The sequence below is a fragment of the Lolium rigidum genome, chromosome 4 (genome assembly GCF_022539505.1).
Source record: "Lolium rigidum isolate FL_2022 chromosome 4, APGP_CSIRO_Lrig_0.1, whole genome shotgun sequence".
NCBI lineage: Eukaryota > Viridiplantae > Streptophyta > Magnoliopsida > Poales > Poaceae > Lolium > Lolium rigidum.
Window position 1 is genome coordinate 161,434,974 of NC_061511.1, and position 72,089 is coordinate 161,507,062.

Sequence of the window (72,089 nt, forward strand, 5' to 3'; positions counted from 1 at the left end):
GTTCAACACATAATTTACCTATAAGAATGAATCTTCTTATCTGCCGAAGGTCAGCTGAGTGACACCATGGATCACATAGGTCAGACCATTCCGCTTGAGAAAAGTCGATGTCGTCGCCTAGCACAGCCTGGCAAAGTTGTGTAATTTAGAACTTTATAAATGTAGAATCGCCAGGGTATTGAAGTTCCAATACTGAAAAATATTATTGAAAACAATAATCATGCACTAGGGACTTAATGCTTTGTGCTTCTGGTACAAAGTTATATGAACATTTGGATATCATCAACCAGTTATCTTCTAGTGTATAATAATTTAAATCGGAAACATATTCTTTAGCAGATAAATTGGCTACCTAATAGAAATATACTGGCCATGAGTTAGACCGTGAGAGTGTTAGGGCATCTTCAACGGGGCGATGTTTCACGTCCGTTTGCGACAGCGCGGTCAAAATGCGCCTGCACCCTAGCCCACCGGCCCGACGCATATTGATTGGACAGTCTGCCGAGACGTAAACGCGACCAAATTAGCGCATCTGATGCGTCTTGGTGGACGTTGCGCGGTCGCGCTGTGTGACCACTCGCTTCTCCCACGGGCCCTCCTGACAGTGGGCACGAGGCGTGTTTCGAGCGCATCGCTTCCGCGGCCGTTGCTTTGGCGGTCTTCGCTTCACCGTCTGCGCCGCAGCCTTCGCCATCAATGGTGCCGCTTCGTCTTTTGCACGCCCAACAGGCCTAGCAGGCGGCGGCTGGCCTCCAGCGCCACCATCAATGTCATCATGTCTCGCACCACCCCGCCTTTAAAAGGCGACCGACTTCATCCCTGCCCTCGCCCACACCACCGACATCTCCGCTCCCACCCTCATCACAACCGCGCGCCACCGCTTCACCGCGGGGAAGAAGAATGACCACGAGGCGTCCGACAGCGGCATGAAGAAGGATCTACGGATGAACAGGGTGCCGCTCCTCATCGATATGGCGCGGGTGCCGTACGCACCGCCGAGGAGGGAACGTGCACCTGCCTGCGCACCCTCTTGCTCCTCCTCGTCGAACACGGCAGCCAGCTCATACTGCGCCTCCCTAGGACGTCGACGCGCTGGCCTAGTACAACAAGGATGTCAAGGACGACACAGACGACTTCGTCGGCTGCATCTTCCACGCTTGGCAGATAGCCTGGCGGAGGGCCGAGTCTTCCTGCTGCCGGATACCATGATCGACAAGGAGACCGCGAGGCTCGGCATCCTCGTGTCTGAGGTGGACCGACCGGTGCGTCCGTCGCTACCCCGGTACGTCACCGACATCATGCCGCGAGGCCTCACGGAGGATGAGGTCCTCCAACATGCGCTGTAGAACTCGACCCTCCAACATGCGCTGCAGAACTCGGCCCTGCAACCGCCACCACCTCCACATCCGTCGTTCAATACATGGACTGCTCCACCTCCACCTCCACCGCCGACAGCACCGGCGTACATTCTACCGGCTGCCAATTGGCCGTTGACAATACCGGATTTCGTCGTGTTCGTCGATGATGACGGTGAGTAGCCTAGGGTAGCAGGCGCTACATGCGCCTTTTAGTTTTGATTTTTTAATTTTTCATTATTCACTATGTAAATTATGTTTCTCTTGAATACAAAATAAATAAATAAATAAAGCTGTGCCGCTGGGGAACGTAGGCGCGGCCAAATTCGTCCATTTGGACCGACGCAAACGACGAACGTGATCAGTTTAGGCGTCTGTTTTGCGTCGCTCCGTTGAATATGCCTTTAGGGAATAAGATGGAGTTCTCTAAAAAAAAATCCACTATAGCTCTTTTCTTTTTTAGTTTTGGAAACAACAGACAGAAGACAGAAGTATATGAAAACCTGTATTCTGGATATAAAGCTTAGAAGTAGTATATAAAAACCTGCGTGCCATTGTGTTCCTTACCAATTCCAACAGTAACTTTTCCCAACGATCCGAGCTGCTTACGGAGAGGATTGCCATTAGGAGAATGGACCCAAAACAATAAACATCGGTCTTCACGGAAACTATACCCTTTTTTTCATACTCAGGAGGCATAACACGTCTGCATTGTCAAATATAATGGTAAATAACGTATATATGAACTGTCAAATATAATAGTAATAAATAACGTATATGTGAACCAATGTGAAGTGAACGGAAGAAACCCTTTATTGTGTCGTGTCATGTATACTACAACTAATCTATTACTACCTATGTCCATAAATAGATGTAAGAGATTTATCCAAATCTATTACTAGATGCTATTTAGTATTTTGATACATTTAGATTTACAAACTTTAAATATCTATTTATAGACGAAGAAAGTATAATAATCATCCAACGGATGGACAAACTAGTACTATCCTGCCAATGGTAACATTTTTAAAAGTATTCCTAGTGTATTTAGTACCTTAGCGGTGTTATGCACATCTATCATCTTATTGACGCTGTGTTTTATCAATCAACTTATGAAGTGTTCATTTAACTTTTTATTGACGTTTTATGAAATAAAACATATAGTAAGTAATAGATTGCCCTATTCTTCTATCAAATCAGAAGGTGTGTATAATCAAGTAACTCATATTTAAAAATAAACACTATATTGTGATTGAATTGACGTAAATGCTGCTGTTTGATATCGACACTGCATAACTATAGCAATACAAAAAATAATTTCTCTGCTTTAAAAAAAAGAATGAATATGAAGATAGGAATGTTGTCTTACATTGACATCATTAAATCATCTGTCTCTGTTTGAGTGACCTCTTGATCATAGTGATCCAGTTTCATAGAATATCCAAAACCAGAAATCTTAGGATTCATCCCAGAATCGAAAAAGATGCTACTCGCGTCCAAACACAAATGGAGAAAACGGTTCTCGTGGATATATGCTAGGCATTGTGCTACCTTTCGCATAATAGAGAAGACGGTGCGCCAATCCAGCTGGCTATGATATTCCCTTGCTGGAAAAATGCAAATCAACAATTTACTGGAGAGAACATATACAGTAGATAAGAAGAAAATTAGTCTACTAGTTAATTATGAGGCCGTCCTTAATCGAAAATTCTCATTGAAGTGCAGACTATGGTAGTATTCCATTGACGGGAAAGCGCAAATCATTTGGGAGAACACACACTACAAGTTAATTCCAAGGAAGTCCAGAATGGAAGGTGCAAAAAGAAGTGCTTTAAAAAAAGCTTTAGTTAAGCACCTGCTTATTTTCTATAACACATGTGCGTGTTAAGAACCTACGCCTTCAAAATAAGCAGTATTGTGTGAAGAAAAACAACTTTACCCTTAGAAGTATATGTCTAAACATCTTTTAGGGAAATACTTTTGTACACCCACGCATGGGTGTGGGTGTTTCCATCACCGTCCATTTATTCCTTGAGATTCGTGCCCACCATGGTAGATGGAAAGATTCCTTTCTCTCTCCTCTTTTTATCCGAATCTCAAAGCACAATGGACGGTGCCGGAAACACCCACACCCACGCGTGGGTGTACAAAATCCACTCTCCATCTTTTATTGTGGACCCAGTGTTCAAGGCAATGCGTACCTTCATACATGTCCATCAAGGATCCCAAGGGCATGTACTCCTCCACTATAAAAAGTTCTCTCGCTTTAGCTGACGCACTTGTGCCCTCGTCTGAGGCCCTTTCTCTTTGAGTACTATAACAATATCCTAGAATTCTAACAATACTTTCGTGATGATACCGCAGCTGAAACATAGGAATATATTGCCATTCGCTTTGAGTCTGCGGGATAATTCTCTTGATGGCAACGAGCTCTTCAGATAACTGACCCTGGAAACACGTATGGAAGGTCAAATAACAATTTTCAAGAAGTGAAAAGACACTAGTAGAAAAAGTGGCTTCCGTCCACCCCCATTAGTCCCGGAAATATTCGAACCGCGACTAAAGGGGGCTTTAGTCGCGGTTCGGGAGGCGACCCGCGACTAATGCTCCATCCGAGACGAAAGGGTACCCCTTTAGTCGCGGTTGGTAACACCAACCGGTACTAAAGGGCTATGGAGGGATGCGGCCGGCGAAAAAACTTACTCCCACGCACCCTGCCCCCCCCCCCCCCCCCCAGTGGATCGCCTTTTTTGGTTTGTAAAATACAAAAGAAAATGATAGAAAATTAATTTTTTTTTCATATTCTTGTATGTTATGCAACCTACTATTCGGAGAAATTAAGAAATTCGAATTTTCACTTTTTTTTGCAAAAAAAGTTAAAAAAATGGTAAAACCGCAATAACTTTTGCATACGACGTCGGAAACAAACGTATAATATATCAAAAAAAATCCTGGGAGGTCCGGCGGCAGGTACCGCCTCCTTCGCCGGATCTCCGCGGTCCGATCAGGCTCGCGCGCAGGGACGGGAGGGGTGGGCACCCGGCGGCAGCTGAGCCGCCAACCGCCAGGCAGTTGCACGCCGGACCAGCGCTCGCACGGCATCCATTTGCCGTGCATGAGCCTCCCCAGCGTGACGGGGAGCGGCACCCTCTTGCAGCCGCTGCCGGAGGCCTCGAAGTCATTCTTCTTCCCCATGGCGCTGCGGCGGTGGTGGTGCGAGTGGAGGTGTGGGGGAAGGAGGAACGCGGTCGGTGATCTTTTAAGCGCGGCCGCGCGCGGGATACGATGGCATTGAAGGCGGCGCAGAAGCCCAGCCGCCGCCCGCCAGTGCGCGTGCAGAACAGGCAGCCGCGCCATTGATGGCGAAGGCTGCGGCACAGACACGGAAGCGCTGACCGCCGAAGTGATGCCCTCGATGCAGACTCGCTGCCAGGCGGGCCCGGTGGAGAAGTGAGCGGACACTTTGCGCGTCCGCCGAGCGTCCGCAGAGACGCAAACCTGGTGCATATTTGGGCCAGGTTTGCGTCTCCGCGGAGGGCCCGGTCACTTTGCGTCGTCCCGCTGGAGGTGGTGCCAGACGCATTTCCGATCCACGCGGACGCAAACGGTCGCTGAGCGTCCGTTTCCGTCGCGCCGCTGGAGATGCCCTAATTTTTTTAATTCTCAATACTTTATCCCTACCTAGTGAATTAGGATGGGGTTTTATGGGGATTAGGTGACACCAGTGATTCACCCAGTACTCTAGACTATTATCCCCACTAATCTTCACTAAAACACTAGTACCAAACAAGGCCTTACCTGTGGTGCATGATATTTTTTGGTGCATTACGGGTAAGGACATGCTAGTGGCCCACACATTTTTGATGTGCCACGGCTGATTTCATAGTAGTGTGTATGTGTGGCCACCTTCGTTTTCCTATTAAAATCGAGTAAAGAGTGACAATCCCTAGCTCTATGCATGTATGTATGTCTTTACTTTATGGTCACCACTCTATGTTTCTATGCTACTTAATTTGCTGAAATGTTGAACATGCATACTTGGTCAGCCTAAGCTGATGCAAAAATATATATTAAAATTAAGCAATACAACTGGTGCGTGCCTAAAAAGTAGCGGTAGCAGTAGCGACTAGTCGCACACGCGGTATCACCACGCAACAAATAGCATTGTTAGTGGCAGCGTGCTGGGCGGCATGCCACAAGTAGTACAACTGGTAGCGTGCTTGGCCTGCACACAACCAATATTTGGACTACTAGTCATGCGTTCTGGCGCCACGCTGCTAGTCATCAGTACCGCTGCCGCGTCAACTATTTTCCTACTAGTGTGTTGAAAAATATAACTAGCAATAAATTTAGTTTTCCTAATTCATGCCATCTGGGCACTTCGCATGTAATTCATATCCTGATCATTGACGCTTCAGCAACCTAGCTTGGTTTGTGTTTTTGTACGACTGACATGAACATGACCGTACTTTCATCGGCTCCATTTCCCCTATTGCAGGCGGTCTATGCACCACAGACCACAAGTCTCATTTTTATAGGAGAACCTCACTACTTGTTATAAGCCGTGACAAACATGCCACTATTATTACACTAACACCTCTTATTTTTGGATCTTAAATGTTAAGATTCAAATCATTGGTTTATATATTTTAAGTATATATGGATTAACCTAATGTCTCAAAAAATACCCTTATAGATAGACAATAGATAAATAGGCCTAGATACATCTAAATTTAAATAAAGTTGAGATATCCTTTTATAAGATGGAGGAAATATCTTAGGCCATCTCCAATGGGGCGACCCATCCCGCACCCGCGCGTCCGGATGGGTCGCGCCAGACAAATCCGTGGCCCAACGCGGCGACGCATCCGAAAAACGGATTGCGGCGGAGTCCGGGACGACCCAAAGCCGGCCCAAATCTGGGCCAGATTTGCGTGGCCGAGGATGACGCGCGGCACCCTCCCACGTATGCCTGCCCGCATCCAAGGGCCCACCTGTCGGTGGGCTGACGTCGTATTTCATGTGGACCGGGATGGGATTGTCCCTATCCACTCCACTCCACACTCATCCGCTTCTCCGCACGCACGATCTCGCCGCCATGGCAAAGAAGAAAGAGTTTGGTCCCAGCATGAACGACACGAGGCTGGCAGCAGCCGGCAGATCGCGCCGGCCACTTTCTTGATGGCGCCGTCGGCGGCCGAGCGCGAGCGCATCTACGTGGTGCAGACGTTCTGGGAGACCAGCGCCCCATGTCGTAGGTGGATGTCCACCTCCCCCACGGTAGCACCTAAGCCCATATCTGGTCCCGGTGCCACCGAACACCCCACCGGCCGTGCTCGCCTCGCCGAGATCAAGCAGCGCCGCGCTAAGATCCCGCCGGACCTCCGGTAGGATCCGGCGTAGGCTGAGAAGAGTCCATACTGGGACATGTGGTTCAAGGCGGAGCACGACCAATGCCACCGAACATTCTCCGCGTCCCGCATGGCCACGGCGAGGCCTCGCGCGACGCCCCGCATGCCACCAACAATGGCTAGGAGGGCTCAACGCCGCCAAGGCGGGCTCTACATCGACGACGCGGCCCAAGTGGCCGTGCAACTGCTGCCGCCCACGGAGGCAGAGGAGGATGACCCAAAGTTGCGCCGCACTAGCGGCGTCCGTCGAGGTGAACGACCTCGAGGAGCTGGCCAAGTGGTCACACCTCGCCGAGGTGCTCTGCACCTCCACGCTGGAGGAGGAGGCCATGCGGGCGCGCGAGGATGTTGCAGGTCTCATTACTATGAAGTTGTTGACCGTTGTTGCTAAGTATCTTAAAACTAAGTTAGCTATAAAATATAAAACCATTAGTGTAACAACTCTGTGTAGGAAGTTGCTTTGCTACAACATTAGATTTGCTTCTTCATGTCTCGTAGATATCACACAAATATCTCTTTCCCTTACTAAGCTATGCTCGCGTTACGTTTTCTCCTCTTCTCATAATGCAGAAAAATCGACAATGAACGAACACACACTACTTAACCTCTCTCCGCGCTTCCATTTTTAATTCCTAAAAGAATTATGCTCCCTCTAGATACAGATATATCTATAACTAAGATATGTCCATATCTAGACAAATTTAAGAAGCTTTTTTAGGGATGGAGGAAATACTTTTTTTTAGGCGGAGGAAATATGTAGCTGGAAAAAACATTACCTTGTGCACCTCACAAAAGTAACTCTCTCCAATCAAATTTTCCTTAGCGAACTTGAGTTTAGCCATCTCGAGCTCAGCAAAAGTGAACTTTTTGCATCCTGTTGTTAAAATAACACATATCAATATGTCATGTACTATGTCATGTCCAAAGTGCCAATAAAACTATAAGTATCATAACTACTCCCTTTAAACTACGATAAATTTGGATTGCCAATGTCTTATATTATGGTACAATATGAGACAACAAAAATAAGACCCATAAGGTCGATTTAGAATAACAACAGAATCTGCCAAACCTGGAACTCGCGTACACAGCAACGACTGTGTGTTCAATGGAATGATTTTACACGTTTTTTTAAATATCCATAGCGGACGGTAGAAGATATGATCTTACTTGATGTTATTGAATAAGGAAGATGGATGATTTTGTAACTTTTGTCACTTCTGCGTGAGGTCTCCACCTCTCTCGAAACCTGAAGTGGAAAAGAAAAATCTCCATCCTTTAGAATATTTACTACAAATGTCCTGTCAAATTTTACACACTAGTTGTAACGACACGGGTTTGGTCGACCCTTTACAAATAATAAAAATGTAAATACAATAAAAATGTGACATAAACCATACATGTACAGAACGTATGCAGATTGTACACGCCAAGTTTGAAACTAAAATATACAAGTATGTAACTTGTGCAAAAATGACCATGTGTTCAACTAACAGTACAAGGACCAGATTTTTACTGTGCACAGAAAATAAAAAATTATATTTCATCTTTTTCTGTGCAGGTTTTAAAAAAAATTGCACGAGTTAGTATCAAGGGAATATGCATATACACGATTTATTACAGTTTTGTTTTTGAAATTATCCCTCCATTTCATGAAATTTGTCTTAACTTTATCAAAAAATTACCAACAAAATTTTGAAAATATTAAGACAAATTTTATGAGACGGAGGGAGTAATATTTTTGAGTTTTTTAAAATTCAGCCACCTAGAAACATGTTCTCCTAGCTTTTTTCGGGAGTCGGAGGTTTTTAGACAGATTGAAATTGATACTAAGAGGAACCTAGCTAAAAGTAGCCATAGCTGCCGAAAAGAGTAACTAGATATTTTCATCTAATTGTATGAAATACACTCAGTATTCTCAAATACGCCCATAGAAGTTTGTCGACAAAGAGATGATGTTTCCCAGTATTTTCCAACATAAACTTAATATACTACCTGTGTCCATAAAATGATGTCGCAACTTTGCCTACATTTAGATGTATATATACACAGTTTAGTGTATAGATATATCTAAATGTAGATAAATCTGTAATATTTTTTTATAGATGGAGGGAAATTTAGATAAATCTGTAATATTTTTTATAGATGGAGGGAGTAATATAATGGAACAAGTGTCCGAAACCCAGGATATTATGGATTGAAGGATGGGTACCTCTGCCAGGTGGTCTTGTTTCGCGAGTATCTGGTCAAGTTTACTAGCAGCCTTCTCAATATTCTCATTGTTCGTGACATTGGTGGCCAAGTTTAGGATGTTTGTTTTGGCCAGGATATCTTTGTTTACCTGTTTCAATTGCCTGCCCCGGCTCGCGCCGTTCGTTAAACTGAGAAGATAATGTTCCTTCTGCTGGCACTTCTGGACGAGCTTGAGGGCCAGATCGAAGGTCCGCATAAGGGCATTAAGTGCGATCGTGATGTCCGGGTCACTGGCCATGTTATTTTCGCACAGACGCCTTACGATACTCCTAAGAGCGCCGACGTTTTCTCCAATCTGTTCGCAGATTTTCTCATTCTGGCGAACTGTCTCGACCGCCTGCTTGATCGTGCTAACAAGATTGTAAATGTCTTTCACGATTGTCAGTACTCCTCCCGTCGGGTCCATCCTTCCCGCAGCAAGTTCAATGAAAAAACTTAAAACAGATCTGCAAAGAAGACCGACTAAATAGGATTACATCAACATATAATATGACGAATAATGGAGTTGCAAGGCTTGCAAGTGCGTATAAATTAAACCGAATGTTATCTATCACGTATAAATCCGCTGATGGAAAGATCTCATATATCTAACAACATATAACTAAGGAAAGAAATCTTCTCTCATTAGTCAACATTTTATAAGATAACGAACAACAGGTAGAAAACATTCAAGCCCTATATATCTTGTAAACAATAATGGAAAGGATACACGCACTATGTGTTTCTTACCTCCCCTAGACACCTACTCCAAATTGGTGACTCTTTCTTTTTCTTTCTCCGTCTTGCAGGTAACCTGGTAGCTCGCTTTGGCTGTCTCCGTCAGCGGCAGCTGCCCAGAGCAAAACTCTGACCAAGCGAGGACGATGGAAGCTGCAAATAGACGAGGTCAGTTTCGCCGAATCAAAGACGTACCAGGGCATCCTAGACCTGCACCTTAAATGAAGAAGGTGGAAACCTTGGTCATTAGATCTGCGGACACCGAGCCGCTGGAGAGGGCAGATGTATTTAGCCCTATATATTGGTACAAAAGATGTGTACTGGTTAGACATAAGATCCACGCCAGTTTGCTTTACATTTTCCTATTCCTGATCCTGTACTTTTCTTAATATCGAGGGCATCTTTTTCCTGCCTTTTGTGCAGTGGCACCACTTTGCTAGTAAACTACTCTCGCCCATGACCATGCTGTCGTGTGTTTTCATACTAGTAGTAGAGGTTTGGTCCGGTGGAAGGGATATTCACTTTGGCTCATAGGAGCATTTGCTCCCATTATGTGAATCAACATTTCGAAGTGTCAAAAAATTCTAAACTAAAATTTTTTATGTACATCTACACATTTTATGTTCGTACACAATTTTTCAAAAAAAAACTATAAACATTTGTGGCTCCAGTAAAAAAGACAAATTTTGATGCTATAACACGACTACGTACAGGACATTTTTTTGTCTTTTTTGTACACGCCACATAAAATATTGTTTCTCCATGAAAACTTGTGCACTAACATAAAATGTCACGATGTACAACAAAAAATTTATGTCAGAATTTTTTGACATTTTTAAAATTGTTTTTTAATTATTTTGTATAATAGGAGCATTTGCTCCTATGAGCCAAAATGCCACCTCCCCGGTGGAACCCTTTCCCTAAAGGGAGCTGATCCTCCTCCTCCAGGGCATGACACGTGTCCATCTAGCCTCCCCTAATCCTACTTTTGCTTCTATAATGTACCAACGTAGCAAAAAAAGTTTCATGTGTAGCAAAATCTATTTTCACCAAAATCCAACAAATTTTTTACTTTTACTTCCATATTGTACCAATGTAGCAAAAGATGTTTTGTTTTTACCAAAATTTATTTCCACCAAAAGTAACAAAAATAGCAGTTCTCGCTTCCACAAAAGGACGAATGTAGCAGAACAACAACAATTGTAGCAAAACATGGTTAACCCCTAAAACACACAAAACTCGTCCGAGACCTCACCGGAGACAGCCGGAGACCTCACCGGAGTCCTAGTAGCAAAAAGGTTTATACTATTGTAGCAAAAGCGCATAATAGTTGCAGCAAAGCAGACAACACCAAAGAATCTCGCTGGAGATATTGTAGCAACAATTTTATTGTATCGTACCAAAACCAGATACCAAAAGTAGCAAAAATCAATTTCACCAGAAACAACCGAAGACAATTTGTAGTATATTAGCAAAAGATGAGAACCATTTTAGCAAACAACTTCTACTGTATTGGCAAAACCAGATAACAATTGTAGCAAATGGTATTTGTATACTAACGAAAAAACATGTGATGCTCAGCAGCTCTAAGGGCATCTCCAACGCGGTGACTCATCCCGCGCCCGCGCGTCCGGATGGGTCGACCGGATAAAATCCCGGCCCAGCGCGGGGACCCATCCAAAAAATGGATGGCCGTGGCGTCTGGGATGATCCAAAGACGGCCCAAATCTGGGCCGAGTTTGCGTGGCCGCGGACTCCTATCGCTGGCTGCTCGGGTCCTCCCCATGTCCTCCCCTGGCCCGCCTGTCTGCCTTCCAAAACACAGCCCCCTCGCACACATCTCCCACCGCTCCGCCGCCACCCCAGGACCGGCGATTTGGGAGCGATGTCGACGCCGGCCACCGTCGTCGAGACACCGGCAAGCGGTGCGGAAGCATAGGACACGGCCCCGCGCTGCTTTCGCAGCCTCATAGCAGAGTCGGAGGACGTCGTCGCCGACGATGTTGTCCTCTCGCCGTCGCGAGACCTCCCGCCGTCAGCAGCTTCGCCATTGCAGCCAGAGGTGAGCTCTCGTGCACCTTGTTTCCAGGTCGCAAGTCGGTCGGGATGGCCATTGCCTGCTAGTCCCTCTGGACGCATTGGATGGCCTCCGCCTGCGAGGTGTTCGATAAAATGGGCGATCTAAAATTTGTCCCATTTCATCTGTAGATCATGGTGGACAGCGACGACGAGTACTTCTTCAATAACTTCATCGACACGTCGTCAGACGAGGAGTCCGACGACGACTTTCTCACGGAGGCTGCGCTGATCATCCACCAGCATAATGTCTCGCAGATCCCCGTGTACCGGGGGTCCTTGCCGGGGCGCGCGGCCGCCTTGGACCGTAAAAGAGAGCGCGGCCACGACCAGCTCTTCAACGACTACTTCCACCACAAGGCATTGTTCACGCCGGCAATGTTTCACCGTCTTTTTCGGATGTCCAGACCGTTGTTCACCCGGATAATGGATGGCGTCAAGGTCTACGGCAACTACTTCTACGCCAAAGTGGATGCAATTGGCAAGGTAGGCCTCTCTTCGTACTAGAAATGCACGGCAGCGATTAGGACGCTCTCATATGATATGCTGGTGATTTCGTAGATGAGTACACGCGCATGAGTGAGTCGACCTGCTTGGGAGCGATGTACAGGTTCTGCAGAGTAGTGATCGGTGCGTTCGGAGAACAATATCTCCGGCAACCTAATGCAGAGGACACAACTCCTCTTTTGTCGATCAACGCTTCCAGGGGGTTTCCTGGGATGCTTGGCAGCATAGACTGCATGACATAGGCATCCCCAATGGGCCTACCGAAGAAGGTACCCGGGGTTTACTGAAGGCCCACGACCCGAAGGATAAGAAGATTCGGAAGCCCAAGATATTATTAAGGAAAGCTAGAGTTGTAATAGGAGGCATTATTTGTAATCTTGCGGGACGGGTTAGAAACCCTCCCGGACTCTGAAAACTTATGTATCACGAATCCCTCGGCTCCGCCTCCTATATAAGGGGGGGTCGAGGGACAAAGAAAGGATCGAATCATTGTTTTCACAAACCCTAGCTTTTACATCATCGAGTACTTTTCGGCTGAAACCTTCGAGATCTACTTGCCCTCTACATCCAACGAAACCCTAGTCTACTACTCGTAGGCATTGACAAGTTAATACCTTGTCAATTGGCGCCGTCTGTGGGATTTAGAGGCGACAAGGAGCTGATCTCGATGGCACGTTCAAGATCGTCGACTTCATCAACTGCAAGCAACGCTTTGGACAGAGGTAAACAGATCGAAACTGGTCTAGTCGATTTTGTTCCTCACCCGCCCTCCCGTTTGGATGCATATGCGTATCTGGAGGAGCCCATGGAGATGACGTTTGGAAAATTCCACTTCCGCGTCGAGAAAGAAGGAGCGTATCGTCTCGAAGTTCCGATCTCGTCGGGATTATCGGCGGTCAATCCCAATTTTTCAAGCTCAGCATCATCCATCGAGTCAGGCGACGAGGAGATTTCGTCGCCACGCTTCATCAGCACCAAGGCAAGCGAAAAACTCGCCAAGATCTTCAGCGGCATGTCCTTCGAGTCATCCGCGGACTCCTATATAAGCGATGACTCGAGTAGCATCGACAGCTTCGACTTCATCGACAAATCCATCACTGTTGGAAAGGTCTTCACCAATCTCTATGATGGTGTCACCCAACCCAGCAAGGTTCAGAATCCAAAATATCATCAGATTTACGCCATTGGAGAAGCAAGTCGCAATCAGGAGGAGACATCAGAGGCTTTCGACGAATTGGGAAATCCATATGTCGATCCCTCTGACCTAAGGCGAGGTTTGGGCAATAAATATGTCGGGCCTACACCACGTATTAGGGTTCAACTCCCACAATCAGCGTGGGATAGAGCCGCAAGAGCTATGGATGGTTCAGAACCAATGGCGACAACTGCTACGACTGAAGAATTACAAGCCTACCAATATAGGCTCGCTCGAGCTGGAAGAGAATTGGAAAAATAGACAGCTGCTCTGAACAGAAGAAAGGAGGCAGCTTCCGCATCAAGCAGGCGAAGAGCGGAGTTAAGTCGACAATCAGGAACTTCGGGAGATAGTCACAGGGAAGCTCGAAGGAGAGCAAGATCTCGGCTGCAAAATATACCTGAAGCTGAAAGAGAGACTTTAATTCAAAATCTCGATATGTCTTTTATGTCAATCGACACGAGGGGGAACATCATTCCAAAAACACCGGAAGCAGGATACATGGCAACGCAAGCTTTCATCCTGGCGTCCAGGCCACCTCTCGGGGATCCAAGAGAAGCGTTGTATAACATGGCCATGGCAGGATGTGGAGCCATGGGAGCAGCGTTCGCAGCCACACCTCCCGAAGGAACCGTAAGACAAAATAGCCCGAGACCTGCGGCAGCAGTGCAAGATCCACCGAGAGCAAGTGGAGTCAGAGATACGGCGACTCAGGCCAGGGTAGATAGAGCGCGACAAGATAGAAGAGAACATCGGCAGTCACCAGAACTTGCTGAAGAGGATATGTGTGGACTCCCGTGTTTTACGCGACGGGTCCGAAAAACTCGAGTCCCATCAGGATTCAAGTTACCCGATAGCTTCAAGAAATTTGATGGCCTGCAAGATCCCGAGGATTGGTTAGTCGACTACCTCGACACAGTAAAATTGATAGGTGGAACCAGAGCAACAGTCATGCAGAGCATTCAAATACACCTGAGCGGAGCCGCAAGATCATGGATAAAGAAGCTTCCCCCAGGATCCATCGACAACTGGGATAGTTTTGAGGACGTGTTTGTCAAGAACTTCCGATCAACCTGCAAAAAGCCTGCGACACTAGAGGAGTTGAGATCATGTCGACAAAAGCATGATGAATCAATGAGGAAGTACATTCAAAGGTGGAACATCATCAAAAACTCGGCAGAAAATATATCTGACGAGAGAGCGATATATGCATTTGTTGCAGGAGTTCGACGAGGAGATTTTGTGGAGGACTTAGGAAGAACCAACCCAAGGACAATATCAGCATTAATGGAAATAGCAAACAGATGGGCAGATGGCGAGGATGCTGTACATAATAAACGACACAGGTCACCGGAGGAGGACCGCGGTTGAAATTTTCAAAATAGACGACGATTTTCTCGACAATTTTCGAGTTACGATGCACCTGGCCAAATCTCGGCTGGATTTCGAGCAAGCGCTGGTGGAAACAATAGAGATGATTATCAAAGGAGCAACGAGCAGCGAGGCGACAATAGAGATGACTCCCGAAATAACGAGGCCAAATAATGGACCTAGGTTTCGGAGACCTTTCGTGTCCCCTGAGGAGATGATGAACGGGCCATGCCAGATGCACTTTTATCTCGACAACAATGGAAAGAGACAGTCAGGACACCTGCAAAAGGATTGCCGAAATTTTCAGGCAATGCTTAGGTGGGCAGGGCATGCCAATGCCCAGGCAACAAATAGAAACCCGCAAGGGCCCATGAGTGAGATTAACTTGCCACCTCCTCCCGCAATTACGGACGAAAATCGACACCAGCTCAGAATAGCGGCAGCACCAGCGCCACCACCTTACGTTGATCCCAACTCCAATGGAGCGATCTCGATGATTCAGAAAGGCAGGCCATCCAATAGAGCTCAGAAAGTAATCTCGCGACAGGTGTTCATGGCAGAGAAGATGCCTCCACCAACGATTGAGTACCTCAATTGGTCAGGGCAAGACATTGGCTTCACAATAGCGGACCATCCGCAGCAAGTTCCTCGACCAGGGCAGTCAGCACTTATCCTACCAGCAGTAATCGCGGGATTCGACGTATCGTGAGTATTCATAGATGGAGGCAACAGCTTAAACCTTATGTATGCAGATACATTAAGGAAGATGAACATATCTCTAGCAAATCTGAAGCCAACCGATACGCGTTTCCATGGAATTACACCGGAGAAGCCAAGTTATCCATTGGGGAAGATCAATCTCGATGTTCAGTTCGGGACCCGAGAAAACTACAGGATAGAGAGGCTGGAGTTTGAAGTCGTAGATTTCCCATCATAGTACCACGCTTTGTTGGGGCGCCCAACATATGCCAGGTTTATGGCGGTACCACATTATACATACTTGTTGTGGAGGTTACCTGGACCTAAGGGACCAATTACAGTCAAAGAAAGCTTTGCGCTAGCCGATAAATGTGACAAGGATTTTCATCGACTGTCAGAAACTTTCGGGATGCAAGCAGAATACATGGACTCAAGGCTTACGACTGATTATGATGTGTTACCAGATGTAGGGAGGCCTAACAAGGAGCCAACCTTTAACACTGCAAAGGATTCCAAGGAGGTGCAGATTCACCCGACAGATCCGAAGAAGACGACGTCCATCGCGACAGACATGGACCTCGCATAGGAAAGCGCGCTCGTCAAGTTCCTCCGTGAGCACTGGAAAATCTTCGCATGGTGTCCAGCTGACATGCCAGGAGTACCCAGAGAACTTGCCGAGCACCACCTAAACTTGGATCCACTAGCGAGACCAATAAAACAACCTTTGCGACGTTTTCGAGCCAAACCGCAAAGCTATGTCTGTCGGAGATTGATCGGCCGAGAGAAGCTGGTTTCATAAAGGAGCTGCATACGGAGGCCACGTGGGTCGCAAACCCGAGTATTGGTCCCGAAGAAAAACACTAAAGTCCTTCGCATGTGTGTCGACTTTACGTGTCTCAACAAACATTGTCCAAAGGATCACTTTCCCCTCCGAGGATCGATCAAATTATCGACTCCACGGCAGGATGTGAACGTCTTTCCTTCCTGGATGCTTACTCTGGTTATAACCGAGATCAGATTGAAAAGAAGAGGATGAGGTCAAAACAGCATTTATCACACCTTATGGCGTGTTTTGCTATCGAACAATGCCTTTTGGCCCGAAAAACGCGGGAGCAACGTACCGAGAGGATGATGCGAAGTGCCTAGCAACACAGATTGGGAAAAATGTACAAGTGTACATCGACGACGTCGTCATAACATCAAAAAAGGGGGACACACTAATCGAGGACTTGAAGGAAACTTTCAACAATCTCGACAAGTTTTGTCTCAAGCTGAACCCGACGAAGTGTTCTTTCGGCGTCCCCGCAGGAGAACCTCTTGGGTTCTTAGTTTCAGCAAGAGGGATTGAAGCAAATCCCGAAAAAATCCAAGCCATCGTAACGATGCGGAAGCCAACAAAGTTGAAAGAAATACAACAGCTAACTAGGCGAGTCGCAGCTTTAAGCAGATTCATCGCCAGTTTAGGAGAAAAGGCGTTACCGTTTTACGCCTTAATCAAACAAGGAGAGAAGTTCCAGTGGAACGAAAATGCAGATAGAGCCTTCGAGGATCTTAAACGCACAATCTCGACACCACCAATCTTGGTGGCGCCTAAAGAGAAGGAACCCCTCCTGTTATATATCGCGGATACACCCCAAGTGGTCAGCACGGCACTCGTTGTTGAAAGAGAAGAAGAAGGAAAACTTCATGGAGTGCAGAGGCCGGTATATTTCATCAGTGAAGTTCTATCGCCTTCAAAACAGCGGTACCCGCAGTACCAGAAACTAGCATATGGAGTGTTTACCACCGCAAGAAAACTGCGGCACTATTTTTCGGCGCATCCGATAATAGTGGTCAATGAGGCGCCTTTATCCAATATACTAAACAATCCAGAAGCTACAGGTCGTGTCTCCCTTTGGGGAATAGAACTTTCTCCTCGGGACATCACGTATGAAAAAAGAAAAGCAATAAAGTCGCAAATTTTGCCAGATTTCATCGCAGAATGGATGGAGTTGCAAAATACAGGACCCCCGGATCTATCGAGAACCTGGACTATGAACTTTTATGGGTCCAAAAGGTTAGAGGGAGCTGGAGCAGGCGTGATACTCATATCACCTGAAGGCAATAAATTAAAGTATGTCTTACGGATGACGTTGCCAAACGCGTCTAACAATGAGGCAGAATATGAAGCTCTTATACACGGATGAAGATGGCGAAAGCTTGTGGTGCAACTCGACTAAAAATCTTTGGCGACTCACAATTGGTGGCCCAGCAAGTCATGAACCAATGTGATGCAGTCAATGATAGCATGGTGGCATACAAAGAAGTGTACAACGAGCTCGAGAAATTATTTGATGGATGCGAGGTAAATCATATCAGCAGACTGAGCAACGATGAAGCCGATGTTCTTGCAAATATCGGGTCGCAGTGCCTCGCAATTCCACCAGGTGTGTTCTATGAGGAAATAACAGAGAGATCTACAAAGCCGAAGAAACCAAAGAAGAAGGAGAAAGAGGAGAAATCCTCAGGGGCTGCAAAAGAAACACTAGAAGAAGAAGAGGAGCAGGATCTAGTATTGATGGTACAAATACCATGGATGCAAGCGTACATATCATACATCCTAAGGAAAGCAATACCTGACGATCCAGTTGAAGCAAGGCGAATTATTAGACGGTCCAAAGCCTTTACAGTGGTCAAAGGGGAGCTGTACAAACGCAGTATTTCGGGTGTGTTACAGCGATGCGTAACACCCGAAGAAGGAAGGATAATCTTGAAGGACGTACACGAGGGAATATGTGGTCATCACGCGAGCAGTCGAGCTATTGCCGCCAAGGTTTTTCGAGCTGGATTTTACTGGTTGACAACAATCGAGGATGCAAAGGAGATAGTACGAACTTGTGACGCGTGCCAGAGACTTGCCGCGAAACCTCATTCTCCGGCAGCAGAGCTGATGCCAATACCATTGTCCTGGCCCTTTGCTCAATGGGGCCTCGATATGGTGGGGAAGTTACATAAAGCTTCGCCGGGAGGATACGAGTATATGCTCGTCGCTGTCGACAAATTTACCAAGTGGATAGATGCCAAGCCGATAAATTCACCAGACGCAGCATCTGCAATAAAGTTTGTGAAAAGGATTGTTTTTCGGTTTGGAGTACCTCACAACATTGTCACGGACAACGGCAGTAACTTTACATCCAAGGAATTCAAGGCATACTGTGCAGAGGTAGGCATCAAATTGCACTTCGCGTCAGTCGCACATCCACAAACCAACGGCCAAGTCGAGAAAGCCAATGATATCATCTGCAATGGTATCAAGAAGCGCTTGTTAGGACCATTGGAAAAAACTCGACACACCTGGCCAGAGGAACTGCCGAGTGTATTGTGGAGTATTCGAACAACACCAAATACGGCGACACAGGAAACTCCGTTTTTTCTGGTCCATGGAGCTGAGGCAGTATTGCCAATAGAGATAGAGCATGATTCTCCAAGAGTTACGGAGTATGATGAAGAAGTTTCTAGAAAGGCATTGGAAGACGATGTCGATGCATTGGATGAGGCCAGAGACGAAGTACTATCACGGGTCACCAAGTATCAGCAAGACTTGAAAAACTATCATAGTCGACGTTTGAGACAAAGGTCCTTTCAGGTGGGAGATCTAGTTCTACGACTCAATCAACAGAGTACTGAAAAACTCGAATCACCATGGCTTGCCCTTACATCGTCACGGAAGTCATCGAAGGAGGAGCATACATGATCAAGGATAAGAAGTCAGGGGTTCCCGAGAAAAACCCCTGGAACGTGGCACAGCTAAGGCGTTTTTACGCTTAGTGTCGAAATATAGTCCTCCTTGTAAAAATACAATGTACTCAAACGCCCGCGAGTTTTCAGACGCACTCTTTCCTTTTTCGGGGCACCGAGTGGGGCCGGAAAAGGTTTTTGATGAGGCGGGCTCGCGGTGCTGCAATATAATAAAGATAGTCAAGATATATATCTTTTTCTTCAACAGGCTCGGGGGCTTGTGCTCAAGATTTACAATATATATTACCGAAAATATTTCGTCTGGGTGCAAAAACACCTCGCAAAATAAACGAAGATACAAAATAGCGATCAACAACAAGGCCCGGGGGATCGTACCCGCAAATATAGCATATTCAATATAATTTAGTTGCCTTGGTTTAAAACCTCGCATACACAACAAAGAAATTTACCACCGAAAACACTCGGGGGCTTGATGAAGAAAAATAGAAACATTTATTGACTTTACAATATAGAATATGTTTACAACATACAAGAGGCAATTCCTGAGAAAACTCAACGAATTCAAAGAAAAAGAAAGTCAATTGCGGCCTAGTATATTATCTATGGTCATCCGATTTACAGTACGAGTACTGTGCTCAGCATAGCTGCCCTTCACAAAGAACTCAGCGTCCATCCGAAGAAGTTCATCCATCATATCTTCTGCTACAGGAGTCACATGATCATCTATTTTGCCAACATCCCTTTTCCTTTTCGCCATCTTGGCCAAGCACTTGGTAACAATTTGACTCATGTCAAACTTGGGATAGCAGATTTTGATCATCATCATAGCAAACCTGGCGCTAGCAGATAGTTGGGCCCGAAAAAATCCATGGATTTGAGGAGCATCCCGAAATTTCTCCATCAAACCAAGAAGAGTGCCGGGCGCCTCGTTGCGAGGAAACATCGTCTTGTAAACCAGGGACAATGTTCTAGTGCAGAAATCAAGGAACTCGCGAACCTGACAGGCGCGGTCTTGAAACCTGACAATCTGTCGGGTCCGCTCTGGAGTGGCCCAGAACAGAGAACCATGGTCAAGAGAAAGGTTAACAAGAAGATTTGTCCTTGCGTTTACCCTTTCATCTTCGGCAGCAGCGTCGAGAAAGGAACCTATTTGGCGACGGCACAGGAATTTCAAAAAAAGGATACAGCAGGAAGACAGAAGAAGTTTTGATTTGAAAAAGCATACCTGACATATCCACACTGGCTTCATTCATCAATTCGAGCATAAAATTCTCTCGAGTGGTTGCCTTTTCAGCTTCAGAAACGGCGGCTTCCTTGGCAGCTATGGCTTCTTGAGCTTGTTGAAGTGCAATTTTTTCTTCTTCGGATGCCTTACGAGATTGCCCCATCATCACAAGTGTTTGCTTCTTCACATACTGAAGCTGTTGACGAAGTTCTTCCAAGTCTTGCGGTAAATTCTTACTCGAGGAATCTTCACCAAGTTCAGTATTAACAAGCGCTTTCTTCGAGCGAGAAGAAGTAGGCAAAATATCGGAAGGAGCAGGAGTTGGAGTATAGTTATCAAATATCAACTGAAAACAAAAGGTTCGACATCAATCATCAAGCAAAATAGAATTCCATTGATTTTCAGAATATTTACAAGGCATTACAATGGAGGACACCCTAACGAGCTAGTGGGATAAGTGTCGCCAAAAGCTACTTTGGCGACAACATCAAAAGGAAGAAAGAAAAAGAAAAACGAAGGAAAGACAGGGTGGTCTACTTGACCTCCGGCTTAGATGAGCTGGGAGCAGGAGTTGGCTTGCATCCGAGGTAGGCAAGGATTTTCTTCGCATTAGGCCTGGCAGCCTTGATCAAGGATTGCCACCTCTTCGTTTCCATTGTTATTGTGTCGCCAACTTTCGTCCAGTCGACATCTTGTTGGCTGTCAGCAACCAAGGCGATAGTGCCCTCGACGCCAACTTTCAAACCTTCTTGGCGAAGTTTGAGCCCAAGATCTTCTTGGGAGTTGAAGTGCTTGGCAAGTTTTGTGAAAATCTTGGGCTCCTATGTCTTCGGGAAGAAATAAGGGAAAAGACGCGACAGGCCTGCTCTGGCTTTAGCAAGGCCTTCGCGTGCTTCCTCTGCATGAAATTCAAGAAGGGAAAGCTCGTCAAGCAGCTGATCGCCTTCAGGACACTCCAAGTCAAAATCCTGATGACTTTTCCCTACAAAGAAGCAAAAGGAAGATCGTCAAAAATTGCGCAAGGATAAAATTAGACAACCCGAAGAAGTAGCAAAGGATTAAGGACTTACTGACAAAACGTCGACTTTGCGATTGCAAGCGACTGAGGATTTCAGCTTCTCGAATAGTTTGCTCGGATATGTTGTCGCTTAAGGCAGTTTCCGCCTCATGAAGCCTTTTTCGAAAGTCTTCGACAGCGGCGGTATCAGCTTCAGCTTTCTTGCGAGCTGCCTCGCTTTGCTCTAACTTAACAACAAGAGCGTCAGCGCGTTGGAGGGCTTCGGCAAGAGTTTCTGGAAAAAATAAACAACGGAAAATGTCACGACAAAACAATAAAGGAGTAAAAACAGCAGATAGGGCAAGGAAAAATAGTACCTTCAAGTTTATTCGCATGATCACGGTACCCAACGACTTGGGTACCGAGGCGAATAAATTCCTTCATCACAGACTAAAGAGAAAACAAAAGAAAAAAAGAAAAGTCAATGTAGGAAGGAAAAGTTCGACAGAACTTATGCAAGAAACAAAGGGGAATCGATAAATATAGAAATGTTCGGAAAAAGAATGGAGAAAAACTTACATCATCCAATGACGGAGTCGTGGAACTACCAGCCAGCAGGAAAGGTTCCTTGGATGCTTCTACCCTAGCTCTCTTTGGCGAAGAGGCTCGGGGGCTGGCAATCGGAGTAGGATGCTCTTCATCTCGTTGAGTAGGCGAAGTTTCATCCCCATGAGCTTCAGAAATAACTAAAGTACAAGACGTACTCGTTCGAGCAGTCGCGTCAATAGGTTGAATTTCATCGTCATCATCACTACAAAAACGCGACAAGACAGTAAGAAAATATAGTCGAAGCAATCAATGGCAAACAATAAACAGCGACAAGAACTTACGAGCTGATAAGAGCATCGGTATAAGGGTCGAAAGTTGTCCTTTTTTCAGTAGGAGCAACCTCTTCGGCAGGAGGTGTGCCGGCCTTGGAAGGGCCGGAGTCGACTGTTTCCTCCCTTTTTCTCTTGTTCTTGGGAGAAACAGCTGGGGGAGGAGACTGTGCTGATCCGGTAGCCTCGGAGTCAACTTCCTTTTCAGAGGATACCGCAGATTTTCGAGAACCTGCGGCTTCACTCTCAGGGCGAGAAGTACCCTGGTTGTCATCGGTGCAACGGCCCGTTCTTCGACTTCTCCACCTTCAGGAAGGGGAGGAAGAGAAACAAGATCTGGATGGTTCTACAAAAAGAAGAATGTCGACAAGAAAGTTATGCAAAAGATGTCAACAGAAATAAGTACTCGAGAAAAATAGTTCATACAAAAATTACCTCAGGGAGCGCGTTGGTGGCGCTATACGGATTTACGCGACAAGACGAGGGGACAGGATCTTTCTTGTTGAGGGAGGAGATTTTTTGGACAAGTTTTTCTAAATCCTTGACCGACAAATCCACCGACAAGCGATCCACATCTTTATCGCCAGCATACTTCCAGAGGAGATTTTTGCGAGCATGCAGAGGCTGCACTCTAATCCTAAGGAAATAAGCAGTGATTTGGATACCCGACAGTTCTTGCCCTCGGGTATTTTGGAGTTGGTGGATGCGTGTCATCAAGGCTTCTGTCGCCGCTTTTTCTTCGTCGGTAGCCTCTGCATCCTAGGAACGACGGCGACAGATTTTCTCGGTGCCATCAAAAGGAGGGATGTTGTCTTCAACAGAGCCATGATTCTCCTCATGAATATACAACCACTTTTTGCGCCACCCTTGTACCGAGTCGGGAATTTGACGTCAAAGTACTCGACGTCGTGGCGGACGCGGATGACAACGCCGCCAATGTTGTAGGAAACATTGGGAGAGCCATTACGGCGACAGAAGAAAATGCGTTTCCATAGAGCCCGGTTAGGCTGGACTCCAAGGAAAGCTTCGCAAGCGTGATGAAGATTGAGATATGGAGGATGGAGTTGGGAGTAAGATGATGCAGTTGCAGTCCATACATAAAAAGCAACCCCCGTAAGAAATTGTGAATGGGGGCGGAAAGACCACGGATGAGGTGGTCGACGAAACTGACCCGATATTCCATTGGAGGGGTTGGGTAGCTTTCTTCGCTGGGGAAGCGAAGCGCGCCTTCCTTCTTGCTGATCCCCAGTTTCTTCAGTAGATTGATGTCCTGAGGGGAGATTTTGGATCTTTCCCACTCCATATTCCCCAGATCTTCGGTCGTCATCTTAGACTCGGGCGTGTTGTGTCTAGTGAGCCTGCGCGGTGGCATCAACAATGGCGCAGGAGTACAGTGCGAGCGTGGTGGAGCTCCAAGAACTATGGGGCGCAAGGGAGAATTTTGCAGAGGAGAAGCAGAGGTGCGGCGCGAGCGAAAGGACTAGAGGAGGAAGACGATGCCTTTATATAGAGGTGCGGTGAATCTACGCGCCGTTGGATTGAGAGATTGTGGGACAGATGGTGTACACGTGGACAAGGGGTAAAAAGTAATTTCATACAGACGAGAAAGCACAGGAGCTACAGTACGTGCGCCGGGAAAGCGGAGGACGTGTGTCCCCCACTTGCACGACGTGTCACTACGATGCGTAATTTGGGCCCGCAAGACAGTGAGAGAGAAGTTCTCGTGTTTTCCCGATAAAGTGATTGTAGCTATTGTCAGCAATGATGTCACCTTGGCAAGAGAAAATCTCGGCTACAAAGGATCGTAAAAATAGCGACAGCAGAAGATTGTTGATTATTTCGAGAGCCTTTGATCAAATACAAGTTTTTGCCCAAATGCTCGGGGGCTACTTTGGGAAAAAGAAAAAATATGAGTATGGAAAAATAGAAAAGGCGAGAGCCTATGCCCAAATGCAAGCATTTGTCCATAGCCTCGGGGGCTACTCCCATCGGGAGCGCTGTTCGCGCACCCGATAGATATAAAAGTTCGAGAAAGAATGACAATATAGCGACATGAGGTACTAGAGTGTTGAGCCTACAACCAAGCACTAGTCCTTGGCTGTAGCCTCGGGGGCTACTCCCATCGAGAACGCTGTTCGCGTGCCCGATGAAATTATAAAAAAAAAGAGAAAAGAAAGGAGAAAGAAAGAAAGAAAGAAGAAGTGCGTATATTTCGAGTTATACAAATAACTCTACATATACTCCCATCGGGAAGGCAAATAAGTCATCCGTTGACTCAATAAAATGTGCTATTCCAGCAGCCGAAAAAACACTCGACAATATATTCTCAGAGCGCCAAAGTAGCGAATAATCTCTGAATGCCGCAAAACTTTGCGAAGGTAAGACCCCAGATCCGTTCTGAGCGGCGTGGCGCCGTCTCTGACGTCGGTTTGCTACTTTTTCCGTATCAACGAGATACGAAGAAAAATCCTAACGGACGCGTTAGGTACCCGACAAAATATGACCGGGACTCGACGGAATGGTAAGATCTTAAGCGGCACCTGTCGAAGTTTACACCGGTATCCCGAGATCATGTCCAGGGACGTGATCTTGAAGTAGGTTTTTGCGGATTGCCACTAGAGCGGTTAACTAGTACCCGATCCGTCGACTCGAACTAGCCCCAACTACCATTATCCCTGTGCAATATATAATTTCATATTCAAGGATATATGATAAAGTTCGAGTTATTGAACAAATATAAAGTTGAAGATTTTCCCTGTCTCGCGATTCAAGCAAAATCTCGGGAGCTATCGACATAGGCATCCCCAATGGGCCTGCCGAAGAAGGTACCCGGGGTTTACTGAAGGCCCACGACCCGAAGGATAAGAAGATTCGGAAGCTCAAGATATTATTAAGGAAAGCTAGAGTTGTAATAGGAGGCATTACTTGTAATCTTGCGGGATGGGTTAGAAACACTCCCGGACTCTGAAAACTTGTGTATCACGAATCCCTCGGCTCCGCCTCCTATATAAGGGGGGGTCGAGGGACAAAGAAAGGATCAAATCATTGTTTTCACAAACCCTAGCTTTTACATCGTCGAGTACTTTTCGGCTGAAACCTTCGAGATCTACTTGCCCTCTACATCCAACGAAACCCTAGTCTACTACTCGTAGGCATTGACAAGTTAATACCTTGTCACTTCATGCACTGGGAGTGGAAGAACTGCCCCTTTGGTTGGCAGGGGCGTACAGCGGCCATTCTGAGGGGTGCACAGTGATTCTTGAAGCTGTTGCTTCACATGACACATGGATTTGGCACCCATTCTTCGGAATGGCTGGCTCGCACAATGACATCAATGTGCTGCAGCGCTCTCCGGTGTTTGATAGGCTAGCGTACGGTCAGTTCCCGATGTGGATTTTGAGATCAATGGCCACCATTACAAAAAGGGGTACTACCTTGCTGATGGTATCTATCCACCTTGGGCTACACTCGTGAAGACAATCCGACCTCCCAACTTAGAGAAGGAGGCAAGGTTTTCCAAAGAGCAAGAGGCAGCCCGAAAAGATGTCGAGCGGGCGTTTTGCATCCTCCAAGCTCGTTGGGCTATCGTCAGACACCCTGATAGAGCATGGAGTGTGCAAACTCTATGGGAGGTGATGACCGCTTGTGTAATCATGCATAACATGATTGTTGAGGTAGAGCGGGTTGATTCACTGTTTGATAATGAGTGGGATGGCCAGGGAGAGTTGGTTACTCCTCAAGGTGGTCCGACATCATTCCAAGATATCCTCCATGTGCACCACAAAATTCGGGATCTAGCTGTACACAACCAGCTCCAGGCTGATTTGGTGGAGCACATGTGGCAGCATGTTGGCAACAATGCTGCAAACAACAATGAAGGAAATCCCGAAGAAAACAATGCCTAAAGCTTTTATATCGTTTTTACATTTTTTAAATAATACTTTGGATAATAAACTTATGTAATAAATCTTGAGCATTTAAACTCATTTATATATTTTTTATGCTTTTATAGTGAATTTAGAAGCAAATATCAACTTCTATGATGCCGCGACCCAAATCTACCGTGTTGGGCGCATCGCACGACCCAAATGGACACGCGGACACGGGGCTCTGTCCGCGTGTCCGCGCAGCCACCCAAACCGTCCAGCGCATTCGTTTGGGTCGCAGCGTTGGAGATGCCCTAACAGCTGGAGAGGAGCCCACATATTGGGAAGTGGTGTCGGAGGTAGGAGATGCTGCAGCACCTCGGGAAGTAGGGCGGTGCCCAAGCAGAGCAGAAAATCAGATCGATAGATCGATAGAGCACTGCCTGTGACGGGACCGTATCCTTTGCTATCGATGGCCACGAAGGAGTACCGAAGCTTCGCTGCGGGCGTTGGTGGGAGGTGGTAGGTGACCCAGGCCGGGGGCGCGCGATGGTTAAGCTTCCCTCTGCGTTATTGCCGGGAATGGCTCGCAGCAGCGGTGGCCCAGGGTCCTCTGCAGCGTTGTCCTTGCCGGTCACGCGAGCGGTGAGCAGGCCAACACCGGCGGCCGTTCCCAGCTCAGAGCGCGTCAATGGCGGCGGCGCAGATGCCGTCCAAGGTCGGGGAAAGGAGCCTTTTCCTTCCCTAAAACTAAAACTGGGGTTTTAAGCCTGAATCCAAACCCAATACCGGTGTATCCGCATATGTGTATACACTAGCAAAAGTGCCCGTGCGTTGCATCGGGATAAACAAAAACTCAAATGCTTCATGAAATTAGTTCAACAATTACCTTTTTGGAAAAACCTTGTCATCACTTAAATTTTGGTTGAAACTCGATTGAATCCCGTGTTTACTGCCACCGATTTTACAGATCTTATATTTTAACCCTCTAGGAATTGCGATATAGGAAATCCCAACATAATGGTGTTGAGACTGTTTGTTTTAATTTTTAAATTGTCGTCTTTTGTCACTTGTTATCTGAAGAATTGAAACATATTTTAAATTATTATTTGTCCATAACATATGCACTACTTTGATACTATATATACTGAAAAAGAGCATTATAATATGTTAAATAAAAATTCAGATTATGGCCACGGTCCAAATTGCATGGCCTTTCAATGCAGCAGAGTTGCAGACCATTGTTGTATACTCTACAATTTAACTCCAGTTTTCTTTTTGTTCTTGCCCGTAGAAAGTCATATCCTCCTCCTGCTGGGCAGCAGCAACGTAGACGTGTAGATCGAGCCACGATCTGGATGGGAGAAACGACTGGTCGCTAGGGCGGACAGGCTTCACGACGCGGAACAACCAAATCAAACCCGCCTATCTCATCGAACAGGCAGCAGGGGAAAGAAAACTCCCAAATCGAACCCGCCCCTTCGTGGGAAGCCTCCCCTTCAATCGAGGACGACCGCGGCCTAATCTGGACATCTAGGATGTGCAGCCGAGCAGCGCATAACAGGGCAACTGCGGGATCACGCCATAGACCAGGTGAGGTCGGGGAGGGGGAGGTGGCGCTCGGGTACCTTCGTTGGCGACGAAGCCCTGGTGCGAGGGCGGCACCGTAGACCTTGGGCGTTCACTCGTGCGTCGGAGGCACGAAAGGGTCACGCCCAAATCCCAAATCTCATGACCCGAAATACAGTATATTGGCATCTTCTACTCCATCGAGGTGGATTGCGAGAGATTTCCTCGGACGGAGAAAATACGGACGGTCACCGGGACAGGAAATTTGGTGTACATGGGTGCCAGTGCTCCCTCCACTTTTAGTTTTTTGAAAATTTTAAAATCTCACTCTTTTATGTTTTCAAAAATTGTGGCGTTAAATATGTGGATAGATATGTTCACGAGAAGTGTATGCAAAAAAATCCCGGTAAAAAATACTTTAAATTTTCGGAAATACAAAAAAAACAAATTTCTGACAAAAGGATACACTATTTTAATACTAATTTACTTCCATTAACTATCAGAAATTTGTCTTTTTTATATTGTTCAAAATACAAAGTATTTTTAACGGGATTTTTTTGCATACACCCCACCCGTATATATCAATCTATATATTTAACGTCATAATTTTTTGAGACCTAGAAATTTGAGATTTTAAAATTTTCAAAAATCTAAAAGTGAGGAGAGCACTGGTGCCCATGTACCAAAGACACTTTCCGCGGTCACCGATGAAAATAAGGCTTATGTTGTCTTGGAGGGCGCCATCGCCGAAGCCCGTCGTTTCTGCTCGCCGTCGAAGCTCAGGCGAGCGCCCCGATTGTCCTCGTGGAGCTCAGTTCCGATCCTCCTCGTCCTTATTGTCGCTGTCCATGGAGAGTTGCGGCGAATCGACTACAGTCTTGAGGGACTAGCGAGGCGACGTTGTTGAACGGGTTTTGAGCCCTCGCAATACAATCGTTAGTTATTTGAAGACTGGTTTGATCGTGTTGTAATGTAGACTCCGCTGCAGCCCTTGTATGCACCGCTCGATTGTGTTGGAGCCGGACTCCGTTGCGGCCTGGCCTGCACCGACGACGAAACAAAGACGAACGCATCTCCACACGCACGGGAATTAAGAGAACCTAAATTATGTATTTTTTTCACTTTTTTTTTTCGATAAATTATGTATTTTTTTCACTTACGGGTGGCAGGGTGGGTAATGTATACCGTTTGTAAGGGTAGTTTTAAGCTGAACGAAAATCTCGCAAAAAATCTTATTTCCTTTATTATTAGGTATAGATAACATCTAAACAATCAAGTCCCAACTTTGATTTCACACCTCCAAAACCGTTAAAGCTCCACGAATCAAATCCCAACAGACGGTGATCGACAGGCCAGTAATCGGAAGCTGCTGGAAAGGCCCCTTCCGATATCTAAATTCAGGCAGGTTCAGATTTCATTTCGCAACAGAATAGTAAACGCATGGAAATGGCGAGCGACATGGTTGTGTACTAGACTAGTAGTAAGGGCATCTCCAGCGGCGCGACGTGAGCGACCGTTTGCGTCCGTTTTGACCGAAAATGCGTCTGGTACCCTCTCCAGCGGCGCGACGCAAAGTGACCGGGCCGTCCGCGGAGACGCAAACCTGACCCAAATATGCGCCAGGTTTGCGTCTCTGCGGACGCTTGGCGGACGCGCAAAGTGTCCGCTCGCCTCTCCACCGGGCCCACCTGGCAGCGAGTCTGCACCGAGGGCACCGCTTCGGCGGTCGGCGCTTCCGCGTCCGCGCCGCAGCCTTCGCCATCAATGGCGTGGCTGCGCTGTTCACGCGCGCGCACCGGCGGGCGGCGGCCGGGCTTCGCGCCGCCTTCAATGGCATCGTATCCCGCGCGCGGCCGCCCTTAAAAGTCCACCGGCCGCGTCGCTCCTTCGCGCACACCACACCTCCACTCGCACCACCACCGCCGCAGCGCCATGGGGAAGAAAAACGACTTCGAGGCCTCCGGCAGCGGCACCAAGAAAAACCCGCTCCCCGTCACGGTGGGGAGGCTCATGCACGGCAAATGGATGTCGTGCGACGACGCCTGGTCCGGCGTGCAGCTGCCTGGCGGCTGGCGGCTCAGCTGCCGCCGGGTCACGGGTGCCCATCCCTCCAGTACCTGCGCATGAGCCTGATCGGACGGCGGAGATCCGGCGCTGGAGGCGGTATCTGCCGGCGGACCTCCGCGCCGATCCGGCGTACGCCATCGACTCGGAGCTTTGGCGTACGTACCTGTCCACGGAGACGGACATGAGACGAAGGATAGGCTTCATGGGCGACAGGGATTATCCCTTCGGCCCTGCACCGCCGGCTCGTCGTCAGCAGGTGCCGACGCGACGTCAGCAGACGCAGCACAACAACGCCCACGACCGCGAGGACGACGACGACGACGACGAAGCCTAAGCCGCGTACGACGATGAAGACGACTACGTCGAGGCGCTCACGTACCATAGCGAGGAGGTGAAGGACGACAGCGACGTTCGTCGCTGTCGTCTTCCACGAATGGCAGCAGGCCATGGCGGAGGGCCGGAACTTCGACTTCCCGGAGAACATGACGGACGACGAGATGGCGAAGGTCGCCGTCCTCGTCTCCGAGTACGACGCCCCTGTGCAGCCGCCGCTGCCCCGCTACGCCACCGCCGTCATGCCGTCGGGCCTGTCGGCGGATGAAGCACTTCGACAGGCGCTCCTGGAGTCGGCGACGCCTCCTCCACCGCCGCCACAGCCTTATGTCTGGGCGTGTCCACCGCCGCCACAACCGCAGCACTGGGCGCCTCAACCGCCGCCACAGCCGCAGGCCTGGGCGCCTCCACCGCCGCCATAGCCGCAGCACTGGGCGCCTCCACCGCCGCCACGGCCGCAGTACTGGGCGCCTCCACCGCCGCCACAGCCGCAGCACTGGGCGCCTCCACCGCCGCCACAGCCGCAACCTCCTCAACCTCGAGCACCGGTGGCGGCGCGCCCGGCGTACGCTCCCCCGGATGGCAACTGGCCTTGGGTCATACCGGAGCTCATCGTGCTCGACAGCGACGAGGAGCAGCACAGCGACGAGGAGCAGTAGGCGTTTAGGTTTATTTTTTATGTTTTAAGTATGTAAATTATGTTTCATGTTTAAAAAAAATGATTCGTCCTAAAAAAATGTGTCGTGCCGCTGGAGCCACCCCCGGCGCAAACGGAGCGCGGTCGATTTCGACCAAAAAGACCGACGCAAACGAACGCGCGCGGACGCTAAAATGCATCGCGCCGCTGGAGATGCCTGATAGCCCGAGCAGCACATTCAACACTCCCTTGGAAAGAGCTACGAATAAGCAACTTTTGAGATCCAAAAAGGAAGAAAGACAAGTGGGGTGATCGATGATGGTGGAGGAGCGACGAAAGAGACGGATGTGTCAAGGTGAAGCCGCTGCCTTGGAGAGTGGGATTCGGCGGTTGATGCATGAGTCCAGTCACAAAACACACGCTTGCAGATACACATGCAACTACCATGCTGCAATGGCCAGCCAGCCTTTGCACCATCTTTTCTCCCCTAAGATAGTGTTTGCGATGAGGAAAAGATGGCGTAGGGCTGTTAAGCCCAGGCCGCGGCTAGTCGACTAGCATGCAACGCCAATGGGGCAATGAGTTGGGCATGTTGTAGTCTTGTAGGCAAAGGAGGTGTCCGGGAAAGAAGGGTAGTTTTTAGTCTGCTTTTCTACATTATTTACCTCCTGCACGCTCTGATTACAGGCTAACAGCCAGCAAATGTCCTGGTGTGAATGGCAATTGAGAGATGAAAATTGGAAATGAGGAAAGATAGATAAATCTATAGCTATCACCATCAGACTATTTTTATAAAGTGAATCTATAATTTAGCATTAGGAGCTCTTTTTTTTGCGAGAAAAAAGGTTATACTAATGCATCGTTCCTTACAGAAAGATCCAGAAACATAAGAAAATTACACATAAGTCCTCCAGATCCCGACCACGTCGGCAGCTAGAACGACCTGGTGGGGCGCCGCTGCCAGTACTCCACTCGATGCCTTGGATGGGAGGAAGCCCCTCTGCAGCTGGGAAGTCGCCGGACTACCAGATTCGAAGATCCGACGCCCTAGACCATCATTGTCGCCGCGATGCATCGCCATACAACCTTCTTCTCCAACTTCGACAACTGGATCCGCCGTCACTCGGGATCCGGCGAGGCCTTGACACGCCAAACAGATCCAAGGATCTGCGGGTGTGACGAAGGCGGACGCTCCGTCGCAACGCTCCAAGGAGCGCCACCATCAGAGGGGACGACCTCCGCCGCAAAAGGCCTCTCTGACCGCACCACCGCCTCCAGGCCGCCGCCAACATGCCAGCCTACAAATACTACGCTATGTACACGCCGTGAATCGGGGATCCCCCGATCCTCCCGCCGCCGGAGCAGCAGATGGAGGGTAAGGAATCCGTTGATTTCAACGATGGCGAGGTGGATTGGGAGGGGGAGCGCACAAAATCGCCTCTCTCTACTGTAGCGGGAGAGAGGAGACGTCCAAGGCTCGTCTATTAGGAGCTTGTTTTAATTATAAGGATAACAAAATTGGTCGTAAAATGGAATCACAAATTTCCAGTTCCCCACAAATCTCCTACTGGCTACAATAAAAGTGAAGTTACTACTCACTCATGCCCATTTTGTATTGTGCATAATTTTCCTTGCAAGTCAAACTGTGCAAAACTTTGATCAAGAATATAGATTATAATACAAAGATCTACCATGTTAAATGCATATAATATGAAAATATATTTCATAACAATTCTAAAATTATTATTATTATGTTGTATATGTTTATATTTTGAGCTCTTTTACGGTGATTGGCATGGAACTTTGGTTCCGTCTAATTAAATTTTGGTTCCGTCTAATATAATTTTTCGTGACCGTTGATTAAATCTGTGATTAATTTTCTGTAACTTCTATATTGATACGATGCCGTAGAAGAGCTCTGGAATGGACGATCAGTGTTACAAAAAAAAAAAAAAATCTGAATCAAATCGGAGGATTGTGAGATGAGCACATCTCGGTAGAAAACCACGAGCGCCCGCCGCCGCCGCTACGCAGCCGCTGCCCCACCGACGCCGCCGCCCCGCAGCCAACGCCGCCGCCACGCAGCCGCCGCCCCGCAGCCAACGCCGCCGCCACGCAGCCGCCGCCCCGCAGACGCCGCCGCCCCGCAGCCAACGCCGCCGCCGCCCCGCAGCCGTTGCCGCTGCCACGCAGCCGCTGCCACGCAGCCGCCGCCCCGCAGCCGACGCCCCGCCGACGCCGACGCCCCGCCGACGGACGCCCCGCAGCCGACGCCGCCGCCCCTCCCCCCGTCGCGAGTCGCCGCCCCGTCGGCCCGTCGCGGGGACTCACGGTCCCGACCTCTCCGTCGCCGCCGCGACTCGCCGCCCGTCGGCCCGCCTGCCTTCAGGTATGCAGCACTTTACTAAAGTAAGCAAATCCCATTTTCTACGCGCTGCATTATTCAGCACTTCACTAACGAAACAAAATATCTATGGTAATCATGAGAGAACCTGAATACATACATTATTCAGTGACGATCTTATTCAGAGTTTGCACTTTGTTCGGTCAAGTACATGTGTTGTTCTTGTAGATGGACTTTTAAACTTGTTTCCTTTTAATTTTGCAACGGGAAGATCACTACGGTTAGGTACACAATGAGGATAGAAGCAGTAATTCAATCCTTTTTTCTCAAGGACAAAACATGCATATTTTCTTTAATAAACTCACATGCCTGCAGGAAGGATGCAAAGTAGATATCAGGCTTAGGAATTCAAGATTAGTAGATTACTAATGAAGAGTACTTTTCAATGCTGCCATATCAAGAAATTTGGGCCAAATGTAGGCATTCAGTTGGATGCACTGCCTGACCGGTGACTCCACCTATGTCTGTCCTGGAAGAATGAACAATCCAAACAACTGATAGTATATACTTGTTTTATAATTGGTTTGAACCAAATAACAACATATTTTATTGTAAAACCTAAAAACATAAATTTCTCTGTTCGATTCCTCAAGATATACCTTTAAGGTCTGGGCAAAAAAGAAAATTAGAAACCAATAACTGAAGAGGATTTATACGAAGGGAGAACCATTACCAAATACTTGGCCTCGGATGCTTGAACATATTTACCAGCTTGTTCATTGTAAAAATTTCAGAGGGTTCATTGGTGCCCACCTCGCTGTTTCTTGCTTTCCTGCAATGGGGAGGGAGGACCCACTTCGTTCTCGCCCTTCTCCAGCAAATCCCTGAGGTGAGATGCTTGACAACTGCAAGAACCGACGGCTGTTGCAAAATTGCAGTGCTATTTCGTGCCCAAAGAGAAACCTATGAATAATTTCATCGCTCTTATATTTCAGTTCTGTGGAGTTTGGCTGATAGGTTTAGTCTGCTGTGCCCAATTGCAGGTTCAGGGCAGTCCGTGTGTGTTCATAACGTTTATGTCTTCCTGCTCCTATCTGTTATCGTCTAAATACTGCTAGATCATACTTTGTGAAACATTGATAACGTTTATGTCTTGCTGCTCCTATCTGGTTGTGTTTTGGGTACTTTTTATATTGGTGTGTCAGTATCTATTTTTTTGTTTAGAGGTCTGCTTCCATTTTAAAACGTCCATCCTAACTGCAGCATCTGAGACCTGATTTGAAACTGAAACCTAGACAGGCCAAAGCTGAGCGGCAGAATATTGTTCTGGTTGCTCTGAGTTAGTAAGCTAATCCCTAATCATATATTGAGGATGGACCAATGTCTTCGAAAAAAGGTGACGACTGCTGAAAGTGATTGGGACATTTTTCATTTATGTGTCCAACTGTCCCTCGACACAATTTTCGTTCTCCGAATCTGAGAACTTAATGAACTGCATAATCTGAAGATGCACTATATATTGCCATTTATCATGGATTGTGTATGTGTATCTGACAAATCGTAAATTAATACTTTGCGCAGTCTGCTTCAACGCCAATTTTATTTGACTGAATTGACGTGTCCCTATGTCTGCAGTAATATTATCTGAACTCAATCATCTTGTAGTGGTTTCTCAGGTGTACTATGTTGATTGAATTTCACATGGCCCGTAAATAATTCCTCTTGATCTGTGTTATGCTACCTACATTTAACTGAAGTGAGAACTAAAAAAGGAGATATGTGAGAACTGTTGATTTGTATTTTACCCATTGATCCTTACTTGCTAGTATCACTGCATACATGAGGGTAACTGATGCAGTATTGTTCTTCCACAAGTAATATGTCATATAAAATCGACATATCCCTCACGTATGGACTTGAAATGTGTTAATTATACTTGCCATTTGCAACTTAGTACATTCTATTACTTCCACTTTTGATATACTTGTGATTTATGAATTTGCTCAAATGTACTTTCCTTTGTGTCGCAGGCCTTTGATGAGGCTATATCAGAGCTGGACAGCCTGGGTCTGACAAGACTTGCTGCATCTAGTACTATTTTGCTGAAATTGAGTGGTCTTGTTCATGTTTGGCTGAAGTACCTGTTTATCGTGATGGTTTGCTTCATTTCCTCGGGCAGTCTCAAAACGGCCTATTTGCGGTTCTTCGGAACGTTGGAGCCGCCTAATCCGATTGGGAGTAGTTAATTTAAAAATAATGCATGCAAAAAAAATGATGTATGCAAAAAAATGATACAACACGTTCAAGATTGGCAATATACCAAATGTACAAGTTCCAACTTCATTACAAGGCATTGTTATTGTTTCACCATACGGGCTTATGATTTGTCTGTTTATCAGTAATGTGGTAAGCATAGTAAGCTATCTGCTGCTATACATTACCTTAGATCAACCACATGCACCTGCCCTCTTACATACTGTAAACATGTGTAGTTCATATACGCCACCTTCAGCTGTACAAATAAAATAGCGGCAACAGCAGCTAAAAAGAAGAATCCTCCTATTTTCGTCTCAAAAAGCTATCGCAAGTGATCAACACTAACATACTTGACAAATACAATGAAATGTGTCGATTGATGATACTGTCTGGATTTAGACATCAGGACAATCCTTCTCTAAACTAGGAGTTGCAGTCAGGCGTCTCACGAGTTCATCTCATAAAATTGGCAGCAACAGTGACACAATTTGTTGTTATTTAGCTCCTCCCCTCTCCGGCCTCGACGAAAATCACCGCCGCTGCTTCTCCCCTCCTCCGCCGCCCCGACCGAGCGCTTCCCGCCGTCTCCTCCGCCGCCCCGATCGAGCCCCGCCACCGCTTCTCCCAGACGCCGCAGCCGCCGCACCTCCCCTCTCCGGCCTCGACGAACATCACCGCCGCTGCTCCTCCCCTCCTCCGCTGCCCCGACCGAGCGCTTCCCGCCGCCCCTCCGCCACCCCGACCGAGCTTCCCCTCCGTCGCGGGTATCTCCGGGACAGGCCGGTCCGTCGGCTTCCTCTCCCCTCCGACGGATGGCCGCCGTCCCGTCCCCTCCGTCGCGGCCTCGTGGGGATCACCGGGACAGGCCAGCCGGCGCCTGGTCCTCCCCTCCGTCGGATGGCCTGGGGAGAACCGACGATGCCGTCCCCTCTGTCGCGGGGATCGCCGGACTCGGCGTCGGGCTCGCGCAGAACATCCTGCAGCGCGGAGACGACGACGCGGCGTACGCGCTGGTGGTGTCGACGGAGATCTTCACCTCCGACTACTACTCCGGGGACGAGCGCGCGATGCTGCTGCAGAACTGCCTGTTCCGGATGGGCGCGTCGGCGGTGCTGCTGTCCACGTCCCGCTCCCACGCGCGGTACCGCCTGGCCCGGGCCGGACTCCGTCGCCGTCACCTGCGTCGCGGGGATTTGGGAGTGAGAGACGAGCGTGAGTGAGTGAGAGAGTAGGAGAGATGAGTGGATCGGTGATTCGGTGGACTGATTTTGGACTAGGAAGAGATAAATAAGATGGCAGATTTAAGATACGTGAACATACGTTGAATTATTTATTGCTTTAAGATTTGTGTACACTAATCAGATGCTTCGGCCATTCAAACGGACGTTTGTTTTTTATAATGTTGGTAAATTATATTTGAGGTTCCGGTCCCACAAATTTTGGTTCCGGTCCCGCGGTTCCGGTTCCGTCAATTTGGTTCCGTCTAATTATCACCGTTAGATCGGGGCAGATGAACGGTTATTAAAAATGCCAATCACCCTAAAACTTGTATTATATTTTTATCAATATAGATGATTAAACTTTTTCAAGTTTGACTATAACCAAAGCTTATATGCAACATATTTTGGGTAGGAGGGAGTACTAGTGCAAGAGATAATTGAAGGCAGAAGGGGTGAAAGGGAGAATCTGCTTCAATTTGCGGGACTAGCATAACGTGCAAATAAAATAAAATAAGATAGTCCACGAACTTTGTATCTCCATTGTCCTGCTCCCTAAATAAAAGTCAAACCCTTGCAATTGATCTTTTGAAGTATTGCACAAGCCGTCACGAATCAGTTCTTGGTAGTGACGGAGTGTGCTCTTAACTCTTAAGCAATGTCATCCATCTGAAGCAGCAGCTATGGGGCAGGGCATAAATAATGACAACATTGCCCAGTGTTCTCTGGTTGATCTTTTACGTCAACTGCAGATTCTATGTCTATGCTAAAGATTTGCACCCATTGTTATTTTCAGAAAGACATAAGTAAGGATATGCCACAAAATCCAAACCGAATTCTAAAATTCCTAGCTCAAGTTGAGGCATGACTACCACTCTATCAGCGAAAAACTGTTTGTGAGCTGAAACGGCGTACGTGTGTGTAAAATTAGATGCAATGCTTACCAATTGATGTCTAAAAGGAACCAGGTTAGCTGGTATCCGCATCACCAAGCTCAATTTAAGCTGTAAGCTCACAATATTAGATTTTTTTTTTTCAAAATGGGAAATATCACCACAGCTTCTCCATCCAAGTGATGCACGTGGCTTTTTTATTAGATTATTCACAACACCTTACAACCACCTCGTTAAACCTACAGAGGGATGAAGGGGGTGACAATTCACCAACTCACATCATCCAAAAAATCAAAAGCCTTCCCAGGCCGCCGAATAGCAGATGAGAAGCACATCCAGTCAAGCAGACTCTCAGCGCACGCCAACGCACACGCCATAAAAGTTGCTACCACCGTCTTTCTCGAATTCATCTTCAAGAGAGATCATCGCATTGAACATGCCAGGCCTGCCATCGATGCTGCCACGGCGCCAGACGAGTCCACCATCCTGCGCGCGTCCATCACACTGCATCCGTCTTCGAGACACCAGTGCACCATGCCGCGGTGACTCGACGACACCGACACAGCAAAAGCACACCGCTCCACCTCAGCACCACCACCATCCATTGTCTGCTCCAAAAACGATGCCCCCAACAGGTAGAACGGCGTTAAGCGCCGCCATCATCTGATCCGGGTGACCCGGGTCTAGGGTTTCCCCTGGAGCAGCCCATGCGAAGAACGCAGACTGCAGAGACAATACCTTCAACAAGGTAACGACGAACAACGCTGCCTTCATCAGCCATGACCGAAGTCCGGGCCGGCTTTCACCGGCAGCTGCGCCTCACCATCAGGAGCTAGGCGACGGATCGCGAGATCCGCCAAGGCTAGCCAAACAACTAGCCGATCTCCTCCGGCGAAAGAGAAGACCACCACCGCGGTGCCACGGTCAGCAACACCGGACGCCCGCCACCCACCACCAGGTCGACACCGTCACAGCCATCCAGGGCCGCCGCCCTTGGTGACGTGGTCCCAGACCTGGAGGAGGAGCAGCACGAGATCCGCCCCCATCACCGCCCGCCTGGCGAGGCCGAGGAGAGAAAGGGAGGAGAGGGCTGCGCCGCTAGCGCCAGGTGCCGGGGCCATCCCCAGCGCGGAGGCGTGCCTCCATACCGCCACCCCAGGGGACCGTGCGCAGATCCCCGCCGCCCCCATCACCGGCTGCGCCAGGCTTCGCCGGCGGCAGCCTCAGGGGACGGCGAGGAGAGGGGAGAGGGGTGGGGAAGGCGGCGGGGGGTTAGGGTTCCGCCCCTGAGTCGCCTAGAGGAGACGACCCGGGTGGCGTGCTTACAATATTAGATGCATGCTCTCCATAAATATTAGCTTTACCACGTTCTGATTTAACTTGAATATATCCTAGTACAAAACTTTATCAAGGGAAAACAGATATAACCTTCATTAAATGTCACAAAGTTTAATGCTAAAAAGGAATATTGTCGATGATCAATTTAATGGACTCTCAAGCTTGACATGTGCAAGAAAGGAGAAAGAACCGGGAACCAACATGACAAGAAATCATTAGTCTACAGGGGAATCGAAGATCTTGCCCACAAAACCTTCCTTGCTAACAATATTTACGTGCCCTCAAAGAACTTCATCCACTGAAGTTATTTTCCGAAATCGCAAGTAAAGATATGCCGAAGTCCAAACCGCAGACCGAAGTCCTAGATCAAGTTGGTGACAGGGTTACGATCCATCGGAAAAAAATTGTGAGCTGAGACAGCGGAAGCGTGAAATTGGATGCACTACTTATCGATTGATGTCTAAAAGAATCACTTACAAAAATCAATTGATGTCTGAATCACTCACCTTGTTACTTTAGCTGGTATTTGCGCTCCAAGTTCAGTCCAAGCTATAGACAAACACCGGTAGAAAAACGGTCTTTGGTCGCGGTTCGCAACTGCCATTAGTCGCGATTGCGCAACCGCGACCAATTAAGCGCGACTAAAGGCTCCCCCTTTAGTCGCGGTTTCTTACGAACCGCGACTAAAGGCACGTCCACGTGGCCGCCAGCAGTCCATCGGGGCGGAGGACCTTTAGTCGCGGTTCTCCTGGCCAATCGCGACTAAAGGCCGCCGCAGGTTTAGGGTTTTAGCCCCCCCCCCTAAACCTGGTTTCTTTTTAATTTGTATTGTTTTATTTCTTTTGTGTTTTATTTTAATTTTGAAGGAGTTTCACATATTCTACGGTACTACATACATGCATATGAATGTACAATTGCAAACAAATTTGAAATTAGAACCAAAAAGAATTCAAGAGGAATATACAATATATATTCAATATCGGATGACCATATACAATTTTGAACAAGTTTCCATACATAATTTAGTGCATATGAAGTTCTACGTCCTCTACATAGTGTTCTCCTTTAGGATGGACGACTTCCCTCGCGAACCATCCAGCTAGTTCCTCTTGAAGTGGTCGGAAGCGAGCTTCTGGACTAAGCATCTTCCGGAGGTTATTCCTCTTGACATTATTATCACACGGAACCCGCTCAGAGGTGTATCTCCGGATCATCTCACAAACATAGTATCACATAGATTGGTCCCCGGTGGCTGAATATCCCCAGTCCCAGCCACTGATCTTTTAAATTGTAACTCTTTTTTGAATTCACCGACCTTTTTATCTACGAATCGTCTCCAAACCCTACGAGGCAAAGAAAATTAAATGAACAAGAGAGTTATTAGTTACTTGATATTAGGAAATGAAAGAAATAGGCCGATCGATATAGAGCGCAAATGAATGAAAATAATTACTTCTGCATCATTTTTCTCATGTCGGCCCAAAGCTTTGCATCCTTATTCAGAGAGTCGTGGACGCGAACTGTGGAGTCGTGAAATTGAATTACTAGCAGAATCCAGTGTAACCTGCGGACACAATACATGCACAGTCATGCATAACTCATCGATTAGCCACATACCATGCATGGAGTAAACAAAAGAGAATGTGCTCAAGACAGAAACACTCACCCAAAATGGTAAGGAAATAGAATATCACTTTTGAGTTCCTGCTTTGAAAGAAACCACCACAGGTCTTCCTCCACGTCGGCGGGGTGATGTTCTAACACATATCCATTAACGATGTGTGGGTCAATGAACCCAACATCATGGATGTTCTTTACTCTGCATTCCTTAATCTTCATTCTGCATAATAGTGTACACAACAATATAGTTAGAACATATATATAGTGCAGGCAATGAACGAGATGGGGTAGAAATAAATCACTTACAGAACGTAGCAACTGATGATAGATTTGTCGAGCTCGCGCAGATTGAAAAGCTGGAACAATTCACTCAGATGAATTGTTACATAGTAATGTTTGAAGTGATGCTCATGTCTAACTTCCGCATAAATATATTCTTTGGCGTTTTTATTTTTTATGTAACCCTTGTACCAATTTAGCAGATTTTTCATTTGTTGAGGTAGATCCTCTTCCTGCGCAGGCTCGACGAGGGGCCCAGTCCGCACATATGTAATTACTGGTTTACTCTTTGGCGCCTCCTCAAGGCCTAACACTGCACGAAGAGTCATACCTAAGTTGGCCGCTTGTTCTCTGGCACTCGTTACAGTCAATCCCTGTGCTGCCGCAGCTGCTATGATATCGGGGGCATCCGGACCGGCGGCTTCCACTATGAGCGGGGCAATCGATTGTTTACTTTGTTCCCCGAGCTGGGCAACTCGTTTCCTGCTTTTTTTTACTTGCTAATTCTTTCTCGGCCTCCTCCAAGGCTTTCTTCTCCGCCAGCTCTTTCTTCTCCTTCAACATGAGTGCCTGCCTACGAAGTTCACGTGCATAGTCATCAGGCAGATTCTTCGCGGCTTGGGACGGTATGCTCAAAAATGACTTAGCCCACTTCTTTTGCTCATCAGAAAATACTGGCTTGGGCTCGGGCTCTCTTTTCTTCTTGCAGTCCGCCTTCCATTTCTCATAATCAGCACTCGCGGCCGCGTCGACTTCCTCGGCACTACGTTCCCAAGGCCTTCTGGGGAGAGGCTTCAGTGATGGCTCCGGTACCTTTGTGGTCTTAGGTACATAAGGGTCCGGGTTAATAGTCCGGGACTCGCTTCGCTTCTTCGCCGGAGGTGGATTGGGGGCGGCGTTCGCTACCCGCCCGAGGCGGACTGGGGGCGGCGTCTGCTTACCCGCCCGAGGCGGACTGGGGGGCGGCGGCTGCTTACCCGACGGAGGTGAAGGAGGTGTAGGTGAAGCACCACCACCACCACCACCACCGCCACCGCCACCACCACCGTAGGGGGGGTGGACTTGTTGGCCTTGGCGCCTCGCCTGGAAACTGGATAAACTTCTTTTGCCATAGAATGAACTGGCGCTTGACATCTCCAAGTCTTCTCGCCCCTTCAGGTGTAGCAATGTCAATCTCCAGGTCCTCAAACCCTGGGACTATGTCCTCCACCGTGACAAGAGCATAGCCATCTTGAATGGGGTTGTTGTGGTGGAGTGCTCCAGGTTCACATGGTAAAGCACCGCCGATGGATACCTTCGTGGACATGTTCCTAATTGGATAATGCAGATGACATTCTTTCATCTCCTTTACATCGTCCACGGGGTAGCGAGGAGGCTCCGGTGCAGTAATATCGATCGCCGGTGCATTAGCAGTAGCCGATGGGGCCTCCGTGGAAGCCACACTGCTTCTCCGCTGCTGGCTTCCGAGATCCGCTGGATGATCTTCATGCGTCCCAGCTGCCGATCTTTCTTGTACTAGTATATTCACGGTTTTCTTCATCTCATCGAATTCCGATGCCAACCGCGCCACAACATCTGCATCCCGATCCATCTTTCTCTTACGGCTTTGATGCGTGTAGTTGACACGTCCGTTGGGAACCCCAAGAGGAAGGTGTGATGCGCACAGTAGCAAGTTTCCCTCAGTAAGAAACCAAGGTTTAATCGAACCAGTAGGAGTCAAGAAGCACGTTGAAGGTTGATGGTGGCGGAATGTAGTGTGGCGCAACACCAGAGATTCCGGCGCCAACGTGGAACCTGCACAACACAATCACAGAACTTTGCCCCAACGTAACAGTGAGGTTGTCAATCTCACCGGCTTGCTGTAAACAAAGGATTAGATGTATAGTGTGGATGATGATGGTTGTTTGCGAAGAACGAGTAAAGAACAATTGCAGCAGATTGTATTTCGGATGTAAAGAATAGGACCGGGGTCCACAGTTCACTAGTGGTGTCTCTCCCATAAGATAGCAGATGTTGGGTGAACAAATTACAGTTGGGCAATTGACAAATAAAGAAGGCATAACAATGCACATACATATATCATGATGAGTACTATGAGATTTAATCAGGGCATTACGACAAAGTACATAGACCGCTATCCGAGCATGCATCTATGCCTAAAAAGTCCACCTTCAGAGTTATCATCCGAACCCCCTCCAGGTATTAAGTTGTAAACAACGAGACAATTGCATTAAGTATGGTGCGTAATGTAATCAACACAAATATCCTTAGACAAAGCATCGATGTTTTATCCCTAGTAGCAACAGCACATCCACAACCTTCGAACTTTACGTCATCGTCCCAGATTTAATGGAGGCATGAACCCACTATCGAGCATAAATACTCCCTCTTGGAGTCACAAGTATCAACTTGGCCAGAGCCTCTACTAGCAACGGAGAGCATGCAAGAACATAAATAACATATATGATAGATTGATAATCAACTTGACATAGTATTCAATATTCATCGGATCCCAACAAACACAACATGAAGGATTACAAATAGATGATCTTGATCATGATATGCAGCTCACAAGATCTAACATGATAGCACAATGAGGAGAAGACAACCATCTAGCTACTGCTATGGACCCATAGTCCAGGGTGAACTACTCACACATCGATCCGGAGGCGATCATGGCGATGAAGAGACCTCCGGGAGATGATTCCCCTCTCCGGCAGGGTGCCGGAGGCGATCTCCTGAATCCCCCGAGATGGGATTGGCGGCGGCGGCATCTCAGTAAGGTTTTCCATATCGTGGCTCTCGGTACTGGGGGTTTCGCGACGGAGGCTTTAAGTAGGCGGAAGGGCAGGTCAGGAGGCGCCACGGGGGCCCAACACAACAGGGCCGCGCGGGCCCCTTGCTGGCCGCGCCGCCCTGTTGTGGCGGCGCCTCGTGGCCCCACTTCGTCTCTCCCTCGGACTTCGGAAGCTTCGTGCAAAAATAGGACCCCGGGCGTTGATTTCGTCCAATTCCGAGAATATTTCCTTACTAGGATTTCTGAAACCAAAAACAGCAGAAAACAACAAGCGGCTCTTCGGCATCTCGTCAATAGGTTAGTGCCGGAAAATGCATAAATATGACATATAATGTGTATAAAACATGTGAGTATCATCATAAAAGTAGCATGGAACATAAGAAATTATAGATACGTTTGGGACGTATCAGGCTTCTGTAACCATACGGGTCATCGTTCTGGGAGAACCCTATTTTCCACGGAATGTTCGCCATGCCTCGTACACGTCCTCCGTGTTCAGGATTCCCGAGGTCTTTTGTCAGCGCGTCGTTCTCTCTGTTGAACTTGATCTTCCCCGCTTGAGCATCCCTCATTGCGTCAATAAGGGCTTGGGTGGGTTTAAACGTTTTGTTCCGGTGAACACACTCCCCTGTCTCCGGGTGTAGCGTTCCCCCATGCCCGTACCACCAGCTTTTGGCCCTTGGGTCCCATCCCTCCGTACTCGGACGGATTCCTCGCGCCCTCAGCTCGTTCTCCATCTTCTCCCACCTAGGCTCCCAAAGGCTATACCCTCCTGGCCCCATAATATGATTGTACTCCTTCTTAGCCGCATTTTCCTTATTTTTTTCGATATTTCGATGAACTGCTCCGATTTCTTTTGCCTCACAAATTCTGGCCAATCATGTTTCAGTTTCTCATATTGTCCTTTGAAATCCGGAGTCTTGTTCGTGTTGACATAGTCACGGGCTAGATTTTGCTTGAATTTCCGGAATGCACCGGCCATCTTATGAAGAGCGAACTGTTTGACTAGCCACCTCCTCTCCTTGTTTTCCTCAATCTTGTTACCCTCCTCATCGAATTTGTTGTATTCCGGAGGTAGAACGAAATGTTCCATAAGCTTTTTCAAGCAATCTTTTTTTTGTTCTCTTCTCGACAAAAGTGAAACCAAGACGTGCCTTCTTTGGCTCATTCCACTCCTGGACGGTAATCGAGACGTTGTCTCTAACAACGGCTCCGCATTGGTTGATAAACTTGGTGGCGTTCTTGTGGGGCTCCAGCGGTTTGCCGGTTGCACTGACAACCTCGATGGTATATGTTTCTCCTTGTTTCAGCGTCTTGGTTGCGCCACGCTTTGACGACGTACTCGATTGTTTCGACGATCTGGCCGAGGGCTAAAATAAGAAAGAGAGTCGGGCGCGTTAGTACACACATATTTATTCAAATCAGTAAGTTTGTATCACCAGAGGCTCAATGTATATATATACCTCGGCGCCGGAGGTGGTTGCTACTTCCAATTGAAGATCGTCGTTTATCGACGTTTCTTCATCATCATCTTGCTGACGGCCTTCATCTTGACCGTCAAGGTTCAGATAAGAAGAGATATCCTGATCTTCTTCATCTTGTTCGGTCGGCACATAAATAATATTGCCAGCAATGAGGCCCATTATATGTTCTTCAGCGTCCGGATCATAGTTGGCCATAATCGGGTCAGCTCTATCGTCCGCCATATGTCAGTCCTGAAAACATGTAGTAAAAACAAATTAATTAAGTGAAGAAGGGGGGCGGTGGCGGTGGCGGTGGCGAAAGGGCGGTGGCAAAAGGAGGGGGCGAGGAAGGGGTGGGAGAGGGTGTCGCGGAAGAGCGTGAGACGGGGCGGCAGACGACGTCGTCACGGAGAGGGAGGCGAGGACGAGCGCGTTGGCGGCGATTAAAGGTTTTTTTAAAGGCGTCACGGAGAGGGAGGCGAGGATGAGCGCGTTGGCGTTGGCGCGTTGACGGCGTTACATTTAATTAAGTTACAAATTAAAAAAACTTAGTTAATTACAAATTAGTTAATTACAATACACGTTTACAATTTAATTAAGTTACATTTTTAATTAAAATTAAAACTTAGTTACAAATTAAAAAAACAAAAAAAAACAAAAAAATGGGCCGAGCGCGCGGGGCGCCGCCGCCCCTGGCCTCTCTCTCCCTCTCTGTTTTCTTCGCGCGTCTTGCAGCGCGACGACGACGGCCCACGGCGAGGGCGGCAGCGGCAGCGGCGGCGGCTGTCGTGTCGGGCGCGGCACGACGGGCGGCGGCGAGAGGGGCGGCAGCGGCCGGCGCGTGTGGCGGCGGCGGCTGTCGTCGGGCACGGCGCGATAGGCGGCGGCGATGAGACGAGAGAGAGGGGCACGCGCGGGGCTTACGGCGGCTTCCTCGGGCGGCGGCGATCTGTGGCGGCGGCGGCGCGGCACGCGACGGTGACGACGAGGGCGACGACGAGCGCGGCAAGGGCGACGGCGAGCGCGGCGAGGAGAAGAAGAGACTGGCGCGGCGGTTCGCCACACCAACCGCGACTAAAGGGTTTTTTCGCCCGAGTTTCGTTTCACTCGGAGAATACCATTTAGTCGCGGTTGGGGAGGCGAACCACGACTAAAGGTATTTTTCAAAATACTTTTCTTTTTCAAAATATTAAAAATACATATAATATATCAATAAATTCAGATAAATAAAACTAATTCATTTAAAAATCTAAAAATACAAATAATATATCAAAAAAATCAGAAAAATAAAACTAATTCAATTCAAAATCTTAAAAATACAAATAATATATCAAAAAATCAGAAAAATAAAACTAATTCAATTCAAAATCTTAAAAATACAAATAATATATCAAATAATAAAGAAAAATAAAACTAATTCATTTAAAATCTTAAAAATACAAATAATATATCAAAAAATTCAGAAAAATAAAACTAATTCATTTCAAAATATTAAAAATACAAATAATATATCAAAAAATTCAGAAAAATAAAACTAATTCATTTCAAAATCTTTCCGCCTTCCTATTCCCACCGGTTCTTCCCGGCCGCCTCTGTCTTCCGAAGATGTCGTAGGGCGTGTGCACCGACGACATCTTCGAGAAGTTACGCCACGGGAGATTTTCCAACCCTTTACCCAACACTGTTAGAGGAGATGAAGTCTTTCACGGGCTTGCAGGAAAATTTTCCCGAGGAGCAACTTTCGAAGATGTCGTAGGGCGTGTGCACCGACGACATCTTCGAGAAGTTGCGCCACGGGAGATTTTCCAACCCTTTACTTCATCCATGGGGATGAAACTCTCCCTACCTGCTAGGTTGGCTTGTTGGTCTGCTTGCCAAGGCGTATCGATGCTCCTTTTATAGGCACGGCGCCGCTTCGGCTTTGGCTTGTTCCTCCGACAGGGCATCGTGCGCTACATGCTTTATCTCATCGAGCAGTGCATCCACCCACGCGTTCTTATCCTGCCGATAGCTTTAGTCACGGTTGCACCCTCTGATGACGCGTAAAGCACACGCCCGTTGGGAACCCCAAGTGGAAGGTGTGATGCGTACAACAGCAAGTTTCCCTCAGTAAGAAACCAAGGTTTATCGAACCAGTAGGAGTCAAGAAGCACGTCGAAGGTTGATGGCGGCGGGATGTAGTGCGGCGTAACACCAGGGATTCCGGCGCCAACGTGGAACCTGCACAACACAACCAAAGTACTTTGCCCCAACGAAACAGTGAGGTTGTCAATTCACCGGCTTGCCGTAACAAAGGATTAGATGTATAGTGTGGATGATGATTGTTTGTAGAAAACAGTATAACAAGTATTGCAGTAGATTGTATTCAATGTAAAATAATGGACCGGGGTCCACAGTTCACTAGAGGTGTCTCTCCCATATGATAAACAACATGTTGGGTGAACAAATTACAATTGGGCAATTGACAAATAGAGAGGGCATGACCATGCACATACATGATATGATGAGTATAGTGAGATTTAATTGGGCATTACGACAAAGTACATAGACCGCTATCCAGCATGCATCTATGCCTAAAAAGTCCACCTTCGAGTTATCATCCGAACCCCTTCCAGATATTAAGTTGCAAATAACAGACAATTGCATGAAGTATGGTGCGTAATGTAATCAATAACTACATCCTCGGACATAGCATCAATGTTTTATCCCTAGTGGCAACAGCACATCCACAACCTTAGAACTTTTTGTCACTGTCCCAGATTTAATGGAGGTATGAACCCACTATCGAGCATAAATACTCCCTCTTGGAGTTAAGAGTAAAAACTTGGCCAGAGCCTCTACTAATAACGGAGAGCATGCAAGATCATAAACAACACATAGGTAATAGATTGATAATCAACATAACATAGTATTCTCTATCCATCGGATCCCAACTAACACAACATATAGCATTACAGATAGATGATCTTGATCATGTTAGGCAGCTCACAAGATCCGACAATGAAGCACATAAGGAGAAGACGACCATCTAGCTACTGCTATGGACCCATAGTCCAGGGGTGAACTACTCACTCATCACTCCGGAGACGACCATGGCGGTGAAGAGTCCTCCGGGAGATGATTCCCCTCTCCGGCAAGGTGCCGGAGGCAATCTCCTGAATCCCCCGAGATGGGATTGGCGGCGGCGGCGTCTCTGGAAGGTTTTCCGTATCGTGGCTCTCGGTACTGGGGGTTTCGCGACGAAGACTATATGTAGGCGGAAGGGCAGGTCAGGGGGCCACACGAGGGGCCCACACAACAGGCCGGCGCGGCCAAGGCTTGGGCCGCGCCGCCCTAGTGTGGCCCCACTTCGTCTTCCCTTCGGTCTTCTGGAAGCTTCGTGTAAAAATAGGCCCCTGGGCGTTGATTTCGTCCAATTCCGAGAATATTTCCTTACTAGGATTTTTGAAACCAAAAACAGCGAAAAACAAGCAATCGGCTCTTCGGCATCTCGTTAATAGGTTAGTGCTGGAAAATGCATAAATACGACATAAAGTATGCATAAAACATGTAGATATCATCAATAATGTGGCATGGAACATAAGAAATTATCGATACGTCGGAGACGTATCACCCTCCAGCCGGGACTAAAGCTTACCCAAACATCCTTAACCCACCGACAGTTTTCATAGATGACACAAAAACCACCTTTAGTCCCGGTTGCACCCACCAGCCGGGACTAAAGCTTACCCAGACGTCCTTATCCCACCGACAGTTTTATTAAATGATACAAAACCACCTTTAGTCCCGGTTGCACCCACCAGCCGGGACTAAAGATTAGATGAGCAGCTCTGGATTACTCTTCTTCCCGCCATTTTTTCCCTGTCTTCCCGCCTCTTTCTTCCCGCCTCTTTCTTCCCGCCACTTTCTTCCCGCCAATTTCTTCCCGCCCCTCTTTCTTCCCGCCACGTTCTTCCCGCCTCCTGTCTTCCCGCTCCCATTTTTCCCGCCATTTCTCACTACATATATGTAGCCCGGCTTGGCCAGCATTATCACATCTCTACAATCTCTCATCACTCTCTCATGGCTTCCAGCGCACCCACTCTAACCTACCAGCAGGTGGAGGAGCTTTGTGCCTCGAACTACCCTTGCCCACCGGGCTACCGCGTCCCCGCGCGGCTGGAGCCTAAGCGCCGGCGGCGTGCCGGTCCCTCCCGTCCCTCAGGGTACTGCGCGCTGGGCGGCCATCACGAACCACTACTACCTCGACCTCACGCCGGAGCAGCGGATGAATCCCCGCTGGCATCCCGATAACCAGCATACTTGGGACGCCTTCTTCATCAATCGGCGTGAGAGGGCGCTCGCCGGGTATGAGGAGGACGGTCTGCCTCACGGGAACTTCCACGAGGCCGGCCGTCGGCTATGGTGGTACGGCCGGACTCTGCGCAGAGCGTCATGGACTACATCACGGCCGGCGATATCCCCGCCCGCGCTACCCTCGCTTCGAGCCACGAGCGCCGCCCGACGACAGCGATGACAGACGAGCGACGACGACGGCGGCAACTTAGAAGGCGACGACTACCGGCATAACGGCGGCGGCTATGAAGACTACGAGTATGCATATTATACGCCTAGGCAGGAGTATGACTAAATCACTCCAAATTTCATGTATCATCAGTGTGGTTTCTCGAATCAATCGAATCATTCGAAAATGGACACCAAACACATCACGGGTAATATAATTCACATGATCCATTCAATAAAGTTTGGTACAATAAATTATTACACATCATTTCTTCCCTTGTGTCCCTGCTTGCTTACGGTTGTGCCGTATCCATGGAGCATCCTCATCATTTAACTTAATGCTTGGGTCGGTGTTCACTTTGAAGGGCGGAATTTCATCAAACATATTATAATCTTCTGACATGTCTGTCTTGTCCTCCACTCCCACGATGTTTCTTTTCCCTGGAAGAACAATGTGGCGCTTTGGATCATCGCATGATGTACTGATCGTTTTCTTATCTTTACGTTTCCTCGGTTTGCTACTCATGTCCTTCACATAGAAAACCTGAGCGACATCTTTCGCTAGGATGAATGGTTCGTCAAGGTAACCAAGATTGTTGAAATTCACCATTGTCATTCCGTATTGCTGGTCCACCTTTACCCCACCTCCTGTTAGCTTGAACCATTTGCACCGGAACAAAGGGACCTTAAAGGAGGGTCCATAGTCAAGTTCCCATATCTCCTCTATGTAACCATAATATGTGACCTTTTGCCCATTCTCGGTTGCTGCATCAAAGCGGACACCACTGTTTTGGTTGGTGCTCTTTTTATCTTGGGAGATCGTGTAAAATGTATTCCCATTTATCTCGTACCCTTGGAAAGTCGTTATAGTCGAAGATGGTGTCTTGGCCAACATGTACAGCTGATCTACAACATCAATGTCATTCATTAAATGTTTTCTCAACCAACTGCCGAAAGTCTCCATGTGGGCCTGATACGTCTCCAACGTATCTATAATTTCCGATGTTCCATGCTTGTTTTATGACAATACCTACATGTTTTGTTCACACTTTATATCGTTTTTATGCGTTTTCTGGAACTAACCTATTGACGAGATGCCGAAAGGCCGCTTGCTGTTTTCTGCTGTTTTTGGTTTCAGAAATCCTAGTAAAGAAATATTTTCGGAATCGGACGAAATCAAGACCGAAGACCTTATAATTCCCGGAAGCTTCCAGAGCACCGGAGAAGGACGAGAGGGGAGCCAGGGGGCCCCACCCCACAGGGCGGCGCGGCCCAAGGGGGGGCGCGCCCCCCTAGTGTGTGGGCACCTCGTGGCCCCCGACTCCGCCTCTTCGCCTATTTAAGCCGTCGTGACCTAAAACTTTGATACCTCTTGACGAAACTCCGTAAAACCTTCCGGAGCCGCCGCCATCGTGAAACTCCAATTCGGGGGACAGAAGTCTCTGTTCCGGCACCTCGCCGGGACGGGGAATTGCCCCCGAGTCATCTCCACCGCCGTCTCCACCGCCATCTTCACCGCCATCGTCGTCTCCATGATGAGGAGGGAGTAATTCACCCCCGGGGCTGAGGGCTCAGCTGTAGCTATGTGGTTCATCTCTCTCTTTATGTGATCTAGTTGAATATCATCTATGTGCTACTCTAGTGATGTTATTAAAGTAGTTTATTCCTCCTCCACGGTGTAATGGTGACAATGTGTGCATCGTGTAGTACTTGGCGTAGTCTATGATCATAATCTCTTGTAGGTTATGGAGTTAATTATTACTATGATAGTATTGATGTGATCTATGCCTCCTTCATAGTGTGATGGTGACAAGTGTGCATGCTATGTTAGTTCTCGGTGTAATTGTGTTGATCTATCTTGCACTCTAAGGTTATTTAAACATGAATATCGAATACTGTGGAGCTTGTTAACTCCGGCATTGAGGGTTCGTGTAATCCTACACGCTTAGTGGTGTTCATCATCCAACAAGAGGGTGTAGAGTGGTTCTATTATGTGATCATTGTTGAGAGTGTCCACTAGTGAAAGCAGGATCCCTGGACCTTGCTTCCAAGCATCGAATCTCCGTTTGTTTACTGTTTTGTTGCATGTTTACTCGCTGCCATATTTTATTCAGATTGCTATTACCACTCATACTCATCCATATTACTTGCATCTCACTATCTCTTCGCCGAACTAGTGCACCTATACATCTGACAAGTGTATTAGGTGTGTTGGGGACACAAGAGACTTCTTGCTTTGTGGTTGCAGGGTTGCATGAGAGGGATATCTTTGACCTCTTCCTCCCCGAGATCGATAAACCTTGGGTGATCCACTTAAGGGAAACTTGCTGCTGTTCTACAAACCTCTGGTCTTGGAGGCCCAACACTGTCTACAAGAATAGAAGCACCCGTAGACATCAAGCATATTTTCTGGCGCCGTTGCCGGGGAGGAAAGGTAAAAGGCTCTCATACTCCGGTCCCAGGTAAAGTAATTTTCTGTTGCCGTTGTGTGTGTGCTCGAAGCTATTTCCTTTAGATCCTGCAATTGCATCTTTTTCTTTCTTGTTTACACTAGTTAGGCATAATGGACAACAATGAGCTTCTTAATTTATTTCCTAAGTTAAGACATGAATTGTGTGATGCGAAAATTAAAGAACCTATGGAGCCTCAATTGCATGCTAGTAGCAATGTTATTAGTATGAACGCAATCACTGCTAATGCTATGGATAAGTCTAAGCTTGGGGAAGCTAGTTTTCGTGATATTTTTAGCTTCCCATCCTTAGGGGAGAAAATTTGTTCGATAATGCTTTATCTCCCATATGCGATAACTCTAATGATGCTTGTGATATTTTAAATCCACCTACTCGCAAGTATTGCTTTCAAGATACCCATGAAAATTATTGAACGTGTTATTGATAACCGCTATGAAGGGGATGGAACTGTCCATCCTGGAGATCATTTACTGTTTTTGCATGAATTATGCGGGTTATTCAAGTGTGCAGGTATCTCTATGGATGAAGTGAGGAAGAAGCTATTCTCTTTTTCGCCGTCTGATAAAGCGGTGCATTGGTATAAGTTGTTGAAGAATAGTCATTCTCTTGGTTGGGAGGAAATTGTACCTCTCTTTTATTCTAAATTTTATCCTCCTCATGAAGTGCATATTGATAGGAATTATATTTTTAACTTTTATCCTCGTGATGGAGAGAGTATTTCTCAAGCATGGGGAGATTGAAGTCACTAATGCTCAAATGTCCCATTCATGAGCTCCCCCGTAATGTTATTGTTAACAATTTTTATGCGAGGCTTTCAGGACAACACAAGGACTATCTGGACGCATGTTCGGAGGGATCTTTCACAATCAAGGAGGTTGAAGCTAGGTGGGATCTTCTTGATCGGATTGAGGAGAACGCTGAAGGATGGCAGAACGACAAAGGTAAAGAGTCAGGTATAAATTATGATTATGAATGCATTGAAGCTTTTATGGATACCGATAAATTTCGAAATATGAGTGCTACTTATGGTCTTGACTCTCAAGTTGCTGCAAATCTTTATAAAGCCTTTGCTTCTCATTTTGAATTGCCTAAAAAGAATTTTGATAAGTATCATGAACCTTTTAAAGAGGCTTGCATGAAGAATGAAATTGTTGTTAATTATTGCAATAAGCATGCTCAAACTCCTAAGAATGCTATTTCCTATAAGCATGTTAATTTTTGTGGAATACATAGACCTTGTGGAATTAATCAAATCAAAGATGAATATTGTATCCATCATGCTAATGAAAAAACTAGAAAGTGGTTTAGGGCTCTAGATGATCTTGGTAAAAAAGTTTGTGCCCTCTATCCTTTTATTTGTGAAGTTTGCCATGAAGTGGGTCATTTTAATTTTCAATGCCCCTCCAATGATAATTTGAACCCAATGAGTGCTGCAAATTTGTATTGTGATGATGAAATTACTCCTAATCAGCATGATGAACTTACTTTATTTTTGGGGTGTGAAGAACTGTCGAGAAAAATCTCTTTGTTACATATGAGTGATCTTGATATTGATGATGTCCTGCATGGGTGTTTTTCTTATTGCATTGATAATAGCCATACAAATACTTACATACAAAATATTTTAGAAGATGACACCTTGCCAAAATATGATGGGACCGCTGTGTGTTTTCAACTAATTAATGAAAAGGAGGGATCCTCCCAAGTTTCTTCTATTGTTTCTGAAAGTAAATCAGGTTATGCGGACAAGCCACCCTTCAAGCCTCTTCCTCCTAAAGAAGGGAACGAGGAGAAGGAAGAGAAGAAGAAGAAGAAGGGAACGAAGAAGAAGAAGAAGAAGAAGAAGAAGAAGAAGAAGAAGGAGAATAAAAAGAAAGAGGTAACGGCGTATCCCCGCGTGAATGAGATAACGCTAGGTAACCGTAAGTATGTTGCTCCTAATGATTATTGTGATAATGAATCTGAATATGATGATCTTCCTATGCCCTTTACATACATTAGCGATCATGATTTGAATGAGCACACTACTTTTGATATTACAAATCTCTCGGGAAACTAATTCTGAAAATGATGATAATAATTGCCATAGTGTCGTGCTATCCATGCTTCCTCCCATAATGATATAGAAAGCTCTAAGCTTGGGGAAGAGGTGTTCGAAAATCCTTTTGCTACTGATCATTATGTGTTTGATACATCTCCTTCTAATAACAATGATGGTATGGACACGTATAAACCAACCGTGAAAGATAACTATTCTATTTCTTATGATGACACTCGTGCCTCCGACCTTTGATGATTATTATAAAGAATGCTATGATATAGGTTATAACTATCCTTATGAAACTTGTCATAGTTATGATTGGATTACCAAAAACAATTCCCTTAGTATGCAACTTGTTTACCATGTTCAAATTCTTGATAATAATCTTGCTCCAATTACTATTAATGAGAATAACTCTTCTTATGCCAAATTTAATGATACTTTTATGCATATGAACCATGATAAGAATGTTTTAAGTGATGGGTATATTGTGGATTTCATCAATGATGCTACTGAAAGTTATTATGAGAGAGGGAAATATGGTTATATGCATCTTAATAATATTAAGTTTCCCTCTTTATGTTGAAAATCTTGAAGTCACTCGTATTTTATCCTTTTATGCTTGTCACTTTGTTCTTCATGAATTCATTTGTGTACAAGATGCCTCTTCATAGGAAGCATGTTAGACTTAAATGTGTTTTGAATTTGCCTCTTGATGCTCTCTTTTGCTTCAAATACTATTTCTTGCGAATGCATCATTAAAACTGCTGAGCCCATCTTAACGGCTATAAAGAAAGAACTTCTTGGGAGATAACCCATGTGTTATTTTGCTACAGTACTTTGTTTTATATTTGTGTCTTGGAAGTTGTTTACTACTGTAGCAACCTCTCCTTATCTTAGTTTTGTGTTTTTTTGTGCCAAGTAAAGTCGTTGATAGAAAGGTTGATACTAGATTTGGATTACTGCGCAGAAACAGATTTCTTTGCTGTCACGAATCTGGGCAAAATTCTCTGTAGGTAACTCAGAAAATTATGCCAATTTACGTGAGTGATCTTCAGATATGTACGCAACTTTCATTCAATTTGAGCATTTTCATTTGAGCAAGTCTTGTGCCCTTTTAAAATTCGTCTTTACGGACTGTTCTGTTTTGACAGATTCTGCCTTTTATTTCGCATTGCTTCTTTTGCTATGTGGGATGGATTTTTTTGTTCCATTGACTTCCAGTAGCTTTGGGAAATGTCCAGAAGTGTTAAGAATGATTGTGTCACCTCTGAACATGTGAGTTTTTGATTATGCACTAAGCCTCTAATGAGTTTGTTTCGAGTTTGGTGTGAAGGAAGTTTTCAAGGGTCAAGAGAGGAGGATGATATACTATGATCAAGGAGAGTGAAAGCTCTAAGCTTGGGGATGCCCCGGTGGTTCATCCCTGCATATTTCAAGAAGACTCAAGCATCTAAGCTTGGGGATGCCCAAGGCATCCCCTTCTTCATCGACAAATTATCGAGTTCCTTCTCTTGAAACTATATTTTTATTCGGTCACATCTTATGTACTTTACTTGGAGCGTCCGTATGTTTCTTGTTTTTGTTTTTGTTTGAATAAATGCTTGTGTGGGAGAGAGACACGCTCCGCTGGTTCGTATGAACACATGTGTTCTTAGCTTTTAATTTTCATGGCGAAGGATGAAACCGCTTCGTTAATTGTTATATGGTTGGAAACGGAAAATGCTACATGTAGTAACTCGGCATGATGTCTTGAATAACTTGATACTTGGCAATTGTTGTGCTCATGTTTAAGCTCTTGCATCATATACTTTGCACCTATTAGTGAAGAAATACATAGAGCTTGTTAAAATTTGGTTTGCATGAGTGGTTTCTCTAGAGTCTAGATATTTTCTAGTGAGGTGTTTGAACAACGTGGAAGACAATGTATAGTCTTATAATGCTTGTAATATGTCTTTTATGTAAGTTTTGATGTACTAGTTTATGCTTGTGTTTGCTTCAAACAACCTTGCTAGCCTAAGCCTTATATCGAGAGGGAGTACTTCTCATGCATCCAAAATCCTTGAGCCAACCACTATGCCATTTGTGTCCACCATACCTACCTACTACATGGTATTTCTCCGCCATTCCAAAGTAAATTGCTTGAAGTGCTACCTTTAAATTTCTATCCTCTACCTTTACAATATATAGCTCATGGGACAAATAGCTTAAAAACTATTGTGGTATTGAATATGTACTTATGCATTTTATTTCTTATAAGTTGCTTGTTGTGCGATAACCATGTTCCTGGGGACGCCATAAACTACTCTTTGTTGAAAATCATGTGACTTGCTATGCATGTTCGTCTTGTCTGAAGTAAGGGCGATCTACCACTTTATGGTTAGAGCGTTCATATTGTTAGAGAAGAGCATTGGGCCGCTAACTAAAGCCATGATCCATGGTGGAAGTTTCAGTTTTGGACATATATCCTCAATCTCATATGAGAAAATTAATTGTTGCTACACGCTTATGCATAAAAGAGGAGTCCATTATCTGTTGTCTATGTTGTCCCAGTATGGATGTCTAAGTTGAGAATAATCAATAGCGAGAAATCCAATGCGAGCTTTCTCCTTAGACATTTGTACAAGCGGCATAGAGGTACCCCTTTGTGACACTTGGTTAAAACATGTGCATTGCGATAATCCCGGTAGTCCAAGCTAATTAGGACAAGGTGCGGGCACTATTAGTATACTATGCATGAGGCTTGCAACTTGTAGGATATAATTTACATGATACATATGCTTTATTACTACCGTTGACAAAATTGTTTCTTGCTTTCAAAACCAAAGCTCTAGCACAAATATAGCAATCAATGCTTCCTCTCGCGAAGGGCCATTCTTTTACTTTTATGTTGAGTCAGCTTTACCCATTTCTCTCTATCTTAGAAGCAAACACTTGTGATTAACTCGTGCATTGCTTCTTACATACTTGCATATTATACTTGTTATATTGCTTTGCATTGACAATTATCCATGAGATATACATGTTACAAGTTGAAAGCAACCGCTGAAACTTAATCTTCCATTGTGTTGCTTCAATGTCTTTACTTTGAATTTATTGTTTTATGAGTTAACTCTTATGCAAGTCTTATTGATGCTTGTCTTGAAAGTATTATTCATGAAAAGTCTTTGTTATATGATTCAATTGTTTACTCATTGCATTAACATTGTTTTGAATCGCTGCATTCATCTCATATGCTTTACAATAGTATGATTAAGATTATGTTGGTAGCATGTCACTTCAGAAATTTTCTTTTATCGTTTACCTACTCGAGGACGAGTAGGAACTAAGCTTGGGGATGCTGATACGTCTCCAACGTATCTATAATTTCTGATGTTCCATGCTTGTTTTATGACAATACCTACATGTTTTGTTCACACTTTATATCGTTTTTATGCGTTTTCTGGAACTAACCTATTGACGAGATGTCGAAAGGCCAGTTGCTGTTTTCTGCTGTTTTTGGTTTCAGAAATCCTAGTAACGAAATATTTTCGGAATCGGACGAAATCAAGACCGGAGACCTTATAATTCCCGGAAGCTTCCAGAGCACTGGAGAAGGACGAGAGGGGAGCCAGGGGGCCCCACCCCACAGGGCGGGGCGGCCCAAGGGGGGCGCGCCCCCCTAGTGTGTGGGCACCTCGTGGCCCCCCGACTCCGCCTCTTCGCCTATTTAAGCCGTCGTGACCTAAAACTTCGATACCTCTTGACGAAACTCCAGAAAACCTTCCAGAGCCGCCGCCATCGCGAAACTCCAATTCGGGGGACAGAAGTCTCTGTTCCGGCACCCTGCCGGGACGGGGAATTGCCCCCGGAGTCATCTCCACCGCCGTCTCCACCGTCATCTTCACCGCCATCGCTGTCTCCATGATGAGGAAGGAGTAATTCACCCCCGGGGCTGAGGGCTCAGCTGTAGCTATGTGGTTCATCTCTCTCTTTATGTGATCTAGTTGAATATCATCTATGTGCTACTCTAGTGATGTTATTAAAGTAGTTTATTCCTCCTCCACGGTGTAATGGTGACAAGTGTGTGCATCGTGTAGTACTTGGCGTAGTCTATGATCATAATCTCTTGTAGGTTATGGAGTTAATTATTACTATGATAGTATTGATGTGATCTATGCCTCCTTCATAGTGTGATGGTGACAAGTGTGCATGCTATGTTAGTTCTCGGTGTAATTGTGTTGATCTATCTTGCACTCTAAGGTTATTTAAACATGAATATCGAATACCGTGGAGCTTGTTAACTCCGGCATTGAGGGTTCGTGTAATCCTACACGCTTAGTGGTGTTCATCATCCAACAAGAGGGTGTAGAGTGGTTCTATTATGTGATCATTGTTGAGAGTGTCCACTAGTGAAAGCAGGATCCCTGGGCCTTGCTTCCAAGCATCGAATCTCCGTTTGTTTACTCGTTTTGTTGCATGTTTACTCGCTGCCATATTTTATTCAGATTGCTATTACCACTCATACTCATCCATATTACTTGCATCTCACTATCTCTTCGCCGAACTAGTGCACCTATACATCTGACAAGTGTATTAGGTGTGTTGGGGACACAAGAGACTTCTTGCTTTGTGGTTGCAGGGTTGCATGAGAGAGGGATATCTTTGACCTCTTCCTCCCTGAGATCGATAAACCTTGGGTGATCCACTTAAGGGAAACTTGCTGCTGTTCTACAAACCTCTGCTCTTGGAGGCCCAACACTGTCTACAAGAATAGAAGCACCCGTAGACATCGTGGCCTTCCTAATCCAGGATTCAAGCTTCCCGGGTTGTCCGAGCGTAAAATATTCTTGTGTTTCTCAAAGTACGGAGCCACCAAGCTGGAATTGGTCGAACCGTGTGGTGTGCTTCACTCATAGAATGGCCGTCCATACATATCGTTGATTTCCTTCCGATCGTGCCTTTTCCACTTAGTCTCCCCTCGTGCCGCGATCGAGGAAGACCAATCGGCTTAAGGTCGGGAACAAAGTCAACACAAAACTCAATTACCTCCTCATTTCCATAGCCCTTGGCGATGCTTCCTTCCGGCCTAGCACGGTTACGAACATATTTCTTTAATACTCCCATGAACCTCTCGAAGGGGAACATATTGTGTAGAAATACAGGACCGAGAATGGAAATCTCTTCGACTAGGTGAACCAGGAGATGCGTCATAATATTGAAGAAGGATGGCGGGAACACCAACTCGAAACTCGACAAGACAAGTGGACCACATCGTTCACGTAACCGTGGTAGAACTTCCGGATTGATTACCTTCTGAGAGATTGCATAGAGGAATGCACATAGCTTCACAATGGCTACTCGAACATTTTCCGGCAAGAGCCCCCTCAAAGCAATCGGAAGCAATTGCGTCATAATCACGTGGCAGTCGTGAGACTTCAGGTTTTGGAACTTTTTCTCCGCCATGTTTATTATTCCCTTTATATTGGACGACAATCCAGACGGGACCTTCGTACTGCTCAGGCATTCAAAAAAAGATGACCTTCTCTTCTTTGGTCAGAGCGTAGCTGGCACGACCTTGAAACCATTCCGGATGCCGGTCATCAGGGTCTTTCAAACGTTGCTGGTCCTGCCGTGCTTCCTTTGTATCATTTGTCTTCCCATACACGCCCAAGAAGCTTAGGAGGTTCACGCAAATATTCTTCGTAACATGCATCACGTTGATTGCGTAGAGCGGACATCTAGGACTTTCCAATATTCTAGCTCCCGAATATAGATTTCTTCTTCCACATGGCTGCGTGCCCGTCAGCTCCCTTCGGAACCGATTGTCCGCCGGGACCCTTTCCAAAGATGACTTTCAAATCCTTGACCATATCAAATACCTCAGCACCACAGTGCGTTCCGCGAGCTTCGGCCGGTGATCTGCCTTGCCGTTGTAATGCTTGCCTTTCTTTCTTACTCGGATGAATTTTCGGAAGAAATCGACGATGCCCAAGGTACACGTTCTTCTTACAATTTGGCAAATGTACACTTTCAGTCTCATGTAAGCAGTGCGTGCATGCATTGTATCCCTTATTTGACAGTTCCGAAAGGTTACTAAGAGCAGGCCAATCGTTGATGGTTACGAAAAGCAACGCTCGTAGGTCAAATTCCTCTTCTTTGTGCTCATCCCATACACGGACACCAGGTCTGCCCCACAACTGTAAAAGTTCATCAACTAATGGCCTTAGGTACACATCGATGTCGTTGCCGGGTTGCTTCGGACCTTGGATGAGCACCGGCATCATAATGAACTTCCGCTTCATGCACAACCAAGGAGGAAGGTTGTAGATGCATAGAGTCACGGGCCAGGTGCTATGGCTGGAGCTCTGCTCGCCAAAAGGATTCATGCCATCTGTACTTAGACCAAATCTTATGTTCCTTGCGTCAGTGATGCGTGCAGTTGACACATCCGTTGGGAACCCCAAGAGGAAGGTGTGATGCGCACAGCAGTAAGTTTTCCCTCAGAAAGAAACCAAGGTTTATCGAACCAGGAGGAGCCAAGAAGCACGTTGAAGGTTGATGGTGGCGGAATGTAATGCGGCGCAACACCGGGGATTCCGGCGCCAACGTGGAACCCGCACAACACAACCAAAGTACTTTGCCCCAACGAAACAGATGAGGTTGTCAATCTCACCGGCTTGCTGTAACAAAGGATTAACCGTATTGTGTGGAAGATGATTGTTTGCGAGAAAACAAGTAAAGAACAATTGCGATAGATTGTATGCGATGTAAAGAATAGGACCGGGGTCCACAGTTCACTAGAGGTGTCTCTCCCATAAGATAAAAGCATGTTGGGTGAACAAATTACAGTCGGGCAATTGACAAATAGAGAGGGCATAACAATGCACATACATGACATGATAAATATAGTGAGATTTAATTGGGCATTACGACAAAGTACAAAGACCGCTATCCAGCATGCATCTATGCCTAAAAAGTCCACCTTCAGGTTATCATCCGAACCCCTTCCAGTATTAAGTTGCAAAACAACGGACAATTGCATTAAGTATGGTGCGTAATGTAATCAATAACTACATCCTTAGACATAGCATCAATGTTTTATCACTAGTGGCAACAAGACATCCACAACCTTAGAACTTTACGTCACCGTCCCGCATTTAATGGAGGCATGAACCCACTATCGAGCATAAATACTCCCTCTTGGAGTTAAGAGCAAAAACTTGGCCAGAGCCTCTACTAATAACGGAGAGCATGCAAGATCATAAACAACACATAGGTAATAACTTGATAATTAACATAACATAGTATTCTCTATCCATCGGATCCCGACAAACACAACATATAGAATTACGGATAGATGATCTTGATCATGTTAGGCAGCTCACAAGATCCAACAATGAAGCACAATGAGGAGAAGACAACCATCTAGCTACTGCTATGGACCCATAGTCCAGGGGTGAACTACTCACTCATCACTCCGGAGGCGACCATGGCGGTGAAGAATCCTCCGGGAGATGAATCCCCTCTCCGGCAGGGTGCCGGAGGTGATCTCCAGAATCCCCCGAGATGGGATTGGCGGCGGCGGCGTCTCAGTAAGGTTTTCCGTTTCGTGGCTCTCGGCATCGGGGGTTTCGCGACGGAGGCTATTTGTAGGCGGAAGGGCAGGTAAAGAGGCGGCACGAGGGGCCCGGACGACGAGCCGGCGCGGCCGGGGCCCGGGCCGCGCCGCCTCGGTGTCTGGCCACCTCGTGGCCCCACTTCGACTCTCCTTCGGTCTTCTGGAAGCTTCGTGGCAAAATAGGACCCTGGGCATTGATTTCGTCCAATTCCGAGAATATTTCTTTACTAGGATTTCTGAAACAAAAACAGCAGAAAACAACAACTGGCTCTTCGGCATCTCGTTAATAGGTTAGTGCCGGAAAATGCATAAATACGACATATAATGTGTATAAAACATGTAGATATCATCAATAATGTAGCATGGAACATAAGAAATTATCGATACGTCGGAGACGTATCAGCATCCCCAAGCTTAGTTCTGCTCGTCCCGAGCAGGTAAACGATAACAAAGATAATTTCTGGAGTGACATGCCATCATAAACTTGATCATACTATCGTAAGCATATGTAATGAATGCAGCGATCAAAAAAATGGTAATGACATGAGTAAACAAATGAATCATAAAGCAAAGACTTTTCATGAATAGCACTTCAAGACAAGCATCAATAAGTCTTGCATAAGAGTTAACTCATAAAGCAATAAATCAAAGTAAAGGTATTGAAGCAACACAAAGGAAGATTAAGTTTCAGCGGTTGCTTTCAACTTATAACATGTATATCTCCTGGATAATTGTCAACATAGAGTAATATAACAAGTGCAATATGCAAGTATGTAGGAATCAATGCACAGTTCACACAAATGTATGTTTCTTGAGGTGGAGAGAGATAGGTGAACTGACTCAACATTAAAAGTAAAAGAAAGGTCCTTCAAAGAGGAAAGCATCGATTGCTATATTTGTGCTAGAGCTTTTATTTTGAAAACATGAAACAATTTTGTCAACGGTAGTAATAAAGCATATGAGTTATGTAAATTATATCTTACAAGTTGCAAGCCTCATGCATAGTATACTAATAGTGCCCGCACCTTGTCCTAATTAGCTTGGACTACCGGATCATCGCAATACACATATTTTAACCAAGTGTCACAAAAGGGTACCTCCATGCCGCCTGTACAAAGGTCTAAGGAGAAAGCTCGCATTTTGGATTTCTCGCTTTTGATTATTCTCAACTTAGACATCCATACCGGGACAACATGGACAACAGATAATGGACTCCTCTTTAATGCATAAGCATGTGGCAACAATTAGTATTCTCATATGAGATTGAGGATATATGTCCAAGACTGAAACTTCCACCATGATTCATGGCTTTAGTTAGCGGCCCAATGTTCTTCTCTAACAATATGCATGCTCCAACCATTAAGGTGGTAGATCTCTCTTACTTCGGACAAGACGGACATGCATAGCAACTCACATGATATTCAACAAAGAATAGTTGATGGCGTCCCCGTAAGCATGGTTATCGCACAACAAGCAACTTAATAAGAGATAAAGTGCATAAGTACATATTCAATACCACAATAGTTTTTAAGCTATTTGTCCCATGAGCTATATATTGCAAAGGTGAATGATGGAAATTTAAAGGTAGCACTCAAGCAATTTACTTTGGAATGGCGGAGAAATACCATGTAGTAGGTAGGTATGGTGGACACAAATGGCATAGTGGTTGGCTCAAGGATTTTGGATGCATGAGAAGTATTCCCTCTCGATACAAGGTTTAGGCTAGCAAGGTTATTTGAAACAAACACAAGGATGAACGGTGCAGCAAAACTCACATAAAAGACATATTGAAAACATTATAAGACTCTACACCGTCTTCCTTGTTGTTCAAAACTCAATACTAGATATTATCTAGACTTTAGAGAGACCAAATATGCAAACCAAATTAATAAGCTCTAAGTATTTCTTCATTAATGGGTGCAAAGTATATGATGCAAGAGCTTAAACATGAGCACAAAAATTGCCAAGTATCAAATTATCCAAGACATTTTAGAATTACTACATGTAGCATTTCCCGATTCCAACCATATAACAATTTAACGAAGAAGATTCAACCTTCGCCTTGAATATTATGAGTAAAGCCTAAGGACATATTTGTCCATATGCAACAGCGGAGCGTGTCTCTCTCCCACACAATGTATGCTAGGATCCATTTATTCAAACAAAACAAAGACAAAAACAAACCGACGCTCCAAGCAAAGTACATAAGATGTGACGGAATAAAAATATAGTTTCAGGGGAGGAACCTGATAATGTTGTCGATGAAGAAGGGGATGCCTTGGGCATCCCCAAGCTTAGACACTTGAGTCTTCTTAAAATATGCAGGGGTGAACCACCGGGGCATCCCCAAGCTTAGAGCTTTCACTCTCCTTGATCATATTGCATCATACTCCTCTCTTGATCCTTGAAAACTTCCTCCACACCAAACTCGAAACAACTCATTAGAGGGTTAGTGCACAATAAAAATTAACATGTTCAGAGGTGACACAATCATTCTTAACACTTCTGGACATTGCATAAAGCTACTGGACATTAATGGATCAAAGAAATTTATCCAACATAGCAAAAGAGGCAATGCGAAATAAAAGGCAGAATCTGTCAAAACAGAACGGTCCGTAAAGATGGATTTTATTAAGGCACCAGACTTGCTCAAATGAAAATTCCCAAATTGAATGGAAGTTGCGTACATATCTGAGGATCACGCACGTAAATTGGCTTAATTTTCCGAGCTACCTACGGGGAGGCAGGTCGAAATTCGTGACAGCAAAGAAATCTGAAACTGCGCAGTAATCCAAATCTAGTATTCACTTTACTATCAAAGACTTTACTTGGCACAACAAAACATAAAACTAAGATAAGGAGAGGTTGCTACAGTAGTAAAAAACTTCCAAGACTCAAATATAAAACAAAAATACTGTAGTAAAAACATGGGTTGTCTCCCATAAGCGCTTTTCTTTAACGCCTTTCAGCTAGACGCGGAAAGTGTATATCAAGTAACATCAAGAGACGAAGCATCAACATCATAATTTGTTCTAATAATAGAATCATAAGGTAACTTCATTCTTTTTCTAGGGAAGTGTTCCATATCTTTCTTGAGAGGAAATTGATATTTAATATTACCTTCCTTCATATCAATGGTAGCACCAACAGTTCGAAGAAAAGGTCTTCCCAATATAATGGGGCAAGATGCATTGCATTCAATATCCAAGACAACAAAATCAACGGGGACAAGGTTATTGTTAACCATAATATGAACATTATCAACTCTCCCCAAAGGTTTCTTTTTAGCATTATCAGCGAGATTAACATCCAAATAACAATTTTTCAATGGTGGCAAGTCAAGCATATCATAGACTTTCTTAGGCATAACAGAAATACTTGCACCAAGATCACATAAAGCATTACAATCAAAGTCATTGACCTTCATCTTAATGATAGGCTCCCAACCATCGTCTAGCTTTCTAGGAATAGAAGTTTCAAGTTTTAGTTTCTCTTCTCTAGCTTTTATGAGAGCATTTGTAATATGTTTTGTAAAGGCCAAATTTATAGCACTAGCATTAGGACTCTTAGCAAGTTTTTGTAAGAACTTTATAACTTCAGAGATGTGGCAATCATCAAAATCCAAACCATTACAATCCAAAGCAATGGGATCATTGTCCCCAAGGTTGGAAAAAATTTCAGCAGTTTTATCACAGGCAGTTTCAGCAGTTTTAGCAATTCCGGGCAATTTTGCGCGCTTTGCACTAGGAGTAGAAACATTGCCAACACCAATTATTTTACCATTAATAGTAGGAGGTGCAGCAACATGTGGAGCATTAGCATTGCTAGTGGTGGTGATAGTCCAAACTTTAGCTACTTTATTCTCTTTAGCCAGTTTTTCATTTTCTTCTCTATCCCACCTAGCACGCAATTCAGCCATTAATCTTATATTCTCATTAATTCTAAATTGGATGGCATTTGCTGTAGTAGTAATCTTATTATCAATATCCTTATTAGGCATAACTTTCGATTTCAAAAGATCAACATCAGAGGCAAGTCTATCAACTCTAGAAGCAAGAATATCAATTTTATCAAGCTTTTCCTCAACAGATTTGTTAAAAGCAGTTTGTGTACTAATAAATTCTTTAAGCATGGCTTCAAGACCAGGGGGTACACTCCTATTATTGTTGTAAGAATTCTCATAAGAATTACCATAACCATTACCATTAGCAGAAGGATATGGCCTATAGTTATTACTAGAATTGTTCCGATAAGCATTGTTGTTGAAATTATTGTTTTTAATGAAATTCACATCAACATTTTCTTCTTGAGCAACCAATGAAGCTAAAGGAACATTATTTGGATCAACATTAGATCTACCATTCACAAGCATAGACATAATCACATCAATCTTATCACCCAAGGAGGAGGTTTCTTCAACAAAATTTACCTTCTTACCTTGTGGAGCTCTTTTCGTGTGCCATTCAGAGTAATTTATCATCATATCATCAAGAAGCTTTGTAGCCGCCCCCAAAGTGATGGACATAAAGGTACCTCCAGCAGCTGAATCCAAAAAATTCCGCGAAGAAAAATTTAGTCCTGCATAGAAGGTTTGGATGATCATCCAAGTAGTCAGTCCATGGGTTGGGCAATTCTTTACCAAAGATTTCATTCTCTCCCATGCTTGAGCAACATGTTCATTATCTAATTGCTTGAAATTCATTATGCTACTTCTCAAAGATATAATTTTAGCGGGAGGATAATATCTACCAATAAAAGCATCCTTGCATTTAGTCCATGAATCAATACTATTCTTAGGCAGAGATAGCAACCAATATTTAGCTCTTCCTCTTAATGAGAAAGGAAACAATTTCAATTTAATAATATCACCATCTACATCCTTATACTTTTGCATTTCACATAGTTCAACAAAATTATTAAGATGGGCAGCAGCATCATCAGAACTAATACCAGAAAATTGCTCTCTCATGACAAGATTCAGTAAAGCAGGTTTAATTTCAAAGAATTCTCGCTCGTAGTAGCGGGTGGAGCAATAGGTGTGCATAAGAAATCATTATTGTTTGTGGTTGTGAAGTCACACAACTTAGTATTTTCAGGAGTGGCCATTTTAGCAGTAGTAAATAAAGCAAAATAGATAAAGTAAATGCAAGTAACTAATTTTTTTGTGTTTTTGATATAGTGTGCAAGAAAGTAAATAAAGTAAAGCTAGCAACTAATTTTTTTGTGTTTTGATATAATGCAGCAAACAAAGAAAGTAAATAAAATAAAGCAAGACAAAAACAAAGTAAAGAGATTGGATTGTGGAGACTCCCCTTGCAGCGTGTCTTGATCTCCCCGGCAACGGCGCCAGAAAACAGTCTTGATGCGTGCAGTTGACACGTCCGTTGGGAACCCCAAGAGGAAGGTGTGATGCGCACAGCAGTAAGTTTTCCCTCAGAAAGAAACCAAGGTTTATCGAACCAGGAGGAGCCAAGAAGCACGTTGAAGGTTGATGGTGGCGGAATGTAATGCGGCGCAACACCAGGGATTCCGGCGCCAACGTGAAACCTGCACAACACAACCAAAGTACTTTGCCCCAACGAAACAGTGAGGTTGTCAATCTCACCGGCTTGCTGTAAAAAAGGATTAACCGTATTGTGTGGAAGATGATTGTTTGCAGAAAACAGTAAAGAACAATTGCAGTGGATTGTATGCGATGTAAAGAATAGGACCGGGTCCACAGTTCACTAGAGGTGTCTCTCCCATAAGATAAAAGCATGTTGGGTGAACAAATTACGGTCGGGCAATTGACAAATAGAGAGGGCATAACAATGCACATACATGACATGATAAATATAGTGAGATTTAATTGGGCATTACGACAAAGTACATAGACCGCTATCCAGCATGCATCTATGCCTAAAAAGTCCACCTTCGAGGTTATCATCCGAACCCCTTCCGAGTATTAAGTTGCAAAACAACAGACAATTGCATTAAGTATGGTGCGTAATGTAATCAATAACTACATCCTTAGACATAGCATCAATGTTTTATCCCTAGTGGCAATAGCACATCCACAATCTTAGAACTTTCTGTCACTGTCCCAGATTTAATGGAGGCATGAACCCACTATCGAGCATAAATACTCCCTCTTGGAGTTAAGAGCAAAAACTTGGCCGAGCCTCTACTAATAACGGAGAGCATGCAAGATCACAAACAACACATAGGTAATAACTTGATAATTAACATAACATAGTATTCTCTATCCATCGGATCCCGACAAACACAACATATATAATTACAGATAGATGATCTTGATCATGTTAGGCAGCTCACAAGATCCAACAATGAAGCACAATGAGGAGAAGACAACCATCTAGCTACTGCTATGGACCCATAGTCCAGGGGTGAAGTACTCACTCATCACTCCGGAGGCGACCATGGCGGTGAAGAGTCCTCCGGGAGATGAATCCCCTCTCCGGCAGGGTGCCGGAGGTGATCTCCAGAATCCCCCGAGATGGGATTGGTGGCGGCGGCGTCTCAGTAAGGTTTTCCGTATCGTGGCTCTCGGTACTGGGGGATTCGCGACGGAGGCTATTTGTAGACGGAAGGGCAGGTAAAGAGGCGGCACGAGGGGCCCAGACGACAGGCCGGCGCGGCCAGGGCCTGGGCCGCGCCGCCCTGGTGTATGGCCACCTCGTGGCCCCACTTCGACTCTCCTTCGGTCTTCTGGAAGCTTCGTGGCAAAATAGGACCCTGGGCGTTGATTTTTCGTCCAATTCCGAGAATATTTCTTTACTAGGATTTCTGAAACCAAAAACAGCAGAAAACAAGCAATCGGCTCTTCGGCATCTCGTTAATAGGTTAGTGCCGGAAAATGCATAAATACGACATATAATGTGTATAAAACATGTAGATATCATCAATAATGTAGCATGGAACATAAGAAATTATCGATACGTCGGAGACGTATCAGTCAGCTGCAAAATCTTTGAACTCTCTGTCGATCTTTCTCCATTGCGTTCCATCTGCGGGGTGTCTCAACTCCCCGTCCGACTTAAGGTCCTCTTTGTGCCATCGCAACAACTTGGCATGCTCTTTGTTCCTGAACAGACGTTTCAACCGTGGTATTATAGGAGCATACCACATCACCTTGGCGGGAACCCTCTTCCTGGGTTTCTCGCCCTCAACATCGTCACCAGGGTCATCACCTCTGATCTTATAACGCAATGCAGTGCATACCGGACATTCATTCAAATTCTCATATTCACCGCGGTAGAGGATGCAGTCGTTGATGCATGCATGTATCTTCAGAACCTCTAAACCTAGAGGGCAGACAACCTTCTTTGCTTCGTACGTACTGGCGGGCAACTCGTTATTCTTTGGAAACATATCCTTCAACATTTTCAGCAAATCTTCAAATGCCGAGTCAGCTACACCTGCCTGTGCCTTCCAATTCAGCAATCCAGTGTACAGCCCAGCTTTTTCAGACCATTATCGCATCCTGGGTACAGCGACTTTTTGTGATCCTCTAACATGCGATCCAAATTCTCCCTCTCCTTTTCAGTTTCGCAGCGTCTCCGTGCATCAGCAATGGTCCGACCAAGATCATCAACGGGCTCATCACGTGCCTCTTCTTCACCTTCCCCTTCACCTTCAACATCCTCCATGAAAGTATCACCGAAATGATCAAGATAGTTTTCATCGATGAAATCATCCCTTCTTCATCGTCTTCCATTATAACCCCACTTTCTCCATGCTTGGTCCAACAATTATAGCTTGGCATGAAACCGTGCCGAAGCAGGTGCAGGTGAACTTCTCTTGAGGAAGAGTAACACTTTCTGATTCTTACAGTCAACACATGGACAGATAACAAAACCCTTCTGCTTGTTCGCATTAGCCACTACGAGGAAATCTTTCAAACCCGTAGTGAACTCGCCGGAGAGTCGGTTACCGTACATCCATTGCCGATTCATCTGCATTATTATAATATAAAATATATAATTAACCATCATGCATTTGTTAAACAAACTAGCTACAAACAATAGAAATTAAACAATGAACTACACATGCATATTTTATCAATGACACATATGAAAGGTTCAAGTTGCTAACCGCGATCGAGGAGGAAAAAATAAATGAGGAAGCTCAAGTGTGGCTCCGACACTTCATATCATGTTTGTTTCATGCTCTTGGGGCATTTCATCAAACACTTTGTATGCATAAGAGGAGCCAAAAGCAAACCTAACACCCTCTTGTGAAGTTTGTGAAGAGAAGTGGCACCAAATGGCTAAGTGCAGTGGGCTGAACGGTATATATAGGGGTGGGGCTTTAGTCGCGGTTGGCCAGGCCAACCGCGACTAAAGCTCCTACCGTCCACCAGCTGGCCACCGAGCGCCCTGGGCCCAGGCCTTTGGTCGCGGTTCGCCTCCCGAACCGCGACTAAAGACTCCATTAGTCGCGGTTCCTATATTTTCGCGACTAATGGGGCTGGACGGAAGCCTCTTTTTCTACCAGTGAAAGCTTTAACCTAGTACCTCAAGCTCACAATATTAGATGCATGCTCTGAATAAACACAAGCGTTATCACCTGCTTATTGAGCCTCAATATACCATAAAAAAACTTCTTTAACGGCAAAAATGCTGAACCTTTGTTAGATGTCACTAAAGTCATGCCAAAAACAGGAACATTGTGGTGATCAATTTAAGGGATTTCCTATCTGGATATGTGCAAGAAAGAAGAAAGAACCAGGAACCAGCACGAAAAAATTTCATCAACTTACAATGGACTCAAAGATCTTGCTGTCAAAACCTTCCTTGCTAACAGGCTTCCGTGCCAGCAAAGCTCGCGAATTATGCTTTTCTCAGAATATCATGACCACATCAAACATGCAAAATTTGCTTCTAACACTAAATTCATTGTGCCACTTGGCAACCGCTAAATTGGCAAATAATTGATATTACAGTGATATCAACTATTCCTATAAAGCAGGAATATTTTACTTAGAAATTACTAATGAGCTGATACACGACCACATGTCTGCCGTAAGGCAAAGAGATGCTCATTTATCTTCCTGAATAAGGCTCACTCAAGGAAATGTTACTTTTTAAAGAACCTTGAGATAGTTTCCAAGATGACCATAGTATGATATAATGTACCTAGAATGTGTATCATGTTGATGATCCAGTTGTGCAGCACGAGGCTACATCTAGACTGGGTCACAACTGAATGCAGGATTACCTGTATTTCCTTTGGAAGCATATAACATCTAACTCGGAGAAAAATTATAAATAAATTTGTTTAAAACAGGATATAAACGACAAACATATTTAGGGTGTGTTTGCTTTAGGGATTTTTACGGTACAATTTACTAGTCCTATGTAGTAGTATTGAGTTATATTTACCATTGATTTAAGTGATATATTGGGCAACTCACAAGTAAAAAAAAATCATGGCCTATATTTTGGTTGAATTCGTCACCATGGCCATTTCAAAATTTAGTATTAGAAACAAATTTGATATGCCGAATGTACTCGATTGAGTTCGTGGCCATTTCTTTTTTGTCCACAAGATTTTAAGCGACTCACACATAGCACATGCACAGAACATAGATGATCATTTTTTGGAGCATGCTTGTATTCTCTACGGAGCCTCGGCTCAACCAAAGATGCACTAGCAGTGTGCCATTGTGTCGGGTTTTTCTTCACGCGAAAAATGCAGTAGATATTTGAAGGCGGCAACTGCAATTAAGTATCACTGCTTTGAAAAAAAAAATCAAGGAGATTTTGGCGGCACTCTCCTTGTCCCCGTCTCCGCGTGCCCTGCCCTTCATCGTCCTGATACGCGAGGTGCAGGAGGAGCAGATCTAACCTCTAAGAGCATCTCCAGCCGCGTCCCCCAAAGGAATTTGGGGCTCGCCGGACAAAAAAACCGTTCCGGCCGCGTCCCCCAAAGCCCATTTTTGTCCGGCGCGTCCCGATACGGTGTCCGGCGCCCCGAGCCCGTCCCCGTCCCACAGGGGACGCACCGGGGACGCCGGACACAACGAAAAGCGAGGCGCAGAGTGGCGGGGCCGACTCGTCAGCGGCACAATAAATTTTTAACCTAACCGTCGCCTACCTCGCGACGGAAGTTATTGGCGGTGCAGTTCCCGCAGCGACGCAGCGACGGTGCAGTTCCCGCAGCGACGTAGCGACGCGTCCCGTCGCGCCTAGCTCTGCGTGCCGGCGTTAATGCGCGCCACCGCTCCCCCGCCTCCCTCCGGCCTATAAAAGGGCCGCCTCTCATCGTCCCTCTCACACACAAACCCTAGCGCCTCTCTCCCAAACCCTAGCCGCCACCATCTCAACAAGACTCGACGCTATGTCCGGTAGAGGCGGAGGCCGACCTCGCGG

General features: G+C 45.9%; 1 protein-coding gene across 1 annotated transcript; it reads left to right on the plus strand.

Annotated features, from left to right (window-relative positions):
- The first annotated feature begins 12,238 nt into the window (after window positions 1-12,238).
- LOC124647719 lies at window positions 12,239-35,537 on the plus strand. The gene is made up of 5 exons (XM_047187609.1): window positions 12,239-12,298; window positions 12,423-12,442; window positions 33,102-33,283; window positions 34,033-34,127; window positions 35,269-35,537. Exons 1-5 carry the CDS (start codon window positions 12,239-12,241, stop codon window positions 35,482-35,484), a joined length of 573 nt encoding a protein of 190 aa, XP_047043565.1. The 3' UTR covers window positions 35,485-35,537.
- Window positions 35,538-72,089: the final 36,552 nt, after the last annotated feature.

Bases quoted from the DNA above. Each gene is read 5' to 3' on its own strand.
- LOC124647719 (XM_047187609.1), top strand. From the start codon at position 12,239: ATGGATGGCGTCAAGGTCTACGGCAACTACTTCTACGCCAAAGTGGAT. The intron at 12,299-12,422 runs GTAGGCCTCTCT...AGCGATGTACAG, and splicing joins AAGTGGATGCAATTGGCAAG to GTTCTGCAGAGTAGTGATCG. The intron at 33,284-34,032 runs GTATGCAGCACT...TAAAAATTTCAG, and splicing joins GTCGGCCCGCCTGCCTTCAG to AGGGTTCATTGGTGCCCACC.